We start from the raw sequence: 72,089 nt of genomic DNA on the forward strand, positions 1-72,089 counted from the left end.
ACACAGAAATCCCTTGCATTCTTATACACTAATAATGAGAAAATAGAAAGAGAAATTAAGGAAACAATTCCATTCACCATTGCAACAAAAAGAATAAAATACCTAGGAATATATCTACCTAAAGAAACTAAAAACCTATGTATAGAAAACTATAAAACACTGGAGAAAGAAATCAAAGAGGACACTAATAGATGGAGAAATATACCATGTTCGTGGATCAGAAGAATCAATATAGTGAAAATGAGTATACTACCCAAAGCAATTTATAGATTCAATGCAATCCTTATCAAGCTACCAAAGGTATTCTTCACAGGGCTAGAACAAATAATTTCACAATTTGTATGGAAATACAAAAAACCTCAAAAAGCCAAAGCAATCTTGAGAAAGAAGAATGGAACTGGAGGAATCAACCTGCCTGACTTCAGGCTCTACTACAAAGCCACAGTCATCAAGACAGTATGGTACTGGCACAAAGACAGAAATATAGATTAATGGAACAAAATGGAAAGCCCAGAGATAAATCCACACACCTATGGGCACCTTATCTTTGACAAAGGAGGCAAGAATATACAATGGAGAAAAGACAATCTCTTTAACAAAGGATGCTAGGAAAGCTGGTCAACCACTTGTAAAAGAATGAAACTAGAACACTTTCTAACACCATATACAAAAATAAACTCAAAATGGATTAAAGATCTAAATGTAAGACCAGAAACTATAAAAGTCCTAGAGGAGAACATAGGCAAAACACTCTCTGACATAAATCACAGCAGGATCTTCTATGACCCACCTCCCAGAAAATATTGGAAATAAAAGCAAAAATAAACAAATGGGACCTAATTAAAATTAAAAGCTTCTGCACAGCAAAGGAAACTATAAGCAAGGTGAGAAGACAGCCTTCAGAATGGGAGAAAATGATAGCAAATGAAGCAAATGACAAAAAATTAATCTCAAAAATATACACGCAACTCCTGCAGCTCAATTCCAGAAAATAAACGACCCAATCAAAAAATGGGCCAAAGAATTAAACAATTTAGTTCAGTTCAGTTGAGTCGCTCAGTCATGTCAGAACTAAACAGACATTTCTCCAAAGAAAGCATATAGATGGCTAACAAATGCATGAAAATATGCTCAACATCACTCATTATCAGAGAAATGCAAATCAAAACCACAGTGAGGTACCATTTCACGCCAGTCAGAATGGCTGTGATCCAAAAGTCTACAAGCAATAAATGCTGGAGAGGGTGTGGAGAAAAGGGAACCCTCTTACACTATTGGTGGGAATGCAAAGTAATACAGCCACTATGGAGAACAGTGTGGAGATTCCTTAAAAAAACTGGAAATAGAACTGCCATACAACCCAGCAATCCCACTGTTGGGCATACACACCGAGGAAACCAGAATTGAAAGAGACACGTGTACCCCAATGTTCATCGCAGCACTGTTTATAATAGCCAGGCCATGGAAGCAACCTAGATGTCCATCAGCAGATGAATGGATAAGAAAGCTGTGGTACATATACACAATGGAGTATTACTCAGCTGTTAAAAAGAATACATTTGAATCAGATCTAATGAGGTGGATGAAACTGGAACCTGTTATACAGAGTAAAGTTAGCCAGAAAGAAAAACACCAATACAGTATACTAACACATATACATGGAATTTAGAAAGATGGTAACAATAACCCTGTATGTGAGACAGCAAAAGAGACACAGATGTATAGAACAGTCTTTTGGACTCTGTGGGAGAGGGTGAGGGTGGGATGATTTTGGAGTATGGCATTGAAACATGTATAATATCATATGTGAAACGAATAGCCAGTCCAGGTTCAATGCATGATACAGGATGCTGGGGACTGGTACATTGGGATGACCCAGAGGGATAGTATGGGGAGGGAGGTGGAAGAGGGGTTCAGGATGGGGAACACGAAAACACTCGTGGTGGATTCATGTTGATGTATGGCAAAAACCATACAATATGGTAAAGTAATTAGCCTCCAATTACAATAAATAAATTTATATTAAAAAATGTGTAGTATCACAAAGCTACAGTCATCAAGCCAGTATGGTACTGGTACAAAACCAGAAATATAGACCAATGGAACAAGATAGAAAGCCCAGATAAACCCATGCACCTATGGACACCTCATGTTTGACCAAGGGGGCAAGATTATACAAAGGAGACAGGATAGTCTCTTCAATAAGTGGTGCTGGGAAAACTAGCCAGCTATATGTAAAAGAATGAAATTAGAAAACTCCCTAACACCATACAAAGTGAAGTCGCTCACTCGTGTCCGACTCTGTGAGACCACACAGATGGCAGCCCACCAGGCTCCCCCATCCCTGGGATTCTCCAGGCAAGAAAACTGGAATGAGTTGCCATTTGTTTTCCAATGCATGAAAGTGAAAAGTGAAAGTGATGTTGCTCAGTCCTTTCTGACTCCTTGTGATCCCATGGACTGTAGCCTACGAGGCTTCTCCATCCATGGAATTTTCCAGGCAAGAGCACTGGAGTGTGTTGCCATTTCCTTCTCCAGGGGATCTACCCAACCCAGGGATTGAAATGGGTCTCCCACATTGCAGGCAGACACTTTACCTTATGATCTACCAGGGAAGGCTATACACAAAGTTAACACCATACACAAAGATAAACTCAAAATGGATTAAAGTTCTAAATGTAAGACCACAAACCCTAAAACTCTTAGAGGAAAACACAGGAAGAACACTCTTTGACATTGTTGTGGTTTAGTCATTAAGTGATGTCCCACACTTTGCAACTCACTGGACTGCAGCAGGCCAGGCTTCTCAGTCCTTCACTATCGTCTGGAGTTTGCAGAAACTCATGTCCATTGGATTGGTGATGCTATCCAACCATCTCATCTTCTGTTGCCCTCTTCTCCTCCTGCCTTAAATCTTTCCTAACATCAGGGTGTTTTCCATTGAGTTGGCTCTTTGCCTCAGGTAGCCAAAGTTTGGAGTTTCAGCTTCAGCATCAGTCCTTCCAGTGAATATTCAGGGTTGATTTCCTTTGGCATTGAGTGGTTGGATCTCCTTGCAGTCCACGGGACTCTCAAGAGTCTTCTCCAACACCACAGTTCAAAAGCATCAATTCTTCAGAGCTCAGCCTTCAAAGAGAAAAGGGAAAAGGGAGCCTTCTTGCACTCTGGTGGGAATGTAACCTGATACAGTCATTATGGAGAACAGTATCGAGATTCCTTAAGAAACTAGGGAATAAAACTACAAGATAACCCAGCAATCCCACTACTGGGCACATACTCTGAGGAAACCACAACTGAAAAGGACACATGTATCCCAATATTCATCGCAGCAATATTGACAATAGTCAGGACATGGAAGCAACCTAGATGGATGGGTAAAGAAGTTGAGGTACATGTATACAATGAAATATTACTCAACATTAAAAGGAACAAATTTAAGTCAATGCTGTGAGGTGGATGAAGTTAGAGCCTGTTATACAGAGTGAATTAAGTCTGAACGAGAAAAACAAATATCATATCTTGATGCATATATATGGAATCTAGAAAATGACATTGATGAACCTAGTCGCAAGGTAGCAAGAGAGATGCAGACATAGAGAACAGACTTGTCACAGTGGGGAAAGGAGAGGATGGGATGAATAGAGAGAGGAACATGGAAACATACATTGCCACACCGAAAATAGAGAGAAAGTGGGCATTTGTGGTATGACACAAGGAACTCAACCTGGTGCTCCGTGACAACCTAGAGAGATGGGACGGCGTGAGAGGGGGCAGGGAGGTCAAAGAGGGAGGAGACATATGGATACCTGCGGCTGATTGATGTTACTGTATGAAACCAGCACAACATTGTAAAGCAATTACCCTCCAACTAAAAATAAATAAATTTTTTAAAAGTTCAATGTAATGAATGTGTAGTATGTGTAGTTGCTATGCTGTGAATAGCAATCTCTACACATACATTTTTTTCCTTTCCAGAGAGTAGTTCAGTTCAGTTCAGTTCAGTTCAGTCCAGTCCCTCAGTCGTGTCTGACTCTTTGCGACCCCATGAATCGCAGCGCGCCAGGCCTCCCTGTCCATCACCAACTCCTGGAGTTCACTCAAACTCATGTCCATAGAGTCAGTGATGCCATCCAGCCATCTCAGCTGCTGGCGTGCTGTGATTCATGGGGTTGCAGAGAGTCGGACATGACTGAGCAACTGAACTGAAACTAAGAACATGTAACATTGTAGGTTCAAAAAATATTTTCTCTTGGAATTTTAGAGGCAGTGCTCTTTAACTCTTCAAGCATGCAAATTTGCTGATGATTCCTTTTCTGCCTCATGACTTACTTAGCCTCTCTTCTACTCATTCCCCAGACAGTCAGCTTCTCTCCTAGATAACCACTGTTACTAGTTTCTAAGTAAAATCTAGCAAACTTTCAGGTAGATATTACATGATTTTCAGAGAGATTCAGAGATTCGGTTTGCTACAAATGCTTCCATTTGTAAAAGGGAAAATATTCATTATATGAAAAATTATGCATTATTAAAAAAAATGAGGACCATTTGTCCTTGAGTCACTTTCTCTGTTATCAAGAACTAATTATCCCCCTTTCTAAGTCAGCAACCTCATTAAGCACCTTTTTCTTAAGAAAGACTAATCCTTCAAATTACAAAACGTAAGTGACAGCCCACAGAATTTATTGGTAAAAATATGTTGGAATCCATTAGTAATTCATGGAGAATGAAAAGCAAGTATAAAATTATGTTGGCAGAACTGTTCTAAGTCATATATTCCTTAGATAATTCTCTTACTCCAGCAGGTACCACCTAGTTCCTAAGACTTCATCATGAAAAGAATGTTGTGAAAGCACCTAATCCATCCCAAGACATTGCTGTTCCTCCCAGGATTCCTGAAGGGTGTCTGTTTCCTAATGGCGATCCTGGTTACTCCATTGTGCAATCTCAGAGGACTAGGCAGGAACAGCGGTCCTCATCTTGGTCCTCTGAGAGACTGAGAAAGAGATCAGGAGCAGGACTCCGTCTAAAGAAGTTCCTACCTCTTCAAACACTCAGGTTATGCCACTGATCTTTTTCTCAACTACATCATCCCAGTCAAGACAGAAACAGAACAGATGCTACACAGTCTTCTTTCAGGAAAGGGCACAACCTGTGAAATCTTCCTTCAGGCAGTGGAGAAGGAAGACCTCTGTTACTAGTAAAAAGATGTGGATTCTTCAAGTGCCTTCAAACTGACTCCTTCTAATTAGCAGTGATAACAGCTAGAAAGAAAGATAACAGCTAAGACCCAGGGCAGGGGTCTTAGCGAGAGAGACCTTAGTCTACACAATGTTATTCTTTATAAGAAATGGAGCATTTTTGACATTACTGATCAGTTATTTTGAGTAGTTATTCATAATTATTAGTTTTTCTACCCTTTATAGCTGATATAAATAATTTTTAAATTTATTTTTAATTGGAAGATAATTGCTTTACTATGTTCTGTGGGTTTCTACCATGCAACAATGTGGATCAGCTCTAAGTACACATATATCCCCCCCACCGTGAACCTCACTTCCACCCCAGTGCCCCCCATTCACCCCACTAGGCTGTCACAGAACACGAGGCTGAACTCCCTGAGCTATAAAACAACTTTCCATCATCATCTATTCTGCACAGGGCAATGCCTGTATTTCAGTGCTACTCTCTCAATTTGTACCACCCTCTCCTTCCCTCGGTGTGTTCACAAGTTCGTTTTCTACATCTGCATTTCTATTCCTGCCCTTGAAAGAGGTTCATCAGGGCTATTTTTGTAGATTCCATACATATGTGTTAATATACAATATTTGTTTTTCTCTTTCTGACTTACCTCACTCTGTGTAAAAGGCTCTAGATTTGTCTATCTCAGTTCAACTGACTCAGTTTGTTCTTTTTATTGGCTGAGTAGTATTTCATTGTATACATGTGCCACAACATCTTTATCCACTCATCTGTTGATTGACATCTAGGTTGCTTCCATGTCCTGGCTATTGTAAATAGTGCTGCAATGAACACTAGGGTACACATGACTTTTTTGAATCACAGTTTTCTCAGGGCATATGCTGGGCCATTTGGTAGTTTTACTCCTAGTTTTTTAGTGAATCTCCATACTGTTCTCCATAGTGGCTGTAACAATTTACTTTTTAAAAAAAGTTTTACTGTGTTCAGTTCAGTTGAATTCAGTCACTCAGTAGTGTCCGACTCTTTGTGACTCCACAAATTGCAGCACGCCAGACCACCCTGTCCATCACCAACTCCTGGAGTTCACTCAAACTCATGTCTATCGAGTCAGTGATGCCATCCAGCCATCTCATCCTCTGTCATCCCCTTCTCCTTCTGCCCCGAATCCCTCCCAGCATTAGAGTCTTTTCCAATGAGTCAACTCTTCGCATGAGGTGGCCAAAGTACTGGATTTTCAGAAGTGATATATCATTGTGGTTTTGATTTGCATTTCCCTGGTGATTAGTAGTGATATTAAACTCCTTTTCATGTCCCTGTGGTTACATATATATATATATATATATATATATATATATATATATATATGTCTTCTTTAAAGAAAGCTCTATCCAAGTCCCTTACCTATTTAAAATTAAGATTGTTAAATTTTTTTCTATTATGTTGTAGGAGCTTCTTACATACTTTGGAAATTAACCCCTTATCATATATATGGGGCTTATATTTCCTTAAGCTTTGTAACCAGGAAGAGTTAATTTTGAATTTATGCTAGATCAGCTTCTGTGTTTTTAACCCTCATCTTGCCACCCTTGTTATTGTAAGCATACATAATGGACTGCTTTTGAGAGATAACCTGAGCTGCCCACCTGTGAGGGACTGTAAGGAATCGAATCTAACATATTCCCCCACCTGAGGCTTGCCATACTAGGGGAAATTTGCAAGGATTGAGTAGTCTTTTACTTTGTTTCCTTACCTCCACCCCATTTCTGACCCATAAAAGAACCTGGCAACCAGGCCCCAGCAAGATGATTACTTTGAGGCACTAGCTTGTCATTGTCTCAGCCAGCGGGTTCCCTAACAAAGTCCCTTTCTAGTCTAGACGGGCTTCCCTCGTAGCTCAGTTGGTAAAGTATCTGCCTGCAATGCAGGAGACTCAGGTTTGATTCCTGGGTGAAAAATGAAATTTTTCATTTCATTTTTTTCCTTTTCCTGTCTAGACGCCTCATCTCAGATTCACTGCAGTGAGTGGAACAAGCTTGGACTTGGTAACAGACTATGTCACATGCCTTATATTAGACATTTTGTGTTTTCCATAGCAAAATTTTGAGGCAAGTATAGCTTTTGTCTCTAATTTATAACAGTGTTATTAAGCTGATCTTCAGAGTGGTTGGGAAACATTTAATGTCATAAAGTACTGGTGCCTATAGATGTCTCCATACCCAGGGCACTCAAGGTCCCCCATGGAAGGCTTAGTGCTTAGTATTAGCTGAAGGGTTGCTGTGTTTCAACAAATTATACTAATAAATTCCCGATGGGTTCTATGTCACCCTTAGTTTATTTGTTTAGAGAAAAATATCCATGGATTGAATGGCGGGGTCAATGACTCGTGGAGCTTCATTCCCTGAGTATACTAAGAATTCTGAAAACACACTAAATGGCATTAAAAAAAAAAAGGCCGGATAGAGTCAATTGAATTAACTGCTGTAGGGTAAAGTGGCAAAGAATATTTGGGGAGTATTAGTGGAAAAGCTTCTTAATGGATACAGCCTAGACATTGAGTCAATTTTGAAGATAATGAGGAGAGAGGAATTTGGGTTTCTAGTAGACTACAAGTTGCTCATGGTCATATGGCTGCAGAGACGAGATCAGTGTATACATCTGCAAAAGTAGAGCTTCAGTAAAGCATCTCAACTTGTGACCTTAAGGCCTGGAAAACTGAAGGATCAAGTTTTCCTGTCGAAATCCATGAATGGAGCCGTGTGAAAACACACCTGGCATGAGACCGCCAACACAAGAAACTAGAAAATTAGGAAAACAATATTGAGCTTTGTGGCCCCAAGTCATTTAATTGTCAATAAAAGGCTAGAGACCAGTGGGGCATGGTGTAAGGAAGGTGAGTTAAAAAAAAATGTGGGTAGTGGTTAAGATATGTGAGGTTAGTAAATCCTAGTCTTGACCATCAAGGGAAACAAAGCTGGGTGTTGGCAGGTGAAATGGAATAGGGAGGAAGTTTTACATAGCAGATTCTTGGGGGCTGGGGACAGGAAGAATCACCAAGTCTGACAATGGAGGAGCAACACTATTGTCAAAGAATTCCTCATATTTCCTAACTGGTGCATAACAATGGCACAGGGAGTATGTGACCAGGTCTCCAGTGAATCACTCTGCACTTCCTTATGAAGGATAAAGAAGTCCATGGACAAGGGAGATTTGTGATATCAGCATGAGTGTGGCAATTTATTTTTGAGATTGCAAGCATGTGGTATTTGGGGTGGGAAACAAGTGCATTGTGCCAGTCCTGGGATGTTCCCCCTGGGTGGAGCTGCCTGGTCCTTATAAAAGGAGTCTCCATCACAGTGCTGTCATTGTCCTGACGGTCATAGGTCTTCTTTGGAGCTTCTGGTGAGCACAACTCTTAGAGATCTTTATGGAACTTGGGTGGTAGGGTTTAATTTGGGGGTAGAAGTGGCTTTAGTTGAAGCAATTAGTGCTCTTAATGGGAAAAAGAAGATAATGAGGGTTTAGGGGTAAATTTTTGGTATTTGGTCATGAATGCGATCTTAAATGTGAGGAGAAAATGGAGTCAGAGGCACAGTCTTAACCTGAGAGAGAGTAGGGGGGATGAGATACTGTGCTACAGCACAGCACACATTAGTTCCAGATGCACCCTTCTCAGCATTTAGTCCCATTGAGTGCCTAGGTTGGGTCTCTGCATTTCTCTCAGAAGCCCACAGTCAGGTCAGTTTGGCCAGCAACCAAGACCTGATGGGAGAAATAAGTAGAGATTTGTTTGGGGATTGGCTACAAGTTTATTATCCAGATTCTTCTTCAGAGTATGTTTGTATTCATACAACACCTGTGTAGGTAATTTTGTTTTAGAAAGAGGTAAAGGAGAGACTAACCAGAAAAGACTGAAGATGTGAGGGCAAGAGATACTAAAAACAAAGGGTGAAGAAGCTATAAAAAACCATAAAGACTTTTTAGGAATCAAGAAGAGCCTTAGGGACGGGCGGGTTGTTGGCGCAGCTAAATGTTCTATCAATCAGACTCTCTGCTATGAGTACTGTTGTCTGTTTGTATTTCAGATTCCTTGAGACCCAGGAAGGATGTCTCAACAGCAGCATCCGCATCCACATCAGCATCAGCATCAGCATCACCATCAGCGCAAGGAGCCCTGCCATCCACCTCCAAAAGTGTGCCCACCCAAGTGCCATGAGCCTTGCCCACCTCATCCATGCCCACCTCCACTGGGCCAGAAGAAATGCCCTCCTGGGCCACCATGCCCACCATGCGAGCAGAAGTGTCCACCCAAGTGGAAGTAACAGACTCATGATCCAGGCTCTTCCATTGTCCTCCCTTTGACCATGGTGATGGACTGCATCTTCCTTAATCTTCCTCCTCAACCGACAGCTGACAGAGACAAGGCTTGCTTTCTGAAGCCAACACCACGTTGTTGGAAGAAGAGCAGCAGGATCATCGCTTGATCTCTCTTTGCCATGTGCCCGTCTGTAATCCGTGTTGTGATCTCTACCCCATGAGCAATTAGTGTGTCTATTCTTTTGCTTCTCCAATAAAGCATATTCATAGCCCATTATGTATTTCTTTCTTTGTTTTTTTTTTCTTTTCTTTTTTTTTTGCATATAGTGTTTTTCATCTCTTTTGTCAGCTACAAGTATTCTTCTGAGTGTTCCTTTTAATTCCCATTGGGTTATCAGAATTAGATTTTTCCATCATTGAGTTCAGCTTTGCCTGAAATATGTCTTTTGGACTGGATTTGTCAATGAATTCCTTCATTGGCTTCAGACTTGTTTCTATCTCTATCTTGAAGACCCTGAAAAGAGTTGAATTCTCTCAGTCTCAGATTCTTTATTTGTAAAACCAGTAGGCAAGAATCTATTCAACTCCTTGTACTCATAGAGATTAATATATTCACAAATGTTTCCTAATTATTAACACATGCCAGGAAATGTCTTATGTGCTAGGGACATGAGGATGGTGACTAAAGTCCTTTCTCCATCTAAACTCTTCAAGAGATTTTGCACACGCACACAGACACACACATGTGCACATACAAGGCAAATAATAGAGATGCGGGGGGAATGTTAGAGACAACTGTATAGAAAAGCTCTTCCAAAGTGTCTTTTAGGGCAAAGACCTGAGTGAAGAAAAGAGTGAGCCTTGAGTATCTGGGGTACACTGTACCAGTGAGAGGAGATGGCGAGTGCTGAGGCAGGGCAGAGTAACTGCAGGGAGAACAGTCATCAGAGAGACAATGTCTCCAAATGGGGTTGAAGACATTGGATCTGAAAGATGTATCAAAGATTTTGATAATTCATTCACAGTTTTCCAGCCATACTATGCTGAAGTTCAAAGTCCCAACTTTGTATGTAATTCTCTACCATCACATTTATTTTCTTTTACCTGAAAGTACATATGATCCTGTAAAGATAGTTTTTAAAAATGGTTAAAAGGACTAAGGAATATATGTATACACATAGCTGAGCACCAAAGAATTGATGCTTTTGAACTGTGGTGCTGGAGAAGACTCTTGCAACCCCTTGGACTGCAAGGACATCCAAGCAGTCCATCCTAAATGAGACCAGTCCTGGGTGTTCATTGGAAGGACTGATGCTGAGGCTGAAACTCCAATACTTTGGCCACCTCATGCGAAGAGTTGACTCACTGGACAAGACTCTGATGCTGGGAGGGATTGGGGCAGGAGGAAAAGGGGATGACAGAGGATGATATGGCTGCATGGCATCACCAACATGATGGACATGAATTTGGGTGAACTTGGGGAGTTGGTGATAAACAGGGAGGCCTGGCGTGCTGCGATTCATGGGGTCTCAAAGAGTCAGACACGACTGAGTGACTGAACTGAACTAAACTGATGGCTGATTCACGTTGAGGTTTGACAGAAAACAGCAAAATCCTGTAAAGCAAGTCTTCTTCAATAAAAATTAAATTAATATAAAAAATTAATCCTTTTGCAAAGCAAAACTACATTTTGTGAGAGTGATGATATGAAAGGTAGGTCTATTATTAACAGTGTTCCCATCTTATAGGGAAGTTGACTCCATTAAATTCTATCATGTTATAGTAACAAAATACATAAAGAATTTTATTGTTGTGCTTCCAACACTATAAAGCACTGATTTTATTTTTAAGGGGGTGACTTTGTACTCTTGGATAGGGCTCTGGCCTAATATTATTGACATGATATCGTCCTCAATTTTGTCTTGAAGAAAATAAGAAAAAGGAAAAGAAAAAATAAAATTTTGTTTGATTTCAGGAGAACACGGCCAACATATTCAGAAAGTCCATAAAGCTTTGCTGTATGAAGTGGGTAATCATAGACTGATCTCTTTATTGTCAAGAATCATGAAGTTAAGAAAAAGAATACTACCAACTCTTCAAAAGAAGCAAGTTTCCTTATTATTTGCGTCTCATACCTTCTCCACTAGAAGTGACCACAATCATGACTCCTAATAATCACTTTCTTGCTTTTTGTTTATTGTTTTTAAGCATCAGCATAGGAATATCTCTAAAAATTATAGTTAAGTTACTAGCTTTTTCACTACATAAATGGAATTATACTGTATACCGTATCTTTGTCTCTCATCCTTCAGTTGACACTATGTAGCTTTGGCCTATCCACTAGTGAAGTTTAGTATGTCATTGTGTGACTATACAGCACTTCATTTCTCTCCTTGTTGTACTGTTGGTTGACCTCAAAGTTGTTTCCTTTGTGGAGCTGTTAGGAACACTAGGACGTTTTCCTCATGTCTGTTAGTGCACATGTTCACACATTTCTCTAGGCGATGTTCCCGAAGTATCTCACTTCTACTTTTACAGATGATGCCAAACTGTTTTCCAAAGCACTGGCAACAATTCCAGACTCTTCCCAGAGGTGTTGTGTATTTGCTGCTTGTCCTGTGTCTTAATTAAATTAGTTTGTCATTTCCAGACTTTTGAAGGCTGTACCCATCAGGTTTGCATTTTGAATACTCTTTATTTAATGTTAGTGACTTTCAGAAGTTCTAAAAATAACTTTGTTGGCCATATGAAGGCATTTTCTTTGTAAAGTGACTGTTGTCCAGTTTTCTATTCTGTGTCTGTTTATGACTGACTTTATGAGTTATTTACATATTTTGGATACTGATTTTTAATAACAGTTAGGCTAACACATGGCAGCTAAGATTTTCTCCTGTTTTCCTCCAGAAATTGTAGAATCTTAGATCTTATGTTGTAGTCTATGGTACAATTTGAGTTAATATTTATATGGTGTTAGCTAAAGGCCAAGCTTCAATTATTTCTGTATCAGTATCCAACAGTTTGAGTATCATTTATTGACAAGGTTATTTTTCATCTGTTGAATTACCGAGACACCCTTGTTGAAAATCAGTTGACCATGTATGGTGTGGATCTATGTCTGGATGTTCTATTATTGCATTGATCTCTGTGTCTTATGGGATAGCATCCTCTCTTAATTAGTGCAGCTCTATCATGCAGTCCTACAATTCATTCAGCAATTTTGATTTATCTTTAATTTATAGTTGAGAATTGCATAGATATAAAATTTGAGACCGTTAGGCCACCAGCATAGTATGACTGTCAAACTATGAATAAATAATGAAAATCATTATTAAATCTTTGGATCCCAACCTCTCTGACCCCATTTGGAGGCAGTGTCTCCTTGATCACTGTCCTTTCTGTGGTTAATTTCCTCTGCCTTAGCACTTGCCCTCACCTCTCATGGTACAATGTAAACCAGATACACTCAAAGCTCACTCATTTCATCACTCATGTCATTGCCCCAAAAGCCACTTTGGAAGACCTCTTCTCCAAATTTTCTCTAACATATACACACACAGGACTATTATTTGTCTTCTTCATATGTGTGTGTGTGTGTGTGTAAAATGCCCTCAAGAATTTAGATGGACAAGGACATTGGTCACCATTATCATGTCCTTAACATATGGGTCTGGCAGGTATCAATAATTAAGAAACATTTGTGAATATATTAATTTCTATGAGTACACTGAGTCGAATACATTCTCTCCTCATTTTCTCAGGTTAGGAAACTGAGGCTGAGAGAATTCAGTTCTTTTCAGGGTCCTATAAGGAAGAGAGATAGACACGTTTGAAACCAGTGAAAGAATTCCTTGATGGATCCAATCCAAAACATATTTCAGGCAAAGCTGAACTCAAATCAAGGAAAAGTCTAACTCCGAAAATCCAATGGGAGTAAAAGGAACACAGAGAAGAATACTTGTTGTTGACAGGAGACATTAAAAACACAAAGTGCAAAAGAAAAATGTAAGAAGAAATGTGCACTCACTAGGACACAGGCTTTATTGGAGAATCAAAGAATAGACACACTAAGTGCTCACAGGGTAGAGATCACATCGCGGATTACAGACGGGCACATGGCAAAAGGCGATCAGGTGATGATCCTGCTGCTCTTTATTCAACAAGGTGGTGTCAGCTTCAGGAAGCAAGCCTTTTCTCTGTCAGCTGTCGGTTGAGGAGGGAGGTTAAGGAAGACGAAATCCGTCACCATGGCCGAAGGGAGGACAACGGGAGAGCCTGGATCTTGTTGTTTCTTGGTCCAGATGAAATCTGGTGCTGTTACTTCCACTTGGGTGGACACTTCTGCTCACATGGTGGGCATGGTGGCCTAGGAGGGCATTTCTGCTGGCTCACTGGAGGTGGGCATGGATGAGGTGGGCAAGGCTCATGGCACTTGGGTGGGCACACTATTGGAGGTGGATGGCAGGGCTCCTTGCACTGATGGTGATGCTGATGCTGATGCTTTTGCGGATGCGGATGTGGATGCGGATGCGGATGTGGATGCGGATGCGGATGGTGAGACATACTTCCCTGGGTCTCAAGGAATCTGAAATACAAACAGCATTGTTCTTAACAGAAAGTCCTCTTCTTCCATTAATAGGGAGCCCTCTTCTACCACTTTCCAAAGAAAAAATTACTTGCACAAATGTTGTGTGAATACAAGCACACTCTGAAGAAGAATAATCAGGATGTGAAACTTCTAGCCAATCTCAAAAACATCTCTACTAATTTCTCCCTTGAGGTTCTGGTTGCTGGTCTAACTGACTTGACTGTTGGCTTCCAAGGAGAAACGCAAAGGCACACATGCAGCACTCAGTGGAACTGCAGGCTGAGAAGACTTCATTTGCAATGAATGCAGGGTGCACTGAAACACGGCATCTCATCTCCCTGACTCTCCCTAGGTTAAGATTGTGCCGCTGACTCCATTCCTCTCGTCTCCTTTAAGAGCACATTTAAGATGTCAAGAACAAGATTAAAACTACCCCTAAATTCTCATTATCTTCTTATTCCCATAGAGAGCACTAATTTGTTAAAATACAGCCACTTCTACCCTAAGATTATACCCTACCACACAAGTGCTAAAAACATCTAAAACTGTACTCACCAGAGGCTCCAAATAAGACCTATGACTGAGTAGCACAAAGATAGCAGTATGGTGGTAGAGACTCCTTTTATAAGGACCAGGCAGCTCCACCCAGAGGGAATATCCCAGATCTGGCATGATGCACTTGTTTCCCACCCCAAATACCATGTGCTTGCAATCTCAAAAATAAATTGTCACACTCATGCTGATATCACAAAGCTCCATTGCCATGGACTTCCTCACCCTTCACTGAGGCAGTGCAGAGTGAGTCACTCAATACATTGTCTCAAAGCCCCAGTGCCAATATCATGCACCAGTTAGGAAATATGAGGAATTCCTTGACAATGGTACTGCTCCTCCATGGTTAAGATTGTGCTTGCCACATTCCCCAGCTCCCTACGCATCTGGTATGGAAAACTTACTACCCCATTCCATTTCAGCTTCAGCACCCAGCTTTGTCTCCCTCAGTGGTCATGACTAGGGTTTACTAAACACACATATCTTAACCCCCACCCACAGTTTTTCTAAATTCCCCTTATACCACATTCTACTGATCTCTGGGCTTTTCTTGACAATTAAATGACTTAACCATGGGCACAAAGTCTATCATGATTTTCCAGTACTAGCAGTCTCATTTCAGCTGTGTTTTCACATGGCTCCAAAATGGACTTGAACAGGACAACATGATCCCTCAGGTTTCTTAGCCATAAGCTCATGGAATAGGATCCCTTCTTGAAATTCTACTTTTTCTGCCACACGACCATGAGTCATTGTGGTCTAGGGTTGTATGATGCTGTTCAGTTGCTCATTCATGTCCAACTCTTTTCAACCCTGTGGACTGCAGCATGCCAGACTTCCTTGTCCTTCACTATCTCCCAGAGTTTGCTCAAACTCATTTCCATTGACACCATCCGACCATCTCATCTTCTGTCGTCCCTTCTCCTCCTGCCTTCAATCTTTCCCAACATCCCAACAAGGTTTTTTCCAATGAGTTGGCTCTTCACATCAGGAGGCCAAGATTTTGGAGTCTGAGCTTCAATATCAGTCCTTCTAAAGAATATTCAGAGTTGATTTCCTTTAGGATTGACTGGTTTGCTCTCCTTGGTGTCCAAGGGGCTCTCATGTGTCTTCTCCAGCACCACAGTTCAAAAGCCTCAGTTCTTCAGTGCTCAGCCTTCTTTATGGTCCAACTCTGACATCCATACGTGACCACTGGAAAAACCAGAACTTTGAGTATAAGGACCTTTGTCAGCAAAGTGATGTCTCTGCTTTTTGATACACTGTCTAGGTTTGGTATACTTTTCTTCCCATGAGCAAGCATCTTTTAATTTCATGACTGCAGTCTCAGTCCTCAGTGATTTTAGAGCCCAAGAAAATAAAGTCTGTCACTGTTTTCATTTTTTCCCCCATCTGTTTCCCTGAAGTTATTTGATCGAATGCTATGAACTTAGTTTTTTGAATTTGAAGTTTGAAGTTTGAAGCCAACTTTTTCACTCTCCTCATTCACTTTCATCAAGAGGATCTTTAGTTCATCTTTGCTTTCTGCCCTAAGGGTGGCATCATCTTCATACTTGAGGTTATTGATGTTTCTCCCGGCGATCTTGATTCCAGCTTGTGCTTCATCCAGCCCAGCATTTTGCATGATGTACTCTGCATATAATTTAAGTATGCGGGATGACAATATACTGCCTTTGCTTACTCCTTTCCCTGTTTTGAACCAGTTCATTTTTCCATGTCCAGTTCTTAGTGTTGCTTGTTGTTCTGCTGCTTTCGGTCTACTAGAAACCAAATTCCTCTCATCTCATTATCTTCAAAATTCTCTCAATATCTGGACTGTATCCATTTAGAAGCTTTTCCACTAGTACCCCCCAAATATCTTGTGCTAATTTACACTACAGCCGTTAATTCAGTTAACTCTATCAGGCCCTTTTTTGAAATGACATTTGGTGTGTTTTCAGACTTTCTTAGTACACCCAGGGAATGAAGCTCCATCAATCATTCATTCCAGCATTCAATCATTGGCTATTTTTCCCTAAATAAATAAATGATGGATGACATAGAATCCATTCATAATTTATTAGTATAATTTGTTGAACCACAGTATAATAATAATAAATAAACCATACCTTTACTTGATATATTAATAATAATAATAAGTAAGCATAATAATCATAAGTAAATAACACTTCAGCTAATAATTTGCACTCTGCTTTCCAGGGAAAGCTTGAGTCCTGGGCTATGCAGACATCCATGCACACCAGTACTGTGTGACATTAAATATTTCCCAACCTCCCTGAAGACCAGTTTATTTACATAGTTGTAATTAGAGATAAAAACTATACCTGCCTCAAAATTTTGCTATCAAAACAACAAAATGCCTAATATAAGGCACATTACATGATCGGTCCTATGGAAATATGAGGCTTCCCTGGTGGCTCAGATGGTAAAGCGTCTGTCTACAATGCGGGAGACCAGGGTTCGATCCCTGGGTTGGGAAGATCCCCTGGAGAAGGAAATGGCAATCCACTCCAGGACTATTGCCTGGAAAATCCCATGGACAGAGGAGCCTGGTAGGCTACAGCCCATGGGGTCGCAAAGAGTCGGACACGACTGAGCGACTTAAAAAAAAAAAAAAATCTGATAAGGGGTTAATTTCCAAAATATATAAGAAACTTATACAACATAATAGCAAAAAGGTTAGGAGCCTTTATTTCAAATATGCAAGGGACTTGAATAGAGCTCTGTTTACAGAAGACATATTGAAAAGGAGTCTAATATCACTACTGATCATCCAGGATATGAAAATCAAACACACAATGACATATCACTTCACACCTGTTAGGATGATTGTGATCAGAAAAACAAGAAATCCTAGTCAAAGTTGGTGAGTTTGTGTAGAAAATAAGGATACTTTTACCTGTTAGTGCAATGGTAAATGGTTCAACCATGATGAAAAATATGAAAGTTACTCAAAAGTTAAAAAATAGAAACCAGAACTACCATATGTATTCCCCATTCACATTAGTGTATTTAACCAAGTTAATTTAAATCAGGGTCGCCAAGACATATTAGCACTTTCAAGTTCACTGCAGCAGTACCCACAATAGCGAAGACGTGTTAACATCCTAAATGTCCATCAACAGATGAATAGATAAATAAACTGTAGTATACACATACAGTGGATTATTATTCGTCCTTAAAAAGAAGGAAATCCTGTCATGAGACAACATGGATCAACCTGGAAGACATTATGCCAAGAGAAGTAAGCCAGACCCAGGAGGACAAATGCTGCATGAATCCCCTTATATGAGGTATTGAAACAGTCAAACTCGTGGAAGTAAAAGGGCACATGGGCACATGCCCTGAGTAAACTGTGCTTCAACAGACAAATGCACCCCAGTGTTCATTGCATACAGCCGCTATGGAGAACGGCATGGAGATCCTTAAAAAATTAGGAATAAAACTACAATATGGCCCAGCAATCCCTGGGGATACTTCTCTGGGCATATGCCCTGAGAAAATTGTAATTCAAAAAGGCACATGTACTCCAGTGTTCATTGCATCACTGTTTCCAATAGCCTGGACATGCAAGCAGCCTAGATGTCAGTCAACGAATGAATGGGTAAAGAAATTGTTGTACATAAATACAATGGAATGTCACTCAGCCATAGAAAGGAGCAGATAGGAGTTCAGTTTAACTGAGGTGGACAGATCTAAAGCCCGTTATAAAGAGTGAATCAGACAGAAAGAGAAAAACAAATATCACATTTTAACACATATATATGAAATCTAGAAAAATGGTGCTAATGAAATTATTTGCAGAGCAGGAATAGAAATGCAGATGTAGAGTACAGGGCTTCCAAACACAGAAAGAGAAAGAGAGGGTGGGATGAATTGCAAGCGTAGCATTGAAATATATGCATTGCCATGTGTAAAAGAGATGGCTAAAGGAAGGTTGCTGAATAGCACAGGGAGCTCAGCCTTGTGCTCTGTGATCATCTAGAGGGATGGGGTGGGGGGCCATGGGGTAAAAGTGAGGCTCAAGGTAGAGGGGCTATATGTGTACTTAAAGCTGATCCACATCTTTGTAGGCAGAAAGCAACACAACATTGTGGAGCAGTTATCCTCCAATTAAAAATAAATTTCAAAAGAAGGAATGTGAGCTCTAAAAGACAGCAAAACTAATACGAATTATGAATAACTGCTCACAATAACTAAATAATGTGAACCGTGCCCCCAAATGTGATTAAAATAGATTATTTAGTGTGAGGGCCCCCTCCCTAAGACCCTTGCCCAGCTCTCCTCTGTCTTCAAGCTGACATCACTACTAATTCAAAGGCTTCAGTCTGAAGGCAATTTCAGAATCCACACCTTCTTACTAGTAAGAAAGGTCCTCCCACTGCCTGAGGGAATATTTCATGCCTTGTGCTCTCTCCTGAAAGAAGGCAGTGTGGTGTCTGCAATATTTCTTGATTGGGTTGGTGTGCTACAGGAAAAAAAAATCAGTGACATAACCTGGGCATTTGAAAAGGTAGGAACTTCTTTAGATTGAGCCCTGGTCCTGATCGCTTTCTCAGTATCTCAGAGAACCAAAATGAAGACAGATGTTCCTCTGAGATTCCACAGTGGAGTAACCAAGATCACTGTTAGGAAACAGACATCCTTCAGGGATCTCAGAAGGAACAGGGATGTCTTGGGATGGGTCAGTTATTTTCCACGACATTTTTTTTTTCATGTTGAAGTGTTAGGAACTAGGTGGGGCCTGCTGGAGCAAGAGAATGATCTAAGGAACATGTGACTTAGAACAATTCTACCAACATAATTTTAAACTTGCTCTTCTTGCCTCATGAATTAATAATGGATTCCAAAGCTACTTTTTACCAATAAATTTTATGGGTTGTCACTTAGGTTTGATAAATGAAGGGGAATCAGGCTCTCTTTAAAAAAAAAAAAAGAGTGCTTAATGAGGTTACTGATGTGGAAAGAGGGATAATTAATTCCTGATACACAGAGAAAATGACTAAAAGACAGGTGACTCTCACTTTTTTCAAATAACGAATCATTGAAGCATCTGTAGCAAATTAAATCTCTGAAAACCATGTAACAGCTACATGAGGGCTTGCTAGATTTTACTTAGAAACCAGTAATAGTGGTTATCTAGGAGAGAAGTTGACTGTCTGGGGGATGAGTAGAAGAGAGACCAAATAAGACATGAGGCAAAGAAGACATCATCCGCACATACACATGCTCGGAGGGGAAGGAGCGATGCCATGGGAAAATATTTTTGGAACCTACAGTTTTACATGGAGCCAAACTATTCATCAAATATGAATAAAGTAAAATCCATTTGTTCCTTTTCCAGGAAATCTTCCCAACCCAGAGATCAAGCCAAGGTCGAACCTCTTTCTACATATTAGCCTCCTGAAAACAATTGAATTCTCTCAGCCTCAGTTTCCCTATTTGTAAAAAAGTGGAAAAGAATGTATTCAACTCAGTGTACTGATAAAAATTAACATATTCACGAATGTTTCCTAATTATTAACGCATGCCCTGCAGTATCTTACATGCTGTTAACTGTTAACATGAGTATGGTGACCAAAGTTCTTGTCTGTGTAAATTCTTGAGTGAATTTCACACACACACGCACACACAATCCAGCTTGTTATTCTTCCCACCTGTGGTTTCCCATGATGTACTCTGCATATACATTAAATATGTAGGATAACAATAATACTCCCTCGTCACACTCCTTTCCCAATTTTGAACCAGTCAGCTATTTCATGTCCAGTTCTGACTGTTGCTCTTGACCTGCGTGCAGTGTGTCAGGAGACAGGTAAGGTGGTCTGGTACTCCTGCCTCATTGAGAAGTTTCTGTAGTTTGTTGTGATCCACACAATCAAAGGTTTTGGCATAGTGAGGGAAGCAGAAGTACATATTTTTCTGGAATTCCCTTGATTTCTCCACGATCCAGTGATGGTTGGCGGTTTGATCTCTGGTTCCTCTGCCTTTTTAAAACACAGATTGTACATCTGGAAGTTCTGGGTTCACATATTGCTGAAGCCTAGCTTGAAGGATTTTAAACCTAACCTGCTTGCACGTGAAATGAGAGTAATTGTAACATAGTATAAACATGATTTGGCATCACCCTTCTTTGTGGTTGGAATGAATGATGACCTTTCCCTGTGCTGTGGCCACTGATGATGTTTCCAAATTTACTGACATATTAGGGCAGTGTTTTAACAGCACTATCTTTCAGGATTGGGTCACCACCACTATCTCGTTTGTAATAATGCTTCCTAGGGCCCACTTGACTTCACACCCCAGAAGGTCCAACTCTGAGTGAGTGATCACACCACTGTGGTTATTTGCATCATTAAGACTCCTTTTTTTTTTGTATACTTTTTATGTATATTCTTGTCACTTTTTCTTAATCTCTTCTGCTTCTGTTAGGGCCTTATTGTTTCTTCCCTTTGTCCTGCTCATCCTTGCATGAATAGTCCCCTGGATATCTCCAATTATCTTGAAGACATCTCTATTCTTTCCCATTCTATTGTTTTCCTCTATTACTTTGCACTCTTCATTTTAAAAGGCTTTCTTATTTCCCCTTGCTCTTCTCTGGAACTCTGCTTTCCCTTTCTCCCTTGCCTTACTCTTCTCATATTTCCTCACCTATTTGTAAAGCCTCCTCAGACAACCACTTTGCTTCTTGCATTTCTTTTTCTTTGGAATGGTTTTGGTCACTACCTCCTATATAGTGTTACAAACTTCTGTCCATAGTTACTCAGGCACTCTGTCTATCATATCTCATCCCTTGAATCTATTCATCCTCTCCAGTGTATAATCATAAGGGATCCACTTGCACCAAGTTCGTCTCAACCCCCTCCTTGATCAGGGGAACCTCTACACTACTGAGCCGATCACTGTCTGCAGTGGTGCTAAGACGACGGGAGACTCTGAGAGATGAGAGCCACAGCAGCTTGGCAGCCCCTCGTCCCCTGACCACCTCACTTACTTCTAGCCACAGCTTCCACACCAGTGCCATTTCAAGGGACATAGACCCAGCAGCCAAGTTCTTTGGAGCTGGGGCTCCCACAGTAGGGGTGGCTGGCTTCAGAGCTGGAATGGGGACTGTGTTTGGGAGACTCATCATTGGCTATGACAGGAGCCCTTCTCTGAAGCAGCTGCTCTTCTCCTAGGCCATCTTGGGCTTTGCCCTCCCGGAGGCCATGGGGCTCTTTTGCCTGCTGGCAGCCTTTCTCCTCCTCTTCGCCATGTGAGGGAGCCGTATCCACCTCCCATAGTTCTTTTTCCCGTGTCTCCTCTGCCCTGGGTGTTCCTTTTCCTGTACCTCCCCAGGCAGTCTGGGGAAAGTGGTTGGCTCAGGGCTTGACAGAAAGAAGACAAATAAATACTGTATTAATAAGAAAAAAAAAAAGATAAAAACTGTGCACCAAATTCCTCTATAAGAAGTATGGAGAGGGTTCCACTAACCACTGAACAATTCTTGACCACTAGGTGGATATTCTACAATTCAACTTAATTCTGATACTCTTTATTTGAAGATAGTATCAGATTCCATGGGTTAACAGTTCAGTCCTAATAACCACGATGGTGTGATCACTCACTCAGAGTTGGACCTTCTGGGGTGTGAAGTCAAGTGGGCCCTAGGAAGCATTATTACAAATGAAGATAGTGGTGGTGACCCAATCCTAAAAGATAGTGCTGTTAAAACACTGCCCTAATACGTCAGTAAATTTGGAAACATCAGCAGTGGCCACAGCACAGGGAAAGGTCATCATTCATTCCAACCACAAAGAAGGGTGATGCCAAATCATGTTTATACTATGTTACAATTACTCTCATTTCACGTGCAAGCAGGTTAGGTTTAAAATCCTTCAAGCTAGGCTTCAGCGATATGTGAACCCAGAACTTCCAGATGTACAATCTGTGTTTTAAAAAGGCAGAGGAACCAGAGATCAAACTGCCAACCATCACTGGATCATGGAGAAATCAAGGGAATTCCAGAAAAATATGTACTTCTGCTTCCCTCACTATGCCAAAACCTTTGATTGTGTGGATCACAACAAACTACAGAAACTTCTTAATGAGGCAGGAGTACCAGACCACCTTACCTGTCTCCTGACACACTGCACGCAGGTCAAGAGCAACAGTCAGAACTGGACATGAAACAGCTGACTGGTTCAAAATTGGGAAAGGAGTATGACGAGGGAGTATTATTGTTATCCTACATATTTAATGTATATGCAGAGTACATCATGGGAAACCACAGGTGGGAAGAATAACAAGCTGGATTGTGTGTGCGTGTGTGTGTGAAATTCACTCAAGAATTTACACAGACAAGAACTTTGGTCACCATACTCATGTTAACAGTTAACAGCATGTAAGATACTGCGGGCATGCGTTAATAATTAGGAAACATTCGTGAATATGTTAATTTTTATCAGTACACTGATTTGAATACATTCTTTTCCACTTTTTTACAAATAGGGAAACTGAGGCTGAGAGAATTCAATTGTTTTCAGGAGGCTAATATGTAGAAAGAGGTTCGACCTTGGCTTGATCTCTGGGTTGGGAAGATTTCCTGGAAAAGGAACAAATGGATTTTACTTTATTCATATTTGATGAATAGTTTGGCTCCATGTAAAACTGTAGGTTCCAAAAATATTTTCCCATGGCATCGCTCCTTCCCCTCCGAGCATGTGTATGTGCAGATGATGTCCTCTTTGCCTCATGTCTTATTTGGTCTCTCTTCTACTCATCCCCCAGACAGTCAACTTCTCTCCTAGATAACCACTATTACTGGTTTCTAAGTAAAATCTAGCAAGCCCTCATGTAGCTGTTACATGGTTTTCAGAGATTTAATTTGCTACAGATGCTTCAATGATCCATTATTTGAAAAAAGTGAGTCACCTGTCTTTTAGTCATTTTCTCTGTGTATCAGGAATTAATTATCCCTCTTTCCACATCAGTAACCTCCTTAAGCACTCTTTTTTTTTTTTTTTAAAGAAAGCCTGATCCTCCTTCATTTATCAAATCTAAGTGACAACCCATAAAATTTATTGGTAAAAAGCAGCTTTGGAATCCATTATTAATTCATGAGGCAAGAAGAGCAAGTTTAAAATTATGTTGGTAGAATTGTTCTAAGTCACATGTTCCTTAGAGCATTCTCTTGCTCCAGCAGGCCCCACCTAGTTCCTAACACTTCAACATGAAAAAAAAAATGTCGTGGAAAATAACTGACCCATCCCAAGACATCCCTGTTCCTTCTGAGATCCCTGAAGGATGTCTGTTTCCTAACAGTGATCTTGGTTACTCCACTGTGGAATCTCAGAGGAACATCTGTCCTCATTTTGGTTCTCTGAGGTACTGAGAAAGCGATCAGGACCAGGGCTCAATCTAAAGAAGTTCCTACCTTTTCAAATGCCCAGGTTATGTCACTGATTTTTTTTTTCCTGTAGCACACCAACCCAATCAAGAAATATTGCAGACACCACACTGCCTTCTTTCAGGAGAGAGCACAAGGCATGAAATATTCCCTCAGGCAGTGGGAGGACCTTTCTTACTAGTAAGAAGGTGTGGATTCTGAAATTGCCTTCAGACTGAAGCCTTTGAATTAGTAGTGATGTCAGCTTGAAGACAGAGGAGAGCTGGGCAAGGGTCTTAGGGAGGGGGCCCTCACACTAAATAATCTATTTTAATCACATTTGGGGGCACGGTTCACATTATTTAGTTATTGTGAGCAGTTATTCATAATTCGTATTAGTTTTGCTGTCTTTTAGAGCTCACATTCCTTCTTTTGAAATTTATTTTTAATTGGAGGATAACTGCTCCACAATGTTGTGTTGCTTTCTGCCTACAAAGATGTGGATCAGCTTTAAGTACACATATAGCCCCTCTACCTTGAGCCTCACTTTTACCCCATGGTCCTCCATCCCATCCCTCTAGATGATCACAGAGCACAAGGCTGAGCTCCCTGTGCTATTCAGCAACCTTTCTTTAGCCATCTCTTTTACACATGGCAATGCATATATTTCAATGCTACGCTTGCAATTCATCCCACCCTCTCTTTCTCTTTCTGTGTTTGGAAGCCCTGTACTCTACATCTGCATTTCTATTCCTGCTCTGCAAATAGTTTCATTAGCACCATTTTTCTATATTTCATATATATGTGTAAAATGTGATATTTGTTTTTCTCTTTCTGTCTGATTCACTCTTTATAATGGGCTTTAGATCTGTCCACCTCAGTTAAACTGAACTCCTATCTGCTCCTTTCTATGGCTGAGTGACATTCCATTGTATTTATGTACAACAATTTCTTTACCCATTCATTCGTTGACTGACATCTAGGTTGCTTGCATGTCCAGGCTATTGGAAACAGTGATGCAATGAACACTGGAGTACATGTGCCTTTTTGAATTACAATTTTCTCAGGGCATATGCCCAGAGAAGTATCCCCAGGGATTGCTGGGCCATATTGTAGTTTTATTCCTAATTTTTTAAGGATCTCCATGCTGTTCTCCATAGCAGCTGTATGCAATGAACACTGGGGTGCATTTGTCTGTTGAAGCACAGTTTACTCAGGGCATGTGCCCATGTGCCCTTTTACTTCCACGAGTTTGACTGTTTCAATACCTCATATAAGGGGATTCATGCAGCATTTGTCCTCCTGGGTCTGGCTTACTTCTCTTGGCATAATGTCTTCCAGGTTGATCCATGTTGTCTCATGACAGGATTTCCTTCTTTTTAAGGACGAATAATAATCCACTGTATGTGTATACTACAGTTTATTTATCTATTCATCTGTTGATGGACATTTAGGATGTTAACACGTCTTCGCTATTGTGGGTACTGCTGCAGTGAACTTGAAAGTGCTAATATGTCTTGGCGACCCTGATTTAAATTACCTTGGTTAAATACACTATTTAAATACACTAATGTGAATGGGTAATACATATGGTAGTTCTGGTTTCCATTGTTTAACATTTGAGTAACCTTCATATTTTTCATCATGGTTGAACCATTTACCATTGCACTAACAGGTAAAAGTATCCTTATTTTCTACACAAACTCACCAACTTTGACTAGGATTTCTTGTTTTTCTGATCACAATCATCCTAACAGGTGTGAAGTGATATATCATTGTGTGTTTGATTTTCATATCGTGGATGATCAGTAGTGATATTAGACTCCTTTTCAATATGTCTTCTGTAAACAGAACTCTATTGAAGTCCCTTCCATATTTGAAATAAAGGCTCCTAAACTTTTTGCTATTATGTTGTATAAATTTTTATATATTTTGGAAATTAACCCCTTATCAGGTTTTTTTTTTTTTAAAGTCACTCAGTCGTGTCCGACTCTTTGCGACCCCATGGGCTGTAGCCTACCAGGCTCCTCTGTCCATGGGATTTTCCAGGCAATAGTCCTGGAGTGGATTGCCATTTCCTTCTCCAGGGGATCTTCCCAACCCAGGGATCGAACCCTGGTCTCCCGCATTGTAGACAGACGCTTTACCATCTGAGCCACCAGAGAAGCCTCATATTTCCATAGGATCGATCATGTAATGTGCCTTATATTAGGCATTTTGTTGTTTTAATAGCAAAATTTTGAGGCAGGTATAGTTTTTATCTCTAATTACAACTATGTAAATAAACTGGTCTTCAGGGAGGTTGGGAAATATTTAATGTCACACAGTACTGGTGTGCATGGATGTCTGCATAACCCAGGACTCAAGCTTTCCCTGGAAAGCAGAGTGCAAATTATTAGCTGAAGTGTTATTTACTTATGATTATTATGCTTATTTACTTATTATTATTAATATATCAAGTAAAGGTATGGTTTATTTATTATTATTATACTGTGGTTCAACAAATTATACTAATAAATTATGAATGGATTCTATGTCATCCATCATTTATTTATTTAGGGAAAAATAGCCAATGATTGAATGCTGGAATGAATGATTGATGGAGCTTCATTCCCTGGGTGTACTAAGAAAGTCTGAAAACACACCAAATGTCATTTCAAAAAAGGGCCTGATAGAGTTAACTGAATTAACGCCAGTAGTGTAAACTAGCACAAGATATTTGGGGGGTACTAGTGGAAAAGCTTCTAAATGGATACAGTCCAGATATTGAGAGAATTTTGAAGATAATGAGATGAGAGTAATTTGGTTTCTAGTAGACTGAAAGCAGCAGAACAACAAGCAACACTAAGAACTGGACATGGAAAAATGAACTGGTTCAAAACAGGGAAAGGAGTAAGTAAAGGCAGTATATTGTCACCCCGCATACTTAAATTATATGCAGAGTACATCATGCAAAATGCTGGGCTGGATGAAGCACAAGTTGGAATCAAGATTGCTGGGAGAAACATCAATAACCTCAAGTATGAAGATGATGCCACACTTAGGGCAGAAAGCAAAGATGAACTAAAGATCCTCTTGAAGATGGCGGAGGAGTAGGACAGGGAGAACACTTTCTCCCCCACAAATTCATCAAAAGAGCATTTAAACGTCGAGTAAATTCCACAAAACAACTTCTGAATGCCGGCAGAGGACATCAGGCACCCAGAAAAGCAACCCAACTCTTCGAAAGGAGAGAGAAGAAATACAGCTCCACCCACCAGAACACCGACACAAGCTTCCCTAACCAGGAAACCTTGACAAGCCACCTGTACAAACCCACACACAGCGTTGAAACGCCACAATAAAGAGAACTCCACAAACTGCCAGAATACAGAAAGGACACCCCAAACTCAGCAATTTAAACAAGATGAAGAGACAGAGGAATACTCAGCAGATAAAGGAACAGGATAAATGTCCACCAAACCAAACAAAAGAGGAAGAGATAAGGAATCTACCTGATAAAGAATTCCAAATAATGATAGTGAAATTGATCCAAAATCTTGAAACTAAAATGGAATCACAGATAAATAGCCTGGAGACAAGGATTGAGAAGATGCAAGAAAGGTTTAACAAGGACCTAGAAGAAATAAAAAAGAGTCAATATATAACGAATAATGCAATAAATGAAATTAAAAACACTCTGCAGGCAACAAATAGTAGATTAACAGAGGCAGAAGATAGGATTAGTGAATTAGAAGATAGAATGGTAGAAATAAATGAATCAGATAGGATAAAAGAAAAACGAATTAAAAGAAATGAGGACAATCTCAGAGACCTCCAGGACGATATTAAACGCTACAACATTCGAATCATAGGGGTTTCAGAAGAAGAAGACAAAAAGAAAGACCATGAGAAAATACTTGAGGAGATAATAGTGGAAAACTTCCCTAAAGTGGGGAAGGAAATAATCACCCAAGTCCAAGAAACCCAGAGAGTCCCAAACAGGATAAACCCAAGGAGAAACACCCCAAGGCACATATTAATCAAATTAACAAAGATCAAACACAAAGAACAAATATTAAAAGCAGCAAGGGGAAAACAACAGATAACACACAAGGGAATTCCCATAAGGATAACAGCTGATCTTTCAATAGAAACTCTTCAAGCCAGGAGGGAATGGCAAGACATACTTAAAATGATGAAAGAAAATAACCTACAGCCCAGATTATTGTACCCAGCAAGGATCTCATTCAAGTATGAAGGAGAAATCAAAAGCTTTTCAGACAAGCAAAAGCTGAGAGAATTCTGCACCACCAAACCAGCTCTCCAACAAATACTAAAGGATATTCTCTAGACAGGAAACACAAAAACGGTGTATAAACTCGAACCCAAAACAATAAAGTAAATGGCAATGGGGTCATACTTATCAGTAATTACCTTAAACGTAAATGGGTTGAATGCCCCAACCAAAAGACAAAGACTGGCTGAATGGATACAAAAAGAAGACCCCTACATATGTTGTCTACAGGAGACCCACCTCAAAACAGGGGACACATACAGACTGAAAGTGAAGGGCTGGAAAAAGATTTTCCATGCAAATAGGGACCAAAAGAAAGCAGGAGTAGCAATATTCATATCAGATAAAATAGACTTTAAAACAAAGGCTGTGAAAAGAGACAAAGAAGGTCACTACATAATGATCAAAGGATCAATCCAAGAAGAAGATATAACAATTATAAATATATATGCACCCAACACGGGAGCACCACAGTACGTAAGACAAATGCTAACAAGTATGAAAGGAGAAATTAACAATAACACAATAATAGTGGGAGACTTTAATACCCCACTTACACCTATGGATAGATCAACGAAACAGAAAATTAACAAGGGAACACAAACTTTAAACGATACAATAGACCAGTTAGACCTAATTGATATCTATAGGACATTTCATCCCAAAACAATGAATTTCACCTTTTTCTCAAGCGCACATGGAACCTTCTCCAGGATAGATCACATCCTGGGCCATAAAGCTAGCCTTGGTAAATTCAAAAAAATAGAAATCATTCCAAGCATTTTTTCTGACCACAATGCAGTAAGATTAGATCTCAATTACAGGAGAAAAACTATTAAAAATTCCAACATATGGAGGCTGAACAACACGCTGCTGAATAACCAACAAATCACAGAAGAAATCAAAAAAGAAATCAAAATTTGCATAGAAACGAATGAAAATGAAAACACAACAACCCAAAACCTGTGGGACACGGTAAAAGCAGTTCTAAGGGGAAAGTTCATAGCAATACAGGCACACCTCAAGAAACAAGAAAAAAGTCAAATAAATAACCTAACTCTACACCTAAAGCAACTAGAAAAGGAAGAAATGAAGAACCCTAGGGTTAGTAGAAGGAAAGAAATCTTAAAAATTAGAGCAGAAATAAATGCAAAAGAAACAAAAGAGACTATAGCAAAAATCAACAAAACCAAAAGCTGGTTCTTTGAAAGGATAAATAAAATTGACAAACCATTAGCCAGACTCATCAAGAAACAAAGGGAGAAAAATCAAATCAACAAAATTAGAAACAAAAATGGAGAGATCACAACAGACAGCACAGAAATACAAAGGATCATAAGAGACTACTATCAACAATTATATGCCAATAAAATGGACAACGTGGAAGAAATGGACAAATTCTTAGAAAAGTACAACTTTCCAAAACTGGACCAGGAAGAAATAGAAAATCTTAACAGACCCATCACAAGCATGGAAATTGAAACTGTAATCAAAAATCTTCCAGCAAACAAAAGCCCCGGTCCAGACAGCTTCACAGCTGAATTCTACCAAAAATTTAGAGAAGAGCTAACACCTATCCTGCTCAAACTCTTCCAGAAAATTGCAGAGGAAGGTAACTTCCAAACTCATTCTATGAGGCCACCATCACCCTAATACCAAAACCTGAAAAAGATCCCACAAAAAAAGAAAACTACAGGCCAATATCACTGATGAACATAGATGCAAAAATCCTTAACAAAATTCTAGCAATCAGAATCCAACAACACATTAAAAAGATCATACACCATGACCAAGTGGGCTTTATCCCAGGGATGCAAGGATTCTTCAATATCCGCAAATCAATCAATGTAATACACCACATTAACAAACTGAAAAATAAAAACCATATGATTATCTCAATAGATGCAGAGAAAGCCTTTGACAAAATTCAACATCCATTTATGATAAAAACTCTCCAGAAAGCAGGAATAGAAGGAACATACTTCAACATAATAAAAGCTGTATATGACAAACCCACAGCAAACATTATCCTCAATGGTGAAAAATTGAAAGCATTTCCTCTAAAGTCAGGAACAAGACAAGGGTGCCCACTTTCACCATTACTATTCAACATAGTTTTGGAAGTTTTGGCCACAGCAATCAGAGCAGAAAAAGAAATAAAAGGAATCCAAATTGGAAAATAAGAAGTAAAACTCTCACTATTTGCAGATGACATGATCCTCTACATAGAAAACCCTAAAGATTCCACCAGAAAATTACTAGAAATAATCAATGACTATAGTAAAGTTGCAGGACATAGAATCAACACACAGAAATCCCTTGCATTCCTATACACTAATAATGAGAAAACAGAAAGAGAAATTAAGGAAACAATTCCATTCACCATTGCAACAAAAAGAATAAAATACTTAGGAATATATCTACCTAAAGAAACTAAAGACCTGTATATAGAAAACTATAAAACACTGGTGAAAGAAATCAAAGAGGACACTAATAGATGGACAAATATACCATGTTCATGGATTGGAAGAATCAATATAGTGAAAATGAGTATACTACCCAAAGCAATTTATAGATTCAATGCAATCCCTATCAAGCTACCAACAGTATTCTTCACAGAGCTAGAACAAATAATTTCACAATTTGTATGGAAATACAAAAAACCTCGAATAGCCAAAGCGATCTTGAGAAAGAAGAATGGAACTGGAGGAATCAATCTACCTGACTTCAGGCTCTACTACAAAGCCACAGTTATCAAGACAGTATGGTACTGGCACAAAGACAGAAATATAGATCAATGGAACAAAATAGAAAGCCCAGAGATAAATCCACGCACATATGGACACCTTATCTTTGACAAAGGAGGCAAGAATATACAATGGATTAAAGACAATCTCTTTAACAAGTGGTGCTGGGAAAACTGGTCAACCACACGTAAAAGAATGAAACTAGACCACTTTAACACCATATACAAAAATAAACTCAAAATGGATTAAAGATCTAAACGTAAGATCAGAAACTATAAAAGTCCTAGAGGAGAACATAGGCAAAACACTCTCTGACATTCATCACAGCAGGATCCTCTATGACCCACCTCCCAGAATATTGGAAATAAAAGCAAAAATAAACAAATGGGACCTAATTAAACTTAAAAGCTTCTGCACATCAAAGGAAACTATTAGCAAGGTGAAAAGACAGCCTTCAGAATGGGAGAAAATAATAGCAAATGAAGCAACTGACAAACAACTAATCTCAAAAATATACAAGCAACTCCTACAGCTCAACTCCAGAAAAATAAACGACCCAATCAAAAAATGGGCCAAAGAACTAAATAGACATTTCTCCAAAGAAGACATACAGATGGCTAACAAACACATGAAAAGATGCTCAACATCACTCATTATCAGAGAAATGCAAATCAAAAGCACTATGAGGTACCATTTCACACCAGTCAGAATGGCTGCAATCCCAAAGTCTACAAATAATAATAGCTGGAGAGGGTGTGGAGAAAAGGGAACACTCTTACACTGTTGGTGGGAATGCAAACTAGTACAGTCACTATGGAGAACAGTGTGGAGATTCCTTAAAAAACTGGAAATAGAACTGCCTTATGACCCAGCAATCCCACTGCTGGGCATACACACTGAGGAAACCAGAAGGGAAAGAGACACGTGTACCCCAATGTTCATCGCAGCACTGTTTATAATAGCCAGGACATGGAAGCAACCTAGATGTCCATCAGCAGATGAATGGATAAGAATGCCATGGTACATATACACAATGGAGTATTACTCAGCCATTAAAAAGAATACATTTGAATCAGTTCTAATGAGGTGGATGAAACTGGAGCCTATTATACAGAGTGAAGTAAGCCAGAAGGAAAAACATCAATACAGTATACTAAAGCATATATATGGAATTTAGAAAGATGGTAACAATAACCCGGTGTACGAGACAGCAAAAGAGACACTGATGTATAGAACAGTCTTATGCACTCTGTGGAAGAGGGAGAGGGTGGGAAGATTTGGGAGAATGGCATTGAAACATGTAAAATATCATGTAAGAAAAGAGTTGCCAGTCCAGGTTCGATGCACAATACTGGATGCTTGGCGCTAGTGCACTGGGACAACCCAGAGGGATGGTATGGGGAGGGAGGAGGGAGGAGGGTTCAGGATGGGGAACACATGTATACCCATGGCGCATTCACTTGGATATTTGGCAAAACTAATACAATTATGTAAAGTTTAAAAATAAAATAAAATTAAAAAAAAAAATTAAAGGCCTTGTTCAGAATGTTAAAAATAAATAAATAAATAAATAAAGATCCTCTTGATGAAAGTGAAAGAGGAGAGTGAAAAAGTTGGCTTCAAACTCCACATTCAAAAAACTAAGATCATAGCATTTGATCCCATCACTTCAAGGAAACAGATGGGGGAAAAAATGAAAACCATGACAGACTTTATTTTCTTGGTCTCTAAAATCACTGAGGACTGAGACTGCAGTCATGAAATAAAAGATGCTTGCTCATGGGAAGAAAACTATACCAAACTTAAACAGTGTATCAAAAAGCAGAGACATCACTTTGCTGACAAAGGTCCCTATACTCAAATTATGGTTTTTCCACTAGTTATGTATGGATGTCAGAGTTGGACCATAAAGAAGGCTGAGCACTGAAGAACTAGGCTTTTGAACTGTGGTGCTGGAGAAGACACATGAGAGCCCCTTGGACACCAAGGAGAGCAAACCAGTCAATCCTAAAGGAAATCAACTCTGAATATTCATTGGAAGGACTGATATTGAAGCTCAAACTCCAATATTTTGGCCTCCTGATGTGAAGAGCCAACTCATTGGAAAAGATCTTGTTGGGATGTTGGGAAAGATTGAAGGCAGGAGGAGAAGGGGACGACAGAAGAAGAGATGGTCGGATGGTGTCAATGGAAATGAGTTTGAGCAAACTCTGGGAGATAGTGAAGGACAAGGAAGTCTGGCATGCTGCAGTCCATGGGGTCGCAAAGAGTTGGACACGAATGAGCAACTGAACAGCATCATACAACCCTAGACCACAATGACTCATGGTCGTGTGGCAGAAAAAGTAGAATTTCATGAAGGGATCCTATTGCATGAGCTTATGGCTAAGAAACCTGAGGGATCATGTTGTCCTGTTCAAGTCCATTATGGAGCCATGTGAAAACAGAGCTGAAATGAGACTGTTAGTACTGGAAAATCATGATAGACTTTGTGGCCATGGTTAAGTCATTTAATTGTCAAGAAAAGCCCAGAGATCAGTAGAATGTGGTATAAGGGGAATTTAGAAAAACTGTGGGTGGGGGTTAAGATATTTGTATTTAGTAAACCCTAGTCATGACCACTGAGGGAGACAAAGCTGGGTGCTGAAGCTGAAATGGAATGGGGTAGTAAGTTTTCCATACCAGATGCGTAGGGAGCTGGGGAATGTGGCAAGCACAATCTTAACCATGGAGGAGCAGTACCATTGTCAAGGAATTCCTCATATTTCCTAACTGGTGCATGATATTGGCACTGGGGCTTTGAGACAATGTATTGAGTGACTCACTCTGCACTGCCTCAGTGAAGGGTGAGGAAGTCCATGGCAATGGAGCTTTGTGATATCAGCATGAGTGTGACAATTTATTTTTGAGATTGCAAGCACATGGTATTTGGGGTGGGAAACAAGTGCATCATGCCAGATCTGGGATATTCCCTCTGGGTGGAGCTGCCTGGTCCTTATAAAAGGAGTCTCTACCCCCGTGCTGCTATCTTCATGATACTCAGTCATAGGTCTTCTTTGGAGCCTCTGGTGAGTACAATTTTAGAGGTTTTTAGCACTCGTGTGGTAGGGTATAGTCTTAGGGTAGAAGTGTCTGTATTTGAACAAATTAGTGCTCTCTATGGGAATAAGAAGGTAATAAGAATTTAGGGGTAGTTTTTAGTCTTGTTCTTGACGTCTTAAATGTGCACTTAAATGAGACGAGAGGAATAGAGTCAGCGGCACAATCTTTTTTTTTTTTTTTTTTAAACTTTACATAATTGTATTAGTTTTGCCAAATATCAGACTGAATCCGCCACAGGTATACATGTGTTCCCCATCCTGAACCCTCCTCCCTCCTCCCTCCCCATACCATCCCTCTGGGTTGTCCCAGTGCACTAGCGCCAAGCATCCAGTATTGTGCATCGAACCTGGACTGGCAACTCTTTTCTTACATGATATTTTACATGTTTCAATGCCATTCTCCCAAATCTTCCCACCCTCTCCCTCTTCCACAGAGTGCATAAGACTGTTCTATACATCAGTGTCTCTTTTGCTGTCTCGTACACCGGGTTATTGTTACCATCTTTCTAAATTCCATATATATGCTTTAGTATACTGTATTGATGTTTTTCCTTCTGGCTTACTTCACTCTGTATAATAGGCTCCAGTTTCATCCACCTCATTAGAACTGATTCAAATGTATTCTTTTTAATGGCTGAGTAATACTCCATTGTGTATATGTACCATGGCATTCTTATCCATTCATCTGCTGATGGACATCTAGGTTGCTTCCATGTCCTGGCTATTATAAACAGTGCTGCGATGAACATTGGGGTACACGTGTCTCTTTCCCTTCTGGTTTCCTCAGTGTGTATGCCCAGCAGTGGGATTGCTGGGTCATAAGGCAGTTCTATTTCCAGTTTTTTAAGGAATCTCCACACTGTTCTCCATAGTGGCTGTACTAGTTTGCATTCCCACCAACAGTGTAAGAGGGTTCCCTTTTCTCCACACCCTCTCCAGCTATTATTATTTGTAGACTTTGGGATTGCAGCCATTCTGACTGGTGTGAAATGGTACCTCATAGTGCTTTTGATTAGCATTTCTCTGATAATGAGTGATGTTGAGCATCTTTTCATGTGTTTGTTAGCCATCTGTATGTCTTCTTTGGAGAAATGTCTATTTAGTTCTTTGGCCCATTTTTTGATTGGGTCGTTTATTTTTCTGGAGTTGAGCTGTAGGAGTTGCTTGTATATTTTTGAGATTAGTTGTTTGTCAGTTGCTTCATTTGCTATTATTTTCTCCCATTCTGAAGGCTGTCTTTTCACCTTGCTAATAGTTTCCTTTGATGTGCAGAAGCTTTTAAGTTTAATTAGGTCCCATTTGTTTATTTTTGCTTTTATTTCCAATATTCTGGGAGGTGGGTCATAGAGGATCCTGCTGTGATGAATGTCAGAGAGTGTTTTGCCTATGTTCTCCTCTAGGACTTTTATAGTTTCTGATCTTACGTTTAGATCTTTAATCCATTTTGAGTTTATTTTTGTGTGTATGGTGTTAGAAAGTGTTCTAGTTTCATTCTTTTACAAGTGGTTGACCAGATTTCCCCAGCACCACTTGTTAAAGAGATTGTCTTTAATCCATTGTATATTCTTGCCTCCTTTGTCAAAGATAAGGTGTCCATATGTGCGTGGATTTATCTCTGGGCTTTCTATTTTGTTCCATTGATCTATATTTCTGTCTTTGTGCCAGTACCATACTGTCTTGATAACTGTGGCTTTGTAGTAGAGCCTGAAGTCAGGTAGATTGATTCCTCCAGTTCCATTCTTCTTTCTCAAGATCGCTTTGGCTATTCGAGGTTTTTTGTATTTCCATACAAATTGTGAAATTATTTGTTCTAGCTCTGTGAAGAATACTGTTGGTAGCTTGATAGGGATTGCATTGAATCTATAAATTGCTTTGGGTAGTATACTCATTTTCACTATATTGATTCTTCCAATCCATGAACATGGTATATTTGTCCATCTATTAGTGTCCTCTTTGATTTCTTTCACCAGTGTTTTATAGTTTTCTATATATAGGTCTTTAAGTGGGCTTAATCCCAGGGATGCAAGGATTCTTCAATATCCACAAATCAATCAATGTAATACACCAGATTAACAAATTGAAAAATAAAAACCATATGATTATCTCAATAGATGCAGAGAAAGCCTTTGACAAAATTCAACACCCATTTATGATAAAAACTCTCCAGAAAGCAGGAATAGAAGGAACATACCTCAACATAATAAAAGCTGTATATGACAAACCCACAGCAAACATTATCCTCAATGGTGAAAAATTGAAAGCATTTCCTCTAAAGTCAGGAACAAGACAAGGGTGCCCACTTTCACCATTACTATTCAACATAGTTTTGGAAGTTTTGGCCACAGCAATCAGAGCAGAAAAAGAAATAAAAGGAATCCAAATTGGAAAAGAAGAAGTAAAACTCTCACTATTTGCAGATGACATGATCCTCGACATAGAAAACCCTAAAGACTCCAAGAGAAAATTACTAGAAGTAATCAATGACTATAGTAAAGTTGCAGGACATAGAATCAACACACAGAAATCCCTTGCATTCCTATACACTAATAATGAGAAAACAGAAAGAGAAATTAAGGAAACAATTCCATTCACCATTGCAACGGAAAGAATAAAATACTTAGGAATATATCTACCAGCTGCACAATCTTAACCTAGGGAGAGTCAGGGAGATGAGATGCCGTGTTTCAGTGCACCCTGCATTCATTGCAAATGAAGTCTTCTCAGCCTGCAGTCCCACTGAGTGCTGAGTGTGGGCCTTTGTGTTTCTCCTCGGAAGCCAACAGTCAAGTCAATTAGACCAGCAACCAGGACCTCAAGGGAGAAATTAGTAGAGATGTGTTTTGAGATAAGCTACAAATTTCACATCCTGATTATTCTTCTTCAGAGTGTGCTTGTATTCACACAGCATTTGTGTAAGTAATTTTTTCTTCAGAAAGTGGTAGAAAAGGGCTCCCTAATAATGGAAGAATAGGACTTTCTGTTAAGAACAATGCTGTCTGTTTGTATTTCAGATTCCTTGAGACCCAGGAAGGATGTCTCACCCTCCGCATCCGCATCCGCATCCGCATCCGCATCCGCATCCGCATCCGCATCCGCATCAGCATCAGCATCAGTGCAAGGAGCCCTGCCATCCACCTCCAAAAGTATGCCCACCCAAGTGCCATGAGCCTTGCCCACCTCATCCATGCCCATCTCCACCGAGCCAGAAGAAATGCCCTCCTGGGCCACCATGCCCACCATGCAAGCAGAAGTGTCCACCCAAGTGGAAGTAACAGCACCAGATTTCATCTGGACCAAGAAACAAGATCAGGCTCTCTCGTTGTCCATCCTTCGGCCATGGTGATGGATTTCATCTTTTTTAACCTCTCTACTCAACCTACAGCTGACAGAGAAAAGGCTTGCTTCCTGAAGCTGACACCACCTTGTTGGATAAAGAGCAGCAGGATCATCACCTGATCGCCTTTTGCCATGTGCCCGTCTGTAATCCGCGATGTGATCTCTACCCTGTGAGCACTTAGTGTGTCTATTCTTTGATTCTCCAATAAAGCCTGTGTCCTAGTTGAGTGCACATTTCTTATGTTTTTCTTTTGCACTTTGTGTTTTTAATGTCTCCTGTCAACTACAAGTATTCTTCTGTGTGTTCCTTTTACTCCCATTGGATTTTCGGAGTTAGACTTTTCCTTCATTGAGTTCAGCTTTGCCTGAAATATGTCTTTTGGATTGGATCCATCAAGGAATTCTTTCACTGGTTTCAAACGTGTCTATCTCTCTACCTTGTAGGACCCTGAAAAGAACTGAATTCTCTCAGCCTCAGTTTCCTTACTTGAGAAAATGAGGAGAGAATGTATTCAACTCAGTGTACTCATAGAAGTTAATATATACACAATGTTTCCTAATTATTGATACATGCTAGGCCATCTCTTATATGCCAGGCGCATGATAATGGTGACCAACATTCTTGTCCATCTAAATTCTTGAGGGAATTTTACACACACACCCACACACACACACATATGCAGAAGACAAATAATAGTCCTGCATGTGTATGTGAGAGAAAATTTGGATAAAAGCTCTTCCAAAGTGGCTTTTTGGGCAATAACCTGAGTGAAGAAATGAGTGAGCTTTGAGTGTATCTGGGATACATTGTACCATGAGAGGTGTGGGCAAGTGCTAAGGCAGAGGAAATTAACCACAGAAAGGACAGTGATCAAGGAGACACTGCCTCCCAACTCCAATACTTTGGCCACCTCATGCGAAGAGTTGACTCATTGGAAAAGACCCTGATACTCTGAGGGATTGGGGGTAGGAGGAGAAGGGGATGACAGAGGGTGAGATGACTGGATGGCATCACCAACTTGATGGACATGAGTTTGTGTGAACTCTGGGAGTTGGTGATGGACAGGGAGGCCTGGCGTGCTGTGATTCATGGGTTCGCAAAGTGTAGGACACGACTGAGCGACTGAACTGAACTGAATTGAAGTGAAGCCTTCTGTGGGGGACCTTGACTGCCCTGGGTATGCAGACATCTATAGGCACTGGTACTTTGTGACATTAAATGTTTCCCAACCGCTCTGAAGATCAGCTTCCTAACACTGCTGTAAATTAAGGACAAAAGCTATATTGGCCTCAAAATTTTGCTATGAGAACAACAAATATCTAATATAATGCACATATCATAGTCTGTTACCAAGCCCAAGCTTGCTTCGCTCGCTGCAGTGAATCTGAGATGAGGTGTCTAGACTAGGAAAAGGAAAAAATGAAATGAAAAATTTCATTTTTCACCCAGGAATCAAACCCGAGTCTCCTGCATTGCAGGCCAATTCTTTACCAACTGAGCTATGAGGGAAGCCTACCTAGACCAGAAAGGGACTTTGTTTGGGAACCCGCTGGCTGAGAGAATGAGAACCTAATACCTCAAAATAATCATCTTGCTGGGGCCCGGTTGCCAGGTTCTTTTATGAGTCAGAAATGGAGTGCAAATAAGGAAACAAAGTAAAAAACTACTCAATCCTTGCAAATTTCCCCTAGTATGGCAAGCCTCATGCGGAGGAACGTGTTACATTTGCTTCCTTACAGTCCCTCACAGGTGGGCAGCTCAGGTTATCTCCCAAAGGCAGTCCATTATGCACACTTACAATAGCAAAAGTGGCAAGATGAGGGTTAAAATCACAGAAGCGGATCCAGCACAGATTCAAAATCAACTCTTCCTGGTTACAAGGCTTAAGGTAATATGAGCCCCATATATATGATAAGGGGTTAATTTCCAAAGTATGTAAGAAGCTCCTACAACATAATAGAAAAAAATTTAACAACCTTAATTTTAAATAGGTAAGGGACTTGAATAGAGCTTTCTTTAAAGAAGACATATATATGTATATCCACAGGGACATGAAAAGGAGTTTAATATCACTACTAATCACCAGGGAAATGCAAATCAAAACCACAATGATGTATCACTTCACACCTGAAGAATGACTAAAGAAGAAATTCATAGAGCCTGGACTCCATCTTAGGCCTGTTTGTGCTGATCATGCTCAGCCACCTTTCCAATGGATTTTGAACTCCGTGTTTAGTGCCTATGAAAACAACAACAGAAGGATAAGACCCCCTCCACACAGGGGAACCTTGAAGATCGTATCTAGGTTACTCATCGCCTAAGAGCAAACATACACTAATCACCCCTTCCTCCTGACAGGCCATAAATTTTTCTGTATCTACCGGAGTGTAACCTCGGGTTTATTGATTATTGGCTAACTGTTTGAGCACATGAGCACATAGCATGTGAATGATGGGGTTATTGGGATTGTATTTTCCTTGGTTTACCTAAGTCTCAAGGAATTTGGAGTGGTGGGTTCAGACACGAACACACGGGGTATAAAAGATTTTCACAAATGCTGGTCGGGGTCCTTGACTAAGAGGAGACTCTGCCTTGGGCCCGCCGGTGCAATAAACTGCACTCCACTATCTGCATTGTCCTTCTGAGTGAGTTTGTTTCCCGGAACGTGTGGCTACAACATGACTATAATCAAAAAAGCAATATAGCAAATGTTGGTGAGATTATGGAGGGAAAAAGCACCCTTGTACCTGGCAGTGGGAAGGCAAAATGGTGTAACCATTATAAAGAATATGAAGGTCACTCAAAAAGTTAAAAATAGAAAAAACAGAACTATCATAGGTTTTACCCATTCTACACCTACATTATTTACCCAAAATATTTTAAGTCAAAGACTCAAAGACATATTAGCACTCCCAAGTTCACTGCAGCAGTACTCACAGTAGCCAAAATTTAGGTTGTTGTGGTAACAACCTAAATGTCCATCAACAGATGAATGGATAAGTAAACTGTAGTATATACATACAAAGGATTATTATTCCTTCTTGAAAAGACGGAAATCCTGTCCTATGACACAAAATGAACTCACCTGGAAGATATTATGCCAAGAGAAATAAGCCAGAAACAGACGGACAAGTACCACATGAATCCCCTTATATGAGGTATCGAAAAGAGTCAAGCTCATGGGATAAAGAATAGAATAGTAGTTGCCAGGAACTGGGGGAGGGAGGGCATGGACTAAAACAGGGTGTTGCTAATTAATAGGTATTGTGAAATGAAAATCTCTACTGCCAAATCAATAAACAAGAAATGTCACAGCCATCAGCAATTTCTGGCCTCCAAATGTGAATGCGGGCTCCCAAAGCTCAATCCAGCAGATGCTGCCACCTGCCATGGTGATTGCTGAGGAGCTGGGGGAACACAAGGAGCAGCCATCTGCCACAGCTGCCATTGTTTAAGGTGAACAAGGAAACAGGGTTTGGCCCAGATAGCTGAGGTACATATGAAAACAATGAATTCAGTGAGCCCAGAGGCTTAAATCTTCCCATACATCCAATGCTAAATTGCTTAATTTGATATCTGATCTTTGATGTTCAGACTGCCTGCTCCCTTTGCTGTAAATTTGTATGCAGCCTGACTCCCACTCCCACTCCCACACTTTTCTCAGAGCTACTGAGATGCTGTCTCCTGGGCTTGGAGTCCTAAACTTTCCCACCAAATAAAATAAAAGTCTCCTTTCAGGTTGTGACTATATTTTTTAGTTGACAGTATAAAATTTCAGTCCTGAAAGGTATCTCAGTTCTAGAGATCTGCTCACACCATCAAGCCTGTGTATAACAACACAGTATTATATACTTAAAATACTGTTCAGAGAATACACCTCATATTAGGTGTTCCTAACACAATAAAACTTTTAAAAAAAGTAAATTGATACAGCTACTATGGAGAACAGTACGGAGATTCATTTAAAAACTAGGAGTAAAACTACCAAATGGCCCAGTAGTTGCCCTGAGAAAACCGTGATTCAAAAGGTCATGTGTACCTAGTGTTCATTGCAGTGCTATTTACAATAGCCAGGACATGGAAGCAACCTAGATGTCAATCAACAGAGGAGTGGATGAAGGTGTTGTGGCACATACATATAATGAAAAATAACCAATAAAAAGGAACGAATCTGAGTCAATTGAACTGAGGTGGACAAATCTAGAGCCTTTTATCCACAGTGAGGTAATTCAGGAAGAGAAAAAAAAATATTGTATATTAACAGATATGTATGGAATCTAGAAAAATAGCCCTGATGGACCTCTTTCAAGGGCAGGAATAGAAATACCGATGTAGAAAACAAACTTGTGTGCACACTGAGGGAAGGAGAGGGTGGAACAAATTGAGAGAGTAGTACTGATATACAGGCATTGCCGTGTGTAGATTAGATGACGATGCAAAGTTGTTTTATAGCTCAGGGAGTTCAGCCTGGTGCTCTGTGACAACCTAGAGGGGAGGGATAGGGGGCAGTGGGGTGGAAGTAAGGCTCACAGTGGAGGAGATATATGTGTACTTAGAGCTGATCCACATTGTTGCATGGTAGAAACCCACAGAACATAGTAAAGCAATTATCTTCCAATTAAAAATAAATTTAAAAATTATATATGTCAGCTCTAAAGGCTAGAAAAACTGATAATTATGAATAACTACTCAAAATAACTGATCAGTAATGTCAAAGATGCTCTAGATCTTATAAAGAATCGCATTGTGTAGACTGTTTCCCTCACTAAGACCCCTGCCTGCTCCTCTCTTTCTTCTAGCTGTATCACTGCTAGGTAGAAGGTCAGTTGGAAGGCACTTGAAGAATCCACATCTTTTTACTAGTAACAGAGGTCTTCCTTCTCCACTGCCTGAGGGAAGATTTCAGGCATGTGCTCTTGCCTGAAAGGAGACCGTGTAGCATCTGCTGTGTTTCTATCTTGACTGGGCTGATGTAGTTCAGAAAAAGATCAGTGGCATAAACCGGGTGTTTGAAGAGGTAGGAACTTCTTTAGACTGAGTCCTGCTCCTGATCTCTTTCTCAGTCTCTCAGAGAACCAAGATGAGGACCGTTGTTCCCGCCCAGTCCTCTGAGATTGCACAATGCAGTAACGAGGATCACCATTAAGAAATAGACGCCCTTCAGGAATCCTGGAAGGAAAAGCAATGTCTTGGGATGGATTAGGTGCTTTCACAACATTCTTTTCATGATGAAGTCTTAGGAACTAGGTGGTACCTGCTGGAGTAAGAGAATTATCTAGGGAATATGTGACTTAGTTTTACCAACATAATTTTATATTTGCTTATCTTTCTCCATGAATTACTAATAGATTTCAATATATTTTTACCAATAAATTCTGTGGCTTGTCACTTATGCTTGGTAAATTGAAAGAGGATTAGTCTTTCTTAAGAAAAAGGTGCCTAATGAGGTTGCGGACTTAGAAAGAGGGATAATTAGTTCTTGATAACAGAGAAAGTGACTCAAGGACAAATGGTCCTCATTGTTTCCAAATAATGGATATTTTTTCATATAATGGATGTTTTCCATTTTACAAATGGGCATTTGTACCAAACCGAATCTCTGAATCTCTCTGAAAATCGTGTAATATCTACATGAGAGTTTGCTAGATTTATCTCAGAAACTAGTAACAGTGGTTATCTAGGAAAGAAGCTGACTGTTGGGGAATGAGTAGAAGAGAGGCTAAGTAAGCCATGAGGTAGAAAAGAAATCATCAGCAAATATACATGCTCAAAGAGTTATGGAGCACTGCCTCTAAAATTCCAAAGGAAAATGTTTTTGAACCTACAATGTTACATGTAGCCAAACTATTAATCAATTATGAATAAAATAACATAATTTCCACAAATATATTTTCTGATAGCTTCTTGAGGTTTTGCTCCTACAAAACAAAGGTTAAAACTCAAATTGAGAAAGACTCAAAATGCAAAAAAAAAAAAAAAAAAAAAAAAAAGCTATGGACATAATTGAGAGTAATAAGAGAATGAAAGCCCTAGGGTGACAAGTGTTGGGGAAACCTACAGATCATCATGATTCTACTGAGACACTTTGTCAAGGATACCAGAAATTATATTTCCAGTTGGAAACTCTATTTAATATAAGGACAGAAAGAATGACAGGCCAGTTAATTTAAAGATATACAGTAGTCAATACTGTGGTGGTAATTGATTATCACTCTACTCTCTGGAAAGGAAAAAATTGTATGTGTAGACATTGAATTCACAGCATAAAACCACACAAACTATATATTCATTACACTGAACTCTTAAAAAATTTATTTTTATTTGGAGGGCAATTGCTTTACAATGTTGTACTGGCTTCATACAGTAACATCAATTAGGCACAGGTAAACATATGTCTCCTCCCTCTTTGACCTCCCTGCCCCCTCCCACGCCGTCCCATCTCTCTAGGTTGTCACGGAGCACCAGATTGCATTCCTTGTGTCATACAGCAAATTCCCGCTTTCTTTCTATTTTAGGTATGGCAATGTAGGTTTCCATGTTCCTCTCTCAATTCATCCCATCCTCTCTTTTCCCCACTGTGACAAGTCTGTTCTCTACGTCTGCATCTCTCTTGCTATCTTGCAACTAGGTTCATCAATGTCATTTTTCTAGATTCCATATATATGCAGCAATATATGATATTTGTTTTTCTCTTTCAGACTTGCTTCACTGTAAACAGGCTCTAGGCTCATCCACCTCATAGGATTGACTTAAATTTGTTCCTTTTAATGTTGAGTAATATTTCATTGTATACATATACCTCAACTTCCTTATCCATTCATCTATGTTGCTTCCATGTCTGACTATTTTCAATATTGCTGTGATGCATATTGGGATACATGTACCTTTTCAGTTATGGTTTCCTCAGAGTATGTGCCCAGTAGTGGGATTGCTGGGTCATTTGGTAGTTTTATTCCCTACTTTCTTAAAGAATCTCGATACTGTTCTCCATAATGACTGTATCAGGTTACTTTCCCACCAATAGTGCAAGAAGGTTCCCTTTTCCCTTTTCTCTTTGAAGGCTGAGCTCTGAAGAATTGATGCTTTTGAACTGTGGTGTTGGAGAAGACTCTTGAGAGTCCCGTGGACTCAAGGAGATCTAACCACTCAAACCCAAAAGAAATCAACCCTGAACATTCACTGGAAGGACTGATGCTGAAGCTGAAACTGCAATACTTTGGCCACCTGAGGCAAAGAGCCAACTCAATGGGAAAGACCCTGATGCTAGGAAAGATTGAAGGCAGGAGGAGAAGGGGGCAACAGAAGATGAGATAGCATCTTGGATAGCATCACCTATTCAATGGACGTGAGTTTCTGTAAACTGCAGACAATAGTGAAGGACTGAGAAGCCTGGCCTGCGGCAGTCCACTGAGTTGCAAAGTGTGGGACATCGCTTAATGACTGAACCACAACAATGTCAAAGAGTCTTCTTTCTATGTTTTCATCTAAGAGTTTTAGGGTTTATGGTCTTACATTTAGATCTTTAATCCATTTTGAGTTTATGGTGTTATCTTTGTGTGTCAGCTTCCTTGGTAGCTCAGATGGTAAAGTGTCTGCCTGCAATGTGGGACACCCAGGTTCAATCCCTGGGTTGGAAAAGGAAATGGCAACCCACTCCGGTACTCTTGCCTGGAAAATTCCCTGGATGGAGGAGCCTGGTAGGCTACAGTCCATGGGGTAGCAAAGAGAGGGACATGACTGAGCGACTTCACTTTCACTTTTCACTTTCATGCATTGGAAAACAAATGGCAACCCACTCAGTTTTCTTGCCTGGAGAATCCCAGCGATGGGGGAGCCTGGTGGGCTGCCGTCTATGGGGTCGCAGAAATCGGACATGACGCGAATTCACTTTCTATGGTGTTAGGGAGTTTTCTAATTTCATTCTTTTACGTGTAGCTGGTCATTTTTCCCAGCACCACTTACTGAAGTGTCTATCTTTTCTCCTATGTATATTCTTGCCTGGTCTGTCAAACATAAGATGTCCATAGGTGCATGGCTTTATCTGGGCTTTCTATCTTGTTCCTTTGGTCTATATTTCCAGTTTTGTACCAGTACCATACTGGCTTGATGACTGTAGATTTGCAATACTACACATTTTTAAATTAATCTTAGTTATTAACATTTTAAATCACTTTCTCAAGTCCAGACAATCCACCAACAATTAATCAAGTCCTGATTTGTAGCGTTGTCCAACAATTATCCCTCATAAGCTTGCAAGAACACACACCTTGCTGTGCCAGCACACTGTAAATCCCAAAAGAATGAGGAAGAGGAACAGGAAGAAGAGACAAAGAAGATAGAGGAACAGAAGAAGGGCAGGGCGAGGAGTGGGAAGAGCAGACAACTTAAGATGCCAAAGCAAAAATCTAATACAGGAAAGATATAGGCTAAATATGCTGCAAACTATAAGATTATCACAACTGTAATGAGAAAAGTACTGCTTCTTTAAGTGGCATAGGGGCCAAGGCATTAAATTCATAGATTAAAAAGTAACCACACTGACAAAGTATGCTCATGGGCTGAGCAGTTCTGATGCACTCACAGTAATTTCTGATCCTCATTGTGCTTTCTGTGTGCTGACACAGTTCTAAGTGCTTTATATATACGTATAAATGTAAGGCTAACAACTAACCTATAAAATGAGTACTATTATTATTCCCACTTTTAAAGTGAAGAAAATGAGAACTTAAAATGAGACACAGAGACCTTAAGCGAATTACCCAAGATAATTACCAGTTGTTACTTAGAGGAACCATGAAGTGAACTCAGGAAGGCTGGCTATAGGATCTGTGATCTCAGAAAGATGATTGTGGTCACTTCTAGTGGAGAAGGTATGAAATGCAATTTATTTAGGAAATGTGGGTCTTTTGAAGGGTTGGTAATATTTTTTTCTTATCTTTGTGTTTCTTGACAATAAAGAGATCAATCTATAATTACCCATTCATATAGCAAAGGTTTATGAACTTTCTGATTATGTTGATCATGTTCTCCTAAAATCATACAAAATTTTATTTTTGGTTTTTTTTTTCTTGTTTTTCTTCAAGACAAAATTGGGGAGGGAATCATGTCAATAATATTAGGCCAGAGCCCTGTTCAAGAGTACAAAGTCAACCCTCCTAAAAATAAAATCACTTCTTCTTAGTGTTGGAAGCACAACAACAGTAAAATTCTTTACGCATTTTTTACCTATAAGGTGGTGGAAATTAATGGAGTCAACTTCCCTCTAATATGAGAACATATTTAATAATAGACCTGCTTTTCATATAGTCACTCTCATGAAATACATTATTTTTGCCAAAGAATTAATATATTCCTCAGCCCTTTTAACCATTAAGAAAAAAAGTCTTCAAAAGATCATATGTACTTTCAGTTAAAAAAAAACAGATGTGATAGTAGAGAATTACATAGAAAGTTGAGACTCTGAACTTCAGTATAGTATGACTAGAAAACTGTGAATGAATTATTAAAATCTTTGATACATCTTTCAGATCCAATGCCTTCAACCCTGTTTGGAGACATTGTCTCTCTGATGACTGTTCTCCCTGCAGTTACTCTGCCCTGCCTCAGCACTCACCATCTCCTCTCACAGGTACATGTACCCCAGATACTCAAGGCTCACTCATCTCTTCACTCAAGTCTTTGCCCTAAAAGCCACTTTGGAAGAGCTTTTCTACACAGTTGTCTCTAACATTCCCCCTGCATCACTATAATTTGCCTTGTATGTGCACGTGTGTGTGTGTGCAAAATCCCTGCAAAAGTTTTGATGGAAAAAGGACTTTGGGCAGCATCCTCATGTCCCTAGCACATAAGAGACTGCTTGGCATGTGTTAATAATGGGGAAATATTTGTGAATAAATTAATTTCTATGAGTACATGGAATTGAATAGATTCTTGCCTACTGGTTTTACAAATAAGGGACATGAGACTGAGAGAATTCAATTCTTTTCAGGGTCTTCAAGATAGAAAGATAGAAACAAGTCAGAAACCAATGAAGGAATTCTTTGATGGATCCAGTGCAAAAGACATATTTCAGACAAAGCTGAACTCAATGATGGAAAAGTCTAATTCTTATAATCCAAAGGGAAGGAAAAGGAATGCTCAGAAGAATACATGTAGCTGACAGAAGAGACAAAATACACTATATGCAAAAAAAAAAAAAAAAAGAAAGAAAAATACATAATGGGCTATGAATATGTTTTATTGGAGAAGCAAAGGAATAGACCCACTAATTGCTCATGGGGTAGAGATCACAACAGGGATTACAGACGGGCACATGGCACAGAGAGTACAATCGATGATCCTGCTGCTCTTCTTCCAACAACGTGGTGTCAGCTTCAGGCAGCAAGCCTTTCCTCTGTCTGCTGTCAGTTGAGGAGGGAGATTAAGGAAGATACAGTCTGTCCCCATGGCCAAAGGGAGGAAATGGAAGAGCCAGGATCTTGTTTCTTGGTCCAGATGAAATCTGGTGCTGTTACTTCCACTTGGGTGGACACTTCTGCTCACATGGTGGGCATGGTGGTCCTGGAGGGCATTTCTTCTGGCTCAGTGGAGGTGGGCATGGATGAGGTGGGCAAGGCTCATGGCACTTGGGTGGGCACACTTTTGGAGGTGGATGGCAGGGCTCCTTGCACTGATGGTGATGCTGATGCTGATTCTGATGTGGATGCGGATGCTGGTGGTGAGACATGCTTCCTGGGTCTCAAGGAATCTGAAATACAAACAGACACCTTTCTTAATACCTATGAGTCTGATTGGTAGAACATTTAGCTGTGCCAACAACCCTCCCATCACTAAGGACTCTTCTGGATTCCTAATGCAGACTTTATGTTTTTTCAGAGCTACTTCACCCTTCATTTTTAGTATCTCTTGCCCTCAGATCTTAGTCTTTTCTGATTAGCCTTTGCTTCTACCACTTTCTCAAACAAAATTACCTACAAGGTGTTGTACGAATACAAACATACTCTGAAGTATAAGCTGGATAATAAACGTGTAGCCAATCCCCAAACAAATCTCTACTTATTTCTCCCATGAGGTCTTGGTTGCTGGCCAAGCTGACCTGACTGTGGGCTTCTGAGGAGAATTGGATGCTGAGAAGTGTGCATTTGGAACTAATGTGTGCTGTGCTGTAGCACAGTATCTTACTGTCTCTCAGGATAAGACTGTGCCTCTGACTCCATTATCTCCTCACATTTAAGATTGCATTCATGACCAAATACCAAAAATTTACCCCTAAATCCTCATTATCTTCTTTTTCCCATACAGAGCTCTAATTGCTTCAATTAACGCCACTTCTACCCCTGGATTAATCCCAACACCCAAGTTCCATAAAGATCTCTTAAGAGTTGTGCTCACCAGAGGCTCCAAAGAAGACCTATGACCGTCACGACAATGACAGCACTGTGATGGAGATTCCTTTTGTAAGGACCAGGCGGCTCCACCCAGGGGGGATACCCCAGGACTGGCATGATGCACTTGTTTCCCACCCCAAATTCCACGTGCTTGCAATCTCAAAAATCAATGCCCCAGTCATACTGATATCACACAGTTCCCTTGTCCGTGGACTTGCTCACCCTTCAGTGAGGAATTACAGAGTGATTCATCTAGACTTTGTCTCATACTTCCTCTACCTGTGTCATGCACCATAGGAAATATGAGGAATGTTTGAGAATGGTGCTATTCTTCCATAGTTAGAAATGTTGCTTCCCCCTCTTGCCAGCTCCCCACGCATTGGTACATAAAACTTACTACCCCATTCCATTTCTTCTGTCAGCACCCAGCTTTTTTTCCATTGATGACAGAGACCAGAGTTTCCTAACTGCATGTATTTTAACTCCTACCTCCAGCTTTTCTAAACTTGCCTTGTACCATATACTACTCTTGACATATAAGTAATTTAAACCTGGCCACAAAATGTACCTTGATTTTTCAGTGCAAGCAGTCTCATGTCAGATGTGCTTTCACATGGCTCCATACACGGACTTGTACAGGACAATGTGATCCCTCAGTTTCTTAGAACATAAATCACAAGCTCTGATCCCTTCTTGAAGCTCTACTTTTGCAGGTTTATGCACTGATCTGAACTCTGCAGACCCATGATCTGAGTCATTTATGGTCTACTAGAAACCCAAATTCCTCTCCTCTCATTATCTTTAAAATGAACTCAGTGTCTGGGCTATATCCATTTAGAAGCTTTCCCACTAATACTCCCTAAATATCTTGGACTTCTTTCCCCTACAGCAGTTAATTCAATTGACTCGATCAGGTCCTTTATTTTAAGTGACACTTAGTGTGTTTTCAGACATTCTTAGTACACTCAGGGGATGAACCTCCATGAATCGATTCAGCCATTCAATCCATGGGTATTTTTCCTTAAATGAATAAAATAGGGGTGACATAGAACCCACTGATAATTTATTAGTGTAATTTGTTGACCGACAGTAACACTTCAGCTCATAATATTTACTATGCCTTTCAGGGGAATACTTGAGTACCTTGGCTATCAGTTCAGTTCAGTTCAGTCCAGTCACTCAGTCATGTCTGATGCTTTGCGACCCCATGAAACTGCAGTACCCCAGACTTCCCTGTCCATCACCACCTCCCAGAACTTGCTCATACTCATGTCCATCGAGTTGGTGATGCCATCCAAATATCTCATCTTCTATCATTCCCTTTCCTCCTGCTTCAATCTTTCCCGGCATCAGATCTTTTTCAATAAGTCACTTCTTCACATTAAGTGGCCAAATTATGGGCGCTTCAGCCTCAGCATCAGTCCTGCCTCTTGAGAATCCTGTATGCAGGTCAGGAAGCAAGTTAGAACTGCACATGGAACAACAGACTGGTTCCAAATAGGAAAAGGAGTTCGTCAAGGCTGTATATTGTCACCCTGCTCATTGAACTTTTATGCAGAGTACATCATGAGAAATGCTAGGCTGGAAGAAGCACAAGCTGCAATCAAGATTGTCAGGAGAAATATCAATAACCTCATTTATGCAGATGACACTACCCTTATGGCAGAAAGTAAAGAGGAACTAAAAAGCCCCTTGATGAAGGTGAAAGAGGAGAGAGAAAAAGTTGGCTTAAAGCTCAACATTTAGAAAACTAAGATTATGGCATCTGGTCCCATCACTTCATGGGAAATAGATGGGGAAACAGTGGAAACAGTGTCAGACTTCACTTTTTTGGGCTCCAAAATCACTGTAGATGGTGACTGCAGCCATGGAATTAAAAGACACTTACTCCTTGGAAGGAAAGTTATGACCAACCTAGATAGCATATTCAAAAGCAGAGACATTACTTTGCCAACAAAGGTCCATCTAGTCAAGGCTATGGTTTTTCGAGTAGTCATGCATGGATGTGAGTGTTGGACTGTGAAGAAAGCTGAGTGCTGAAGAATTGATGCTTTTGAACTGTGGCGTTGGAGAAGACTCTTGAGAGCCCCTTGGACTGCAAGGAGATCCAACCAGTCCATCCTAAAGGAGATCAGTCCTGGGTGTTCATTAGAAGGACTGATGCTGAAGCTGAAACTCCAGTACTTTGGCCACCTCATGCGAAGAGTTGACTCATTGGAGAAGACTCTGATGCTAGGAGGGATTGGCGGCGGGAGGCAAAGGGGACAACGGAGGATGAGATGTCTGGATGGCATCACCGACTCAATGCACATGAGTTTGGGTGAACTCCGGGTGTTGGTGATGGACAGGGAGGCCTGGCGTGCTGCAATTCATGGGGTAGCAAAGAGTCATACACGACTGAGTGACTGAACTGAACTGAACTGAACTGAACGGAAAAACTTCTAAGTGGAACAGTCCAGATATTGAGACAATTTTGAAGATAAAGAGATGAGAGGAATTAGGGTTTCGAGCAGACCGAGAAGCAGCAGACCAACAAGCAACAGTAAGAACCGGACATGGAAAAATGAACTGGTTCAAAATAGGGAAAGGAGTAAGTAAAGGCAGTATATTGTCCCCCCGCTTATTTAACTTATATGCAGAGTACATCATGCAAAATTCTGGGCTGGATGAAGCACAAATTGGAATCAAGATTGCTGGAGAAATATCAATAACCTCAAGTATGAAGATGACGCCACCCTTAGGACAGAAAGCAAAGATGAACTAAAGATCCGCTTGATGAAAGTGAAAGAGGAGAGTGAAAAAGTTGGCTTCAAACTCCACATTCAAAAACCTAAGATCATAGCATTCGATCCCATCACTTCATGGGAAATAGATGGGGGAAAAAAGAACACAGTGAAAGACTTTATTTTGTTGAGATCCAAAATCACTGAGGACTGAGACTGCAGTCATGAAATTAAAAGATGCTTGCTCATGGGAAGAAAAGTATACCAAACCTAGACAGTGTATCAAAAAGCAGAAACATCACTTTGCTGACAAAGGTCCCTATACTCAAAGTTATGGTTTTTCCAGTGGTCATGTATGGATGTCAGAGTTGGACCATAAAGAAGGCTGAGCACTGAAGAACTGAGGCTTTTGAACTGTGGTGCTGGAGAAGACACATGAGAGCCCCTTGGACACCAAGGAGAGCAAACCAGTCAATCCTAAAGGAAATCAACTCTGAATATTCATTGGAAGGACTGATATTGAAGCTGAAGCTCCAGTATTTTGGCCTCCTGATGTGAAGAGCCAACTCCTTGGAAAAGACGTTGATGTTGGGAAATATTGAAGGCAGGAGGAGAAGGGGACGACAGAGGATGAAGTGGTTGGATGAAAACGTCCAACCATCACTGAGTCAATGGACATGAGTTTGAGCAAACTCTGGGAGATACTGAAGGACAAGGAAGTCTGGCATGCTGCAGTTCATGGGGTCGCAAAGAGATGGACCCAAATGAGCAACTGCACAGCATCAAACAACACGAGACTACAAATGACTCATGGTCAAGGGGCAGCAAAAGTAGAGTTTCATGAAGTGGCCCCAGTCTATGAGCTTATGGCTGAGAAACCTGAGGGATCATGTTGTCCTGTTCAAGTCCATTATGGAGCCATGTGAAAACACAGCTGAAATGAGACTGTTAGTACTGGAAAATCATGATAGACTTTGTGGCCATGGTTAAGTCTTTTAATTGTCAAGAAAAGCCCAGAGATCAGTAGAATGTGGTATAAGGGGAATTTAGAAAACTGTGGGTGGGGGTTAAGACATGTGCATTTAGTAAACCCTAGTCATGACCATTGAGGAAGACAAAGCTGGGTGCTGAAGGTGAAATGGAATGGGGTAGTAAGTTTTCCATACCAGATGTGTAGGGAGCTGGGGAATGTGGTAAGCACAATCTTAACCATGGAGGAGCAGTACCATTGTCAAAAAATTCCTCATATTTTCTAACTGATGCATTTCCTAACTGGTGCATGATACTGGCACTGGGGCTTTGAGACAATGTATTGAGTGACTCACTCTGCACTGCCTCAGTGAAGGGTGAGGAAGTCCATGGCAATGGAGCTTTGTGATATCAGCGTGAGTGTGACAATTTGTTTTTGAGATTGCAAGCACATGGTATTTGGGGTGGGAAACAAGTGCATCCTGCCAGATCTGGGATATTCCCTCTGGGTGGAGCTGCCTGGTCCTTATAAAAGGAGTCTCTACCACCATACTGCTATCTTCGTGTAACTCACTCATAGGTCTTCTTTGGAGGCTCTGGTGAGTACAATTTTAGATGTTTTTAGCACTCGTGTGGTAGGGTATAATCTTAGGGTAGAAGTGTCTGCATTTTAACAAATTAGTGCTCTCTATGGGAATAAGAAGATAATGAGAATTTAGGGGTAGTTTTCATTACTTCTTCTTGACATCTTTATACTCTTAAATGTGTCGAGAAAAATGGAGTCAGCGGCACAATCTTAACCTAGGGAGAGTCAGGGAGATGAGATGCCGTGTTTCAGTGCACCCTGCATTCATTGCAAATGAAGCCTTCTCAGCCTGCAGTTCCACTGAGTGCTGCATGTGGGCCTTTGCGTTTCTCCTTGGAAGCCAACAGTCAAGTCAGTTAGACCATCAACCAGAACCTCAAGGGAGAAATTAGTAGAGATGTGTTTTGAAAGAGGCTACAAGTTTCACATCCTGATTATTCTTCTTCAGAGTGTGCTTGTATTCACACACCACTTGTGTAAGTAATTTTTTCTTCGGAAAGTGGTAGAAGAGGGCTCCCTAATAATGACGAATAGGACTTTCTGTTAAGAACAATGCTGTCTGTTTGTATTTCAGATTCCTTGAGACCCAGGAAGGATGTCTCACCATCCGCATCCGCATCCGCATCTGCATCCGCATCAGCATCACCATCAGTGCAAGGAGCCCTGCCATCCACCTCCAATAGTGTGCCCACGCAAGTGCCAAGAGCCTTGCCCACCCCATCCATGCCCACCTCCACTGGGCCAGAAGAAATGCCCTCCTGTGCCACCATGCCCACCATGTGAGCACAAGTGTCCACCCAAGTGGAAGTAACAGTACTAGATTTCATCTAGACCAAGAAACAAGGTCCAGGCTCTTCCACTGTCCTCCCATCAGCCATCGTGACAGATTCCATCTTCCTTAATCTCCCTCCCCAACTGACAGCAGACAGAGAAAAGGCTTGCTTCCTGAAGTTGACACCACATTGTTGGAAGAAGAGCAGCAGGGTTATCGCTTGTACTCTCTGTGCCATGTGCCTGTCTGTATCCTCATTGTGATCTCTACCCCATGAGCAATTAGTGGGTCTATTCCTTTGCTTCTCCAATAAAGCATATTCATAGCCCATTATATATTTCTTTCTTTCTTTTTGCATATAGTGTATTTCATCTCTTCTGTCAACTACAAGTATTGTTCTGAGTGTTCCTTTTCAGTCCCTTTGGATTATCAGAATTAGACTTTCCATCATTGAGTTCAGCTTTTTCTGAAATATGTCTTTTGGACTGGATCCATCAAAGAATTCCTTCATTGGCTTCTGATTTGTTTCTATCTTTTTCTACCTTGAAGACCCTGAAAAGAATTGAATCCTCTCAGTCTCAGGTTCCTTAATTGTAAAACCAGTAAGCAAGAATCTATTCAACTCCATGTACTCATACAAATTAATTTATTCACAAATGTTTCCCAATTATTAACACATGCCAGGCAGTCTCTTATGTGCTAGGGACATGAGAATGCTGCCAAAAGTCCTTTTTCCATCAAAACTCTTGAAGGGATTTTGTACAAGCACACACACTCACACACGTGCACATACAAGGCAAATAATAGTGATGCAGGGGGAATGTTAGAGACTGTGTAGAAAAGCTCTTCCAAAGTGGCTTTTAGGGCAAAGACCTGAGTGAAGAGATGAGTAAGCCTTGAGTATCTGGGGTACAATGTACCAGTGAGAGCACATGGCGAGTGCTGAGGCAGGGCAGAGTAACTGCAGGGAGAACAGTCATCAGAGAGACAATGTCTCCAAATGGGGTTGAAGACATTGGATCTGAAAGATGTATCAAACATTTTGATAATTTATTCACAGTTTTCTAGCCATACTATGCTGAAGTTCAGAGTCTCAACTTTCTATGTAATTCTCTACTATCACGTCTGTTTTTTTTAACTGAAAGTACATATGATCTTTTGAAGACATTTTTTTGAAAATGGTTAAAAGGGCTGAGGAATATATTAATTCTTTGGCAAAAAATAATGTATTTCATGAGAGTGACTGTATGAAAAGCAGGTCTGTTAGTAACAATGTTATTATATTAGAGGGAAGTTGACTCCATTAATTTCCACCACCTTATAGGTAAAAAATGCGTAAAGAATTTTACTGTTGTTGTGCTTCCAACACTAAGAAGAAGTGATTTTATTTTTAGGAGGGTTGACTTTGTACTCTTGAACAGGGCTCTGGCCTAATATTATTGACATGATTCCCTCCCCAATTTTGTCTTGAAGAAAAACAAGAAAAAAGAAAACAAAAAATAAACTTTTGTTTGATTTTAGGAGAACATGATCAACATAATCAGAAAGTTCATAAACCTTTCCTCTATGAAGTGGATAATTAGAGATTGATCTCTTTATTGTTAAGAAACATGAAGATAAGAAAAAGAACAATACCAACACTTCAAAAGACACATGTTTCCTAATTAATTTGCATCCCATACCTTCTCCACTAGAAATGACCACAGTCATGTTTCTGAGATCACAGATCCTATAGCCAGCCTTTCTGAGTTCACCCCATGGTTCTGCTGCTTAACAACTGTATGATCTTGGGTAATTCGCTTAAGGTCTCTGTGTCTCATTTTAAGGTCTCATTTTCTTCACTTTAAAAGTGGGAATAATAATAGTACTCATTTTATAGGTTAGCTTGGGAGCCTTACATTTATACATATATATAAAGCACTTAGAACTGTGTCAGCACACAGAAAGGACAATGAGGATCAGATGTTACTGTGAGTGCATCAGAACTGCTCAGCCCATGAGCATACCTTGTCAGTGTGGTTACTTTTTAATCTATGAATTTAATGCCTTGGCCCCTATGCCACTTAAAGAAGCAGTACTGTTCTCCTTACAGTTGTGATAATCTTATAGTTTGCAGCATATTTAGCCTATGTCTTTCCTGTATTAGATTTTTGCTTTGTCATCTTAAGTTGTCTCCTCTTCCCACTCCTTGCCCTCCCCTTCTTCTGTTCCTCTATCTTCTTTGTCTCTTCTTCCTGTTCCTCTTTTCCTCATTCTTTTGGGAATTTACAGTCTGCTCGCACTGCAAGTTGTGTGTTCTTTCAAGCTTATGAGGGACAATTGTTGGACAACGCTACAAATCAGGACTTGATTAATTGTTGGTGGATTGTCTGGATTTGAGAAAGTGATTTAAAATGTTAATAACTGAGATTAATTTAAAAATGTGTAGTATTGCAAATCTACAGTCATCAAGCCAGTATGGTACTGGTACAAAGCTGGAAGTATAGACCAAAGGAACAAGATAGAAGCCCAGATAAATCCATACACCTATGGACACCTTATGTTTGACCAAGGAGGCAAGAATATACATAGGAGAAAAGATAATCTCTTCAAAAAGTGGTGCTGGGAAAGCTAGCCAGCTATATGTAAAAGATTGAAATTAGAAAACTCCCTAATACCATACAAAATGAAGTCGCGTCGTGTTCGACTCTGTGCGACCCCATAGACGGCCGCCCACCAGGCTCCCCCATCGCTGGGATTCTCCAGGCAAGAAAACTGAGTGGGTTGCCATTTGTTTTCCAATGCATGAAAGTGAAAAGTGAAAGTGAAGTCGCTCAATCATGTCTGTCTCTTTGCTACCCCATGGACTGTAGCCTTCCAGGCTCCTCCATCCAAGGAATTTTCCAGGCCAGAGTACCGGAGTGGGCTGCCATTTCCTTCTCCAGGGCATCTTCCCACCCCAAGGATTGAACCTGGGTCTTCCACATTGCAGGCAGACACTTTACCATCTGAGCTACCAGGGAAGCCTATACACAAAGATAACACCATACACAAAGATAAACTCAAAATGGATTAAAGATCTAAATGTAAGACCATAAACCCTAAAACTCTTAGAGGAAAACATAGAAAGAAGACTCTTTGACATTGTTGTGGTTCAGTCATTAAGCGATGTCCCACACTTTGCAACTCAGTGGACTGCCACAGGCCAGGCTTCTCAGTCCTTCACTATTGTCTGCAGTTTGCAGAAACTCATGTCCATTGAATTGGTGGTTCTATCTAACCATCTCATCTTCTGTTTCCCCCTTCTCCTCCTGCCTTCAATCTTTCCTAGCATCAGGGGGTTTTCCATTGAGTTGGCTCTTTGCCTCAGGTGGCCAAAATATTGGAGTTTCAGCTTCAGCATCAGTCCTTCCAGTGAATATTCAGGGTAGATTTCCTTTGGCATTGACTGGTTGGATCTCCTTGCAGTCCACGGGACTCTCAAGAGTCTTCTCCAACACCACAGTTCAAAAGCATCAATTCTTCAGAGCTCAGCCTTAAAAGAGAAACGGGAAATGTGAACCTTCTTGCACTGTTGGTGGGAAAGTAACCTGATACAGTCATTATGGAGAACAGTATCGAGATTCCTTAAGAAACTAGGGAATAAAACTACCAAATGACCCAGCAATCCCACTACTGGGCATATACTCTGAGGAAACCATAACTGAAAGGGACACATGTATCCCAATATTCATTGCAGCAATATTGACAATAGTCAGGACACGGAAGCAAACTAGATGAATGGATAAGGAAGTTGAGGTACATGTATACAATGAAATATTACTCAACATTAAAAGGAACAAATTTAAGTCAATGCTGTGAGGTGGATGAACCTAGAGCCTGTTATACAGAGTGAAGCAAGTCTGAAAGAGAAAAACAAATATCGTACCTTGATGCATATATATGGAATCTAGAAAAATGACATTGATGAAACTAGTTGCAAGGTAGCAAGAGAGATGCAGACATAGAGAACAGACTTGTCACAGTGGGGAAAGGAGAGGATAGGATGAATAGAGAGAGGAACATGGAAACATACATTGCCACACCGAAAATAGAAAGAAAGCAGGAATTTGCTGTATGACACAAGGAAGGCAACCTGGTGCTCCATGACAACCATGGGATGGCGTGGGAGGGGGCGGGGAGGTCAAAGAGGGGGGAGACATATGGATACCTGGGGCTGATTGATGTTACTGTATGAAGCCAGCACAACACTGTAAAGCAATGACCCTCCAACTAAAAATAAATAATTTTTTTAAAAGTTCAATGTAATGAATATGTAGTATGTGTAGTTTTATGCTGTGAATAGCTATGTCTACACATACATTTTTTTTCCTTTCCAGAGAGTAGATAGATAATCAATTACCACCACAGTATTGACTTCTGTATAGCTTTAAATTAACTGGCCCATAATTCTTTCCATCCTTATATTAAATAGAGTTTCCAACTGGAAATATAATTTCTGGTATCCTTGACAAAGTGTCTCAGTAGAATCTTGTTGATCTGTAGGTTTCCCCAACACTTGTCACCCTAGGGCTGTCATTCTCTTGTTACTCTCAATTATGTCCATAGCTTTTTTTTTTTTTTTTTTTGCATTTTGAGTCTTTTTCAATTTGAGTTTTTACCTTTGCTTTGTTGGAGCAAAACCTCAAGAAGCTATTAGAAAATATATTTGTGGAAATTATATTATTTTATTCATAATTGACTAATAGTTTGGCTACATGTACCATTGTAGGTTCAAAAATATTTTCCTTTGGAATTTTAGAGGCACTGCTCTTTAAGTCTTCAAGCATGCATATTTGCTGATGATTTCTCCTCTGCATCATGGCTTACTTAGCCTCTCTTCCACTCATTCCCCAGACAGTCAGCTTCTCTCCTAGATAACCACTGTTACTAATTTCTAAGTAAAATCTAGCAAACTCTCATGTAGATATTACATGATTTTCAGAGAGATTAAGAGATTCGGTTTAGTACAAATGTCCATTTGTAAAATGGAAAATATCCATTATATGAAAAAAATATCCATTAGTTGGAAAGAATGAGGACCATTTGTCCTTGAGTCACTTTCTCTGTTATCAAGAACTAATTATCCCTCTTTCTAAGTCCGCAACCTCATTAAGCACCTTTTTCTTAAGAAAGACTAATCCTCCTTCAACTTACCAAGCATAAGTGACAAGCCGCAGAATTTATTGGTAAAAATATATTGGAATCCATTAGTAATTCATGGAGAAAGATAAGCAAGTATAAAATTATGTTGGTAAAACTAAGTCACATATTCCCTAGATAATTCTCTTACTCCAGCAGGTACCACCTAGTTCCTAAGACTTCATCATGAAAAGAATGTTGTGAAAGCACCTAATCCATCCCAAGACATTGCTGTTCCTTCCAGGATTCCTGAAGGGCGTCTGTTTCCTAATGGTGATCCTGGTTACTGCATTGTGCAATCTCAGAGGACTGGGCAGGAACAGCGGTCCTCATCTTGGTTCTCTGAGAGACTGAGAAAGAGATCAGGAGCAGGACTCAGTCTAAAGAAGTTCCTACCTCTTCAAACACCCAGGTTATGCCACTGATCTTTTTCTGAACTACATCAGCCCAGTCAAGATAGAAACAGAGCAGATGCTACACGGTCTTCTTTCAAGCAAGAGCACATGCTTGAAATCTTCCCTCAGGCAGTGGAGAAGGAAGACCTCTGTTACTAGTAAAAAGATGTGGATTCTTCAAGTGCCTTCCAACTGACCTTCTAGCTAGGAGTGATAACAGCTAGAAGAAAGAGAGGAGCAGGGCAGGGGTCTTAGCGAGGGAGACCTTAGTCTACATGATGGTATTCTTTATGAGATCTGGAGCATCTTTGACATTATTGATCAGTTATTTTGAGTAGTTATTCATAATTATTAGTTTTTCTACCTTTAGAGCTGACATATATAATTTTTAATTTTATTTTTAATTGGAAGATAATTGCTTTACTGTATTCTGTTGGTTTCTACCGTGCAACAATGTGGATCAGCTCCTAGTACACATATATCTCCTCCACCGTGAGCCTTATGTCCACCCCACTGCCCCCTATCCTTCCCCTCTAGGTTGTCACAGAACATGAGGCTGAACTCCCTGAGCTATAAAACAGCTTTCCATCGTCATCTATTTTGCACACGGCAATGCCTGTATTTCAGTGCTACTCTCTCAATTCGTTCCACCCTCTCCTTCCCTCATGTGCACACAAGTTTGTTTTCTACATCGACATTTCTATTCCTGCCCTTGAAAGAGGTCCATCAGAGCTATTTTTCTAGATTCCATAGATATCTGTTAATATACAATATTTGTTTTTCTCTTCCTGAATTACCTCACTGTGTGTAAAAGGCTCTAGATTTGTCCACCTCCATTCAACTGACTTAGATTTGTTCCTTTTTATTGGTTGAGTTATTTTTCATTATATGTATGTGCCACAATACCTTCATCCACTCCTCTGTTGATTGACATCTAGGTTGCTTCCATGTCCTGGCTATTGTAAATAGTGCTGCAATGAACACTAGGTACACATGACCTTTTGAATCACGGTTTTCTCAGGGCAACTACTGGGCCATTTGGTAGTTTTGCTCCAAGTTTTTACATGAATCTCTGTACTGTTCTCCATAGTAGCTGTATCAATTTACTTTTTTTTTTTTTTTTTAAGTTTTATTGTGTTAGGAACACCTAACATGAGGTGTATTCTCTGAACAGTATTTTAAGTATATAATACAGTGTTGTTATACACAGGCTTGATGGTGTGAGCTGATCTCGAGAACTGAGATACCTTTCAGGACTGAAATTTTATACTGTCAACTAAAAAATAGTCAAAACCTGAAAGGAGACTTTTATTTTATTTGGTGGGAAAGTTTAGGACTCCAAGCCCAGGAGACAGCATCTCAGTAGCTCTGAGAAAAGTGTTCCCCTTGGAACATGGAGTGGGAGTCAGGCTGCATACAAATTTACAGCAAAGGGAGCAGGCAGTCTGAACATCAAAGATCAGGTATCAAATTAAGCAATTTAGCATTGGATGTGTGGGAAGATTTAAGCCTCTGGGCTCACTGAATTCATTGTTTTCATATGTACCTCACCTATCTGGGCCAAATCCTTTTTCCTTGTTCACCTTAAGCAGTGGCAGCTGTGCCAGATGGCTGCTCCTTGTGTTCTCCCAGCTCCTCAGCAATCACCATGGCAGGTGAAAGCATCTGCTGGATTGAGCTTTGGGAGCCCGCATTCACATTTGGAGGCCAGAAATCGCTGATGGCTATGACATTTCTTTTTCTTTTTTTTTTAAATTTTATTTTATTTTTAAACTTTACAATATTGTATTAGTTTTGCCAAATATCGAAATGAATCCGCCACAGTTATACCTGTGTTCCCCATCCTGAACCCTCCTCCCTCCTCCCTCCCCATACCCTCCCTCTGGGTCATCCCAGTTCACCAGCCCCAAGCATCCAGTATCATGCATCGATACTACCCAAAGCAATTTATAGATTCAATGCAATCCCTATCAAGCTACCAACGGTATTCTTCACAGTGCTAGAACAAATAATTTCACAATTTGTATGGAAATACAAAAAACCTCGAATAGCCAAAGCTATCTTGAGAAAGAAGAATGGAACTGGAGGAATCAACCTACCAGACTTCTGGCTCTATTACAAAGCCACAGTTATCAAGACAGTATGGTACTGGCACAAAGACAGAAATATTGATCAATGGAACAAAATAGAAAACCCAGAGATAAATCCACACACATATGGACACCTTATCTTTGACAAAGGAGGCAAGAATATACAATGGATTAAAGACAATCTCTTTAACAAGTGGTGCTGGGAAAACTGGTCAACCACTTGTAAAAGAATGAAACTAGAACACTTTCTAACACTATACACAAAAATAAACTCAAAATGGATTAAAGATCTCAACGTAAGACATTTCTTGTTTATTGATTTAGCAGTAGAGATTTTCATTTCACAATACCTATTGATTCAGTTCAGTTCAGTTCAGTCGCTCAGTCGTGTCCAACTCTTTGCGACCCCATGAATCGCAGCACGCCAGGCCTCCCTGTCCATCACCAACTCCCAGAGTTCACTCAGACTCACGTCCATCGAGTCAGTGATGCCATCCAGCCATCTCATCCTCTGCCGTCCCCTTCTCCTCCTGCCCCCAATCCCTCCCAGCATCAGAGTCTTTTTCAATGATAAGCAACACCCTTTTACTCCATGCCTCCATCCTCCAGATCCTGACAACTACTATTCTATTCTTCATTCCATGAGCTTGACTCTTTTCGATACCTCATATAAGGGGATTCATGTGGTACTTGTCCATCTGTTTCTGGCTTATTTCTCTTGGCATAATGTCTTCCAGGTGAGTTCATGTTGTGTCATAGGACAGGATTTCCTTCTTTTCAAGAAGGAATAATAATCCTTTGTATGTATATACTACAGTTTACTTATCCACTCATCTGTTGATGGACATTAAGGTTGTTACCACACTTTGGCTACTGTGAGTACTGCTGCAGTGAACTTGGGAGTGCTAATATGTCTTTGAGACTTTGATTTAAATTATTTTGGGTCAGTGATTTAGATGTAGAATGGGTGAAAACTATGGTAGTTCTGTTCTTTCTGTTTTTAACTTTCTGAGTGACCTTCATATTCTTCATAATGGTCACACCATCGTGCCCTCCACTGCCAGGTACAAGGGTTCTTTTTTCCTCCATAAATAATCTCACCAACATTTGCTATTTTGCTTTTTTGATTATAGTCATTTTTCAGGTGTGAAGTGATACATCATTGTGGTTTTGATTTGCATTTCCCTGATGATTAGCAGTGATATTAAACTCCTTTTCATGTACCTGTGGTTATATATATATATATGTCTTCTTTAAAGAAAGCTCTATTGAAGTCCCTTACCTATTTAAAATTAAGGTTCTTAAATTTTTTTCTATTATGTTGTACGAGCTCCTTACATACTTTGAAAATTAACCCTTTATCATATATATGGGGCTCATATTTCCATGGGCATTGTAACCAGAAAGAGTTAATTTTGAATTTACGCTGGATCAGCTTCTGTGATTTTAACCCTCATCTTGCCACTTTTGTTATTGTAGCATTCATAATGGACTGCTTTTGGGAGATAACCTGAGCTGTCTACCTGTGAGGGACTGTAAGGAAGCAAATCTAACATATATTCCCTTGCCTGAGGCTTGCCATCAGTTCAGTTCAGTTCAGTTGCTCAGTCGTGTCCGACTCTTTGCAACCCCATGAATCACAGCACGCCAGACCTCCCTGTCCATCACCATCTCCCGGAGTTCACTGAGACTCACGTCCATCGAGTCGGTGATGTCATCCAGCCATCTCATCCTCTGTCATCCCCTTTTCCTCCTGCCCCCAATCCCTCCCAGCATCAGAGTCTTTTCCAATGAGTCAACTCTTCCCATGAGGTGGGCAAAGTACTGGAGTTTCAGCTTCAGCATCATTCCTTCCAAAGAACACCCAGGGCTGATCTCCTTTAGAATGGATTGGTTGGATCTCCTTGCAGTCCAAGGACTCTCAAGAGTCTTCTCCTGCAGGGAGCGAGCTCCGCCCGTGGCAAAGGTCATGAGGAAGGAGGCTTGGCATACGCAAAGGCGGGATCAAGCCTCAGGCGTCTCCCTGGAAATTCTTGAGCATCTACCCCCAAAACCAGAGTCTGCCTACTTTATGCTTTGTGCTTTCACCTACACCTCTGACTTTACGGGGGGCTGTCCCCCACTACCTCTCTCTGAAAAAAGAGTTAGCTTACAGCTCCAGTTAATAATTCCTGGGTGTGACAGTGTTTCAACCTACAAACTCCTTTGGAAATCCTCTAGCCTGCCTGAATAGGTTTTTCCGGCCACATGTGATTGTTCAGAGCCTCCCAACTGTGAGAGGCAGGAGATATTCTAAACTGTCTAAACACAGATTGCTTTGAGTAGTTAAAAGATTGATTAGAAATTGTATTGGTGAAGGGTTTTTTACTTATTGGGCCAATGTTTACTGCTAAGTCTCCATACTCCTTACCTACTGTGTCCTTGGCAGTGTATTGATTGATATAATGGGTGTATAGAAATGTAAGTAGTAGCCTCAATGTTTGTAACCTTAGACCCTTTTGTTAATTCTTTTCTTGATTGAGCCCACCTCACCTTTGCACTATAGGAATGCAGCTTTGTCCAGTGCTTTTTTGGAGGCTGGTGCCTGACTTTGGAATAATCACCTTTAGAGAAAGAGAAGTTTCTTAAAATGTTAACAGGCCTCCTGGCCAGAAGATGATGTAATTCACCTGAACTTTTGCATATGATAAGTTTGAAAGCCTGGCTTCGATTAGGACCAGGAACTGCTGTCCTTGCATGACTTCACCCCTTCCCCCATTATCCTCTATGCACAACTTAAGGTATAAAAACTACTTTGGAAAATAAAGTGCGGGCCTTGTTCACTGAAACTTGGTCTCCCCATGTCGCTCTCTCTCTCAAATTCTGGCTGAGTCTCCATCTGGAGCGCAGAACCCGCCATGCTTGCTAATTATGCCTGGGCTTCTAAGATCCGACCAGGGAGGCCTCAGTGTCTCCTCTCCTTTGGGAGAACGGAAGGACACCTGCGGCCTACGTAAGTGGTGCAAACTTCTTGTCTTGAAGATTTATTGATCTCCCGCGTAAACCAAGCTACTCAGCCTCTTTTCTCCACTAAATTTTCCTGCTGAGCTATCCTCATCCTATTACTCTTTATATCTTTGATAACATTTAAATAAATAGGTAGCCGACGCCGTCCCCGCTTCGAATACCCTGGATCAGCCAGGGCTGGTGCCTGGCATTCTCCAACACCACAGTTCAAAAGCATCAATTCTTCGGTGCTTAGCTTTCTTCACAGTCCAACTCTCACATCCATACATGACCACTGGAAAAACCATAGCCTTGACTAGACGGACCTTTGTTGGCAAAGTAATGTCTCTGTTTTTCAATATGCTATCTAGGTTGGTCATAACTTTTCTTCCAAGGAGTAAGCATCTTTTAATTTCATGGCTTTCCATACTAGGGGAAATTTGCAAGGACTGAGTAGTCTTTTACTTTGTTTCCTTACCTCCACCCCATTCCTGACCCATAAAAGCACCTGGCAACCAGACCCCAGATGATTATTTGGTGGCACTAACTCGTCATTATCTCAGCCAGTGGGTTCCTGAACAAAGTCCCTTTCTAGTCTAGGTGGGCTTCCCTCATAGCTCAGTCAGTAAAGACTCTGTCTTCAGGAAATGAATCGCCAGTCCAGGTTCGATGCAGGATACAGGAAGCTTGGGGCTGGTGCACTGGGATGACCCAGAGGGATGGTATGGGGAGGGAGGTGGGAAGGGGGTTCAGGATTGGGAACACATGTATACCCGTGGCAGATTCATGTTGATGTATGGCAAAACCAATACAATATTGTAAAGTAATTAGCCTCTAATTAAAATAAATAACTTTAAATTTGAAAAAAGAATTTAGCCACAAAAGTAAATAAATAAGTAAATAAATATGCTATCTTAAAAAAAGAATCTGCCTTCAGTGCAGGAGACTCGGGTTTGATTCCTGGGTGAAAAATGAAATTTTTCATTTCTTTTTTTCCTTTTCCTAGTCTAGACACCTCATCTCAGATTCACTGCAGCAAGCGGAACAAGCTTGGACTTGGTAACAGACTATGTCACATGCCTTATATTAGACATTTTATTGTTTCCATAGCAAAATTTTGAGGCAAGTATAGCTCTTGTCTCTGATTTACAGCAGTGTTAGTAAGCTGATCTTCAGAGCAGTTGGGAAACATTTAATGTCACAAAGTACCGGTGCCTATAGATGTCTGCATACCCAGGGCACTCAAGGTCCCCCATGGAAGGCTTAGTGCTTAGTATTAGCTGAAGCGATGCTGCATTTCAACAAATTATACTAATAAATTCCTGATGGGTTCTATGTCACCCTTAGTTTATTTGTTTAGAGAAAAATATCCATGGATTGAATGACGGGGTCAATGACTCATGGAGCTTCATTCCTTGAGTGTATATACTGAGAATGTCTGAAAAAACACTAAATGTCATTTCAAAAAAAAAAAAAATGGCAGGATAGGATCAATTGAATTAACTGTTGTAGGGTAAAGTGGCAAAGGATATTTGGGGAGTACTAGTGGAAAAGCTTCTTAATGGATACAGCCCAGACATTGAGTCAATTTTGAAAATAATGAGAAGAGAGGAATTTGGGTTTCTAGTAGACTGCAAGTTGCTCATGGTCATGTGGCTGCAGAGACCAGATCAGTGTATACATCTGCAGAAGTAGAGCTTCAGTAAAGCATCTCAATTTGTGACCTTATGGTCCAGAAAACTGAAGGATCAAGTTTTCCTGTCGGGTCCATGAAAGGAGCTGTGTGAAAACACACCTGGCATGAGACCGCCAACACCAGAAACTAGAAAGTTAGAAAAACAAGATTCAACTTTGTGGCCCCAAGTCATTTAATTGTCAAGAAAAGGCTAGAGACCAGTGAGGCATGGTGAAAGGAAGGTGGGTTTAAAAAAACTGTGGGTAGTGCTTAAGATACGTGAGATTAGTAAATCCCAGTCTCGACCATCAAGGGAAACAAAGCTGGGTGCTGGCAGGTGAAATGGAATAGGGAGGAAGTTTTACATAGCAGATTCTTGGGGGCTGGGGAGTGAAAGAATCACCAAGTCTGACAATGGAGGAACAACACTATTGTCAAAGAATTCCTCATATTTCCTAATCAGTGCATAACAATGGCACAGGGAGTATGTGACCAGGTCTCCATTGAATCACTCTGCACTTCCTTAGTGAAGGATAAAGAAGTCCATGGACAAGGGAGATTTGTGATATCAGCATGAGTGTGGCAATTTATTTTTGATATTGCAAGCATGTGGTATTTAGGGGTGGGAAACAAGTGCATCGTGCCAGTCCTGGGATGTTCCCCCTGGGTGGAGCTGCCTGGTCCTTATAAAAGGAGTCTCCATCACAGTGCTGTCGTTGTCGTGAAGGTCATAGGGATCTTTGGAGCCTCTGGTGAGCACAACTCTTAGAGATCTTGATGGAACTTGGGTGTTGGGTTTAATTTGGGGGTAGAAGTGGCTTTAACTGAAGCAATTAGTGCTCTGTATGGGAAAAAGAAGATAATGAGGATTAAGGGAGAAATTTTTGATATTTGGTCATGTATGCGATCTTAAATGTGAGGAGAAAATGGAGTCAGAGGCTCAGTCGTAACCTGAGAGAGAGTAGGGGGGATGAGATACTGTGCTACAGCACAGCACACATTAGTTCCAAATGCCCCCTTCTCAGCATCCAATCCCATTGAGTGCCTAGTATGAGCCTTTGCATTTCTCCTCAGAAGCCCACAGTCAGGTCAGCTTGTCCAGCAACCAAGACCTGATGGGAGAAATAAGTAGAGATTTGTTTGGGGATTGGCTACAAGTTTATTATCCAGATTCTTCTTCAGGGTATGTTTGTATTCGTACAACACCTGTGTAGGTAATTTTGTTTTAGAAAATGGTAGAAGGAGACACTAATCAGAAAAGACTGAAGATGAGGGCAAGAGATACTAAAAAAGAATGGTGATGAAGCTATAAAAAACCATAAAGACTGTATTAGGAATCAAGAAGTGTCCTTAGTGACGGAAGGGTTGTTGGCACAGCTAAATGTTCTACCGATCGGACTCTCTGCTATAAAGAAAGTTGTCTGTATTTCAGATTCTTTGAGACCCAGGAAGCATGTCTAACCATCCGCATCCCCATCCGCATCCGCATCAACATCAGCATCAGCATCAGCATCACCATCAGTGCAAGGAGCCCTGCCATCCACCTCCAAAAGTGTGTCCACCCAACTGCCATGAGCCTTGCCCACCTCATCCATGCCCACCTCCACTGAGCCAGAAGAAATGCCCTCCTGGGCCACCATGCCCACCATGCAAGCAGAAGTGTCCACCCAAGTGGAAGTAACAGCACCAGATTTCATCTGGACCAAGAAACAAGATCCAGCCTCTCCCATTGTCCTCCCTTTGGCCGTGGTGATGGATTGCATCTTCCTTAATCTCCCTCCTGGACTGACAGCTGGCAGAGAAAAGGCTTGCTTCCTGAAGCTGACACCACGTTGTTGGAAGAGCAGCAGGATCATCGCTTGATCTCTCTTTGCCATCTGTGTGTCTGTATCTGCACTGTGATCTCTACCCCATGAGCAACGAGCATGTCTATTCTTTGCTTCTCCAATAAAGCATATTCATAGTCCATTATGTATTTCTATCTTTCGTTTTTTTGTTTTTTTGCATATAGTGTTTTTCATCTCTTCTGTCAACTGCAAGTATTCTTCTGAGTGTTCCATTTCATTCCCATTGGATTATCAGAATTAGACTTTTCCCTCATTGAGTTCAGCTTTGCCTGAAGTATGTATGTTTGGAATGGATCCATCAAGGAATTCCTTCTTTGGGTTCAGACTTCTTTCTATCTTTGTCTACCTTGAAGACCCTGAAAAGAATTGAATTCTCTCAGTCTCAGTTTCTTTATTTGTAAAACCAGTAGGCAGACTCTATTCAACTCAGTGTACACATAGAAGTTAATTTATTCACAAATGTTTCCCAATTATTAACACATGCCAGGCAGTCTCTTATGCACTAGGGACATGAGGATGGTGACTAAAGTCCTTTTTCCATCTAAACTCTTGAAATGAGTTTGCACAAACACACACATACACACGCACATGTGCAGATACAAGGCAAATAATAGTGATGCCTGGGGGTATTTTAGAGACAACTGTGTAGAAAAGGTTTTCCAAAGTGACTTTTAGGGCAAAGACTTGAGTGAAGAGAAGAGTGAGCCTTGAGTATCTGGGGTACAATGTACCAGTGAGAGGCGATGGTGAGTGCTGAGGCAGGGCAGAGTAACTGCAGGGAGAACAGTCATCAGAGAGACAATGTCTCCAAATGGGGTTGAAGGCATTGGATCTGAAAGATGTGTCAAAGATTTTGATAATTTATTCACAGTTTTCCAGCCATACTAGGCTGAAGTTCAAAGTCTCAACTTTAGGTAATTCTCTACTATCACATCTATTTTCTTTTTAACTGAAAGTACATATGATCTGTTAAAGACAGTTTTTAAAAATGGTTAAAAGGACTAAGGAATATACGTATACTTATGGCTGAGCGCTGAAGAATTGATGCTTTTGAACTCTGGTGTTAAAGAAGACTCTTGCGAGTTCCTTGGACTGCAATGAAATCCAACCAGTCCATTCTAAAGGAGATCAGTCCTGGGTGTTCATTGAAAGGACTGATACTGAGGCTGAAACTTCAATACGTTGGCCACCTCATGCGAAGAGTTGACTCATTGGAAAAGACCCTGATGCTGGGAAGGATTGGGGCCAGGAGGAGAAGGGGTCGACAGAGGATGAGATGGCTGGATGGCATCACCAACGCTATGCACATGAGTTTGGGTGACCTCTGGGAGTTTGCGATGGACAGGGAGGCCTGGTATGCTGCAGTTCACGGGGTGGCAAAGAGTCGGACACGACTGAGTGACTGAACTGAACTGAACTGATGGCTGATTCACGTTGAGGTTTGTCAGAAAGCAGCAAAATCCTGTAAAGCAAGTCTTCATCAATAAAAATTAAATTAATTTAAAAAATTAATTCTTTTGCAAAGCAAAAATTTATTTTATGAGAGTGATGATATGAAAGGAAGCTCTATTATTAAGAGTGTTCCCATCTTATAGGGAAGTGGACTCCATTAAATTCCATCACCTTATAGGTAACAAAATGCTTGGAGAATTTTACTGTTGTTGTGATTCCAACACTAAAAAGACCTGATTTTATTTTTACGGGTGTTGACTTTGACCTCATGGATAGGCCTCTGGCCTAATATTATTAACACTATTCCCTCCCCAATTTTGTCTTGAATAAAAACAAGAAAAAGGAAAAGAAAAAATAATTTGTTTTTATTTTAGGAGAATATGATCTACATATTCAGAAAGTTCATAAAGCTTTGCTGTATGAAGTGGATAATCATAGACTGATCTCTTTATTGTCAAGAAACATGAAGTTAAGAAAAAGAAAAATACCAACCCTTCAAAAGACCCAAGTTTTCTTATTAAATTGCATCCCATACCTTCTCCACTAGAAGTGACCACAATCATGACTCCTAATAATCACTTTCTTGCTTTTTCTTTATGGGTTTTAACTACTGAGAAGCAAAAAGCTAAGGAGAAAAGGAAAGATATAAACATCTGAAAGCAGAGTTCCAAAGAATAGCAAGAAGAGATAAGAAAGCCTTCTTCAGCGATCAATGCAAAGAAATAGAGGAAACAACAGAATGGGAAAGACTAGAGATCTCTTCAAGAAAATCAGAGATACCAAAGGAACATTTCATCCAAAGATTGGCTCGATAAAGGACAGGAATGGTATGGACCTAACAGAAGCAGAAGATATTAAGAAAAGGTGGCAAGAATACACAGAACTGTACAAAAAAGATCTTCACAACCCAAATATTCACGATGGTATGATCACTCACCTAGAGCCAGACATCCTGGAATGTGAAGTCAAGTGGGCCTTAGAAAGCATCACCACGAACAAAGCTAGTGGAAGTCATGGAATTCCAGTTGAGCTATTCCAAATCCTGAAAGATGATGCTGTGAAAGTGCTGCACTCAATATGCCAGCACATTTGGACAACTCAGCAGTGGCCACAGCACTGGAAAAGGGCAGTTTTCATTCCAATCCCAAAGAAAGGCAATGCCAAAGAATGCCCAAACTACCACACAATTGCACTCATCTCACATGCTAGTAAAGTATTGCTCAAAATTCTCCAAGCCAAGCTTCAGCAATATGTGAACTGTGAACTTGCTGATGTTCAAGCTGGTTTTAGAAAAGGCAGAGGAACCAGAGATCAAATTGCCAACATCCGCTGGATCATGGAAAAAGCAAGAGAGTTCCAGAAAAGCATCTATTTCTGCTTTATTGACTATGCCAAAGGCTTTGACTGTGTGGATCACAATCAACTGTGGAAAATTCTGAAAGAGATGGGAATACCAGACCACTTGATCTGCCTCTTGAGAAATTTGTATGCAGGTCAGGAAGCAACAGTTAGAACTGGACATGGAACAACAGACTGGTTCCAAATAGGAAAAGGAGCACGTCAAGGCTGTATATTGTCACCCTGTTTATTTAACCTCTATGCAGAGTACATCATGAGAAACGCTAGACTGGAAGAAACACAAGCTGGAATCAAGAGTGCTGGGAGAAATATCAATAACCTCAGATATGCAGTTGATACCACCCTTATGGCAGAAAGTGAAGAGGAACTCAAAAGCCTCTTGATGAAGGTGAAAGTGGAGAGTGAAAAAGTTGGCTTAAAGCTCAACATTCAGAAAACGAAGATCATGGCATCCAGTCCCACCACTTAATGGGAAATAGATGGGGAAACAGTGGAAACAGTGTCAGGCTTTATTTTTCTGGGCTCCAAAATCACTGCAGATGGTGACTGTAGCCATGAAATTAAAAGACGCTTACTCCTTGGGAGGAAAGTTATGACCAACCTAGATAGCATATTCAAAAGCAGAGACATTACTTTGCCAACAAAGGTTCGTCTAGTCAAGGCTATGGTTTTTCCTGTGGTCATGTATGGATGTGAGAGTTGGACTGTGAAGAAGGCTGAGCGCCGAAGAATTGATGCTTTTGAACTGTGGTGTTGGAGAAGACTCTTGAGAGTCCCTTGGACTGCAAGGAGATCCAACCAGTCCATTCTGAAGGAGATCAGCCCTGGGATTTCTTTGGAAGGAATGATGCTAAAGCTGAAACTCCAGTACTTTGGCCACCTCATGCAAAGAGTTGACTCATTGGAAAAGACTCTGATGCTGGGAGGGATTGGGGGCAGGATGAGAAGGGGACGACAGAGGATGAGATGGCTGGATGACATCACTGACTCGATGGACGTGAGTCTGAGTGGACTCCGGGAGTTGGTGATGGACAGGGAAGCCTGGCGTGCTGTGATTCATGGGGTCACAAAGAGTCAGACACGACTGATCAACTGATCTGATCTGATAGGAATATCTCAAAAATTATAGTTAAGTTACTAGCTTTTTCACTACATAAATGGTATTATACTGTATACCTTATTTTTGTCTCTCATCTTTCTGTTGACACTAT

The 72,089-nt window shown here is 40.4% G+C and overlaps 1 pseudogene; it reads left to right on the forward strand.

Annotated features, from left to right (window-relative positions):
* Positions 1 to 13,913: 13,913 nt before the first annotated feature.
* On the forward strand, positions 13,914 to 22,067 carry LOC109556737 (ATP synthase F(0) complex subunit C2, mitochondrial pseudogene; annotated as a pseudogene).
* The last annotated feature ends 50,022 nt before the right edge of the window (positions 22,068 to 72,089 follow it).

This window comes from Bos indicus, chromosome 3, assembly GCF_029378745.1.
Source record: "Bos indicus isolate NIAB-ARS_2022 breed Sahiwal x Tharparkar chromosome 3, NIAB-ARS_B.indTharparkar_mat_pri_1.0, whole genome shotgun sequence".
Lineage (NCBI taxonomy): Eukaryota > Metazoa > Chordata > Mammalia > Artiodactyla > Bovidae > Bos > Bos indicus.